This window comes from Elephas maximus, chromosome X (assembly GCF_024166365.1).
Source record: "Elephas maximus indicus isolate mEleMax1 chromosome X, mEleMax1 primary haplotype, whole genome shotgun sequence".
Classification (NCBI taxonomy): domain Eukaryota; kingdom Metazoa; phylum Chordata; class Mammalia; order Proboscidea; family Elephantidae; genus Elephas; species Elephas maximus.
Window position 1 is genome coordinate 92,613,208 of NC_064846.1, and position 72,089 is coordinate 92,685,296.

The 72,089-nt window shown below is 39.2% G+C and overlaps 1 protein-coding gene across 3 annotated transcripts; it reads right to left on the reverse strand.

The window, feature by feature from the left end:
* Positions 1-2,335: 2,335 nt before the first annotated feature.
* On the reverse strand, positions 2,336-60,141 carry UPRT (uracil phosphoribosyltransferase homolog). 3 transcript variants are annotated; one of them, XM_049873320.1, is made up of 7 exons: positions 59,583-60,141; positions 43,438-43,480; positions 40,562-40,631; positions 39,475-39,537; positions 20,948-21,109; positions 16,698-16,796; positions 2,336-11,484 (listed from the first exon to the last, which is right to left on the reverse strand). In XM_049873320.1, the coding sequence occupies exons 1-7, from the start codon at positions 59,957-59,959 to the stop codon at positions 11,378-11,380; spliced, it is 921 nt and encodes a 306-aa protein (XP_049729277.1). In that variant the 5' UTR covers positions 59,960-60,141; the 3' UTR covers positions 2,336-11,377. The 3 variants fall into 3 exon arrangements, 2 of the variants coding, with proteins under 2 accessions (XP_049729277.1, XP_049729278.1); XR_007515995.1 differs by lacking the exon at positions 2,336-11,484 and adding an exon at positions 19,853-20,073 and having other exon boundaries at positions 16,706-16,796; XM_049873321.1 differs by lacking the exon at positions 20,948-21,109.
* Between the last annotated feature and the right edge of the window lie 11,948 nt (positions 60,142-72,089).

Below are 72,089 nucleotides of genomic sequence, written 5' to 3' on the forward strand. Positions count from 1 at the left end.
TTATAAGCCATGACCAAGTAGGATTTATTGCATGAATGCGCAAGGTGGGTTTAACATCTAAAAATCAATTAAAGTAATACATTATATCAACAGAATAAAGGGCAAAAATCACATGATCATCTACATAGATGCAGAAAAATCCAACACCTTTCCATTATAGAAATACCCAACAAACTAGAAGTAGAAGAGAATTTCCTCAACTTAATAAAAGGCATCTAATGAAAACCCACAACCAACATCATAATTAATGGTGAAAGGCTGAAATATTTCCTTACGACCAAGAAAAAGACCAGAAGCGTGGTCATGCCACTTCTATTCAACACTGTACTGGAAATTCTAGCCAGGGCAATTAGTCAAGGAAATGAATGAAATAAAGGCCATTCAGACTGGAATGGAAAACATAAAATTACATGTAGATGATATGATCTTACATACAGAAAATCCTAAGGAATCTACACAGATACACAAAAAAATTATTAGAACTAATAGACTAGCTTAGCAAGGTTTCAGGATACTAAATCAACATACCAAAAAAAAATCAACTGCATACAGTAGCAGTGAACAAAAGTTAAAATAATAAAACAATTTCATTGATCATGCCATTAAAAATATAAAATAATTGGGAATAAGTTTAACAAAAGAAGTACAAAACTTATACTCTGAAAACTACAAAGCGTTGTTGAAAGAAATTACAGAAAACCAAAATAAATGAAAAACATCCTAGGTTCATGGATTGGATGGCTTAGTATTATTAACATGGAAATACTTCCTAAATTGGCCTACAGTCAATGCAATCTCTATCAAAATCTGAGCTATTTTGCAGCAACTGACAAAGTGATCCAAAAATTCACATGGAAATACAAGGGACGAGCATAACCGACATAATCTTGAAAAAGAACAAAGTATGAAGGCTCATGATTCACCATTTCAAAATTTATTACAAAGCTGCACTAATCAAGAAAGGGTGGATGTACCATAGTTTAGGTCGTTTCCATTTTTTTTTTGCTATTGTGAACAATGCTGCAATGAACATGGGTGTGCATATGTCTATTCATGTGATGGCTCTTATTTCTCTAGGATATATTCCTAGGAGTGAGATTGCTGCATCATATGGTATTTCTATTTCTAGCTTTTTAAGGAAGCGCTATATGGGACACTATACAACAATAAAGAACATTGATAAATCTGCAAAACATCTCATAACATGAATGAATCTGGAGGACATTATGCCAAGTGAAATAAGTCAATCACAAAATGACAAATGTTGTATGAGACCACTATTATAAAAACTCAAGGTTTACACAGAAAGAAACAATCTGTGATGGTTACAAGGGAGGGGGGCAGTGAGGATGGAAAAACACTAACTAGACAATAGATAAGTGGTAACTTTGGTGAAGAGTAAGATAGTACACAATACTGGGGAAGCCAGCACAACTTGACCAAGGCAAGGTCACAGAAGCTTCATAGACACATCCAAACTCCCTGAGGGACCAAATTGCTGGGCTGAGGGCTATGGGGACCATGATCTCAGGGGACATCTAGCTCAGTTGGCATAACATAGTTCATAAAGAAAATGTTCTACATCCTACTTTGGTGAATAGTATCTGGGGTCTTAAAATCTTGAGAGCGGCCACCTAAAATACTCCACTGGTCCCACCCCGTCTGGAGCAAGGAAGAATGAAGAAAACCAAAGACACAAGGAAAAGATTAGTCCAAAGGACTAATGGATCACAACTACCACACCCTTCACCAGACAGTCCAGTATAACTAGATGTTACCCAGCTACCACCACCAACTCTGCAAGGGATCACAACAGAGGGTCCCAGGCAGAGCTGAAGATAAATGTAGAACAAAATTCTAACTCACAAAAAAAGACCAGACTTACTGATCTGACAGAGACTGGAGAAACCCCTAGAGTATGGCCCCCGGACACCCTTTTAACTCAGTACCGGTCAGTCCTGAAGTTCACCCTTCAGCCAAAGATCAGACAGGCCCATAAAACAAGGATGAGAAGGCAGGAGGGGAGAGGAAAGCTGATAATGGGAAACCCAAGGTCGAGAAGCGGAGAGTGTTGACTCATTGTGGGGTTGGCAACCAATGTCACAAAACAATATGTGTATTGTTTAATGAGAAACTAATTTGCTCTGTAAACCTTCACCTAAAGCACAATAAAATAACATTTAAAAAATCACACATATGCACACAAAAAGAAAGGGTGGTACTGGTATAAGGATAGACATATGGACCAATGAAATAGAATTGACAGTCCAGAAATAAACCCTTACATTTGTAGTCAATTGATTTTTTTAATATAATTTATTTTATTTTGTTGTTGAGAATATACACAGCAGAACATACAATTCAACAATTTTTTACACATGCAATTCAGCAACACTGATTATATTTGAATTGTTCAACCATTCTCACCCTCCTTTTCCAAGTTGTTCCTCCCATTAACATAATCTCACTGTCCCTTAAGTTTCCTATCTAATCTTTCCAGTTGCTATTATCTATTAAATTCCTTGTAGACAGATCTTAAAAGAGCACGATGCTCAAGGCTGGCATTCTTTACTAGTAAAGCTAAACTATTGTTTGGTGTTAAGACATCAGGGGATGATTTTTATTTAAGTTTTAAAGATTACCTAAGGTAATAGTTTCAGGGTGAATACAGCTTCTACGGCTCCAGAAAGTCTGGATTTAATGAGAGTTTGAAATTCTGTTCTGCATTTTCCCCTTTTTGATCAGGATTCTTCTATAGAATCTTTGATCAAAATGTTCAGTAATGGTAGCTGGGCACCAACCAGTTCTTCTTGTGGGGATGGGGTTTCTTAATGGGCTGATGAAAAAGTTCTAGCATTAGATTGTGGTGATGGTTGCACAGCTTTGTGAATATACTAGAAGTCATTAATTGAACACTTTAAAAGTGTTAAGGTACATGAATTATATCTCAATAAAAAATTGGGGGAGACAAAGGAATTAAGGGATGGCTTACATGCCTTTATGAGTATGTGTTCACACTCAACATGAGAGGACCAAGGGAGGGTTTCCACTAGGATGGATCCCTCTGCTTTCGTGGGGGATCTGGGGAAATGGGGAGAATACTGGTACAGTTGAACAATTTTTCCCCACATCACCTCAAATTTCTTTTTTCCTACCCGATGCAGTAGTTTCAGGTCCAGGGCTATAACTCCACTTGCTGGAAGCAGGAATGATCCCTAAGCAAGAAATTGAAATTAAACCTTTCAACCTTTATACCAGAATATATAAGTACCCGTTGGAATGGATTATATCTTCACCCCATATTGCAAAACTGGGATTGACAATGACTGCAGCTATATTGCTTAGTGGCCAAGATAGCCCAGTAGTGTTTTGTGTAATCTTACTCTATACCAATAGGAATGGACCAAAGGGGAAGCACTTGCTAGACTCATATTGCTGCTGCAAGCAATCTGGGCTAGCACTGCCACTGAAATTAATGTTCCTTCCAAAGACAGAAAGGTTTGAGTTAAAATCAATGACAAGTAGAGAGAAAGAAAAATAGTAGCTGAAGGTAAAGAAATTAAATGGCTTACGCAACAAAGGAAAGCCAACATTACATTGGTTCCTCAAGAGAGGCTCATAGCAAGAGAATAATATTGTCTCTTAGCACAGTTATAACAGATGCTTGAAAGGCTGAAGTTCTATGTTTGCTGAGACTACCTCTACTTTTAGTACTTGTCAAGGTCGGATGGAAGTCTGCAAACGTGAGTGGCATCACACTGGAAAACATTCTGTTCACACACTATGATGATAAACAGGACCAATTGTTGATGGAATCCTAGTAATGTGCCAGTTTTTTTTTTTATTATTATTTTTCACATTGCTGTTGTTAGTTGCCATTGAGTCGGTTCTGACTCATAGTGATTTTTCAAATTACATCTGCTATAAAGGATATCATTTGGGAAAGAACTTTTCAGAGGAATTACTCTTTGCCAGATCATCAAACCATGCAGTACACAACTTTTGGCAGACTGATCTCTTTGTAACTGTAATCCTTGATAACCAAATACTTAGAAAGGTTTCTGTCTATTATGGACAAAATATAGCAGCTGCATGCCGTAATGCCATAGTGTGCTGTGTTTCTGCGGGTGGAAGCTATTAAATAAAATAGAAACAATGGGTTTCTAATCAGAGTAAGGCAGTAGCCATCACATGGTTGGCTCAAATCTCCACAGGAAATGATCCAACCTTCAGACAAGGAAGGCTACAGGGGCCCTTCATGGCGTATTCAGAGTAAATTACATCTAGGTGTGACTACTACCCATCTGTCATGGATTGAATTAGGTCCCCCCAAAAATGTGTGTATCAATTGGGCTGGGCCACAATTCCCAGTATTGTGTGTGATTTTCCTCTGTGTTGTAAATCCTGCCTCTATGACGTTAATGAGGGAGGATGGGCGGCAGTTGTGTTAGTGAGGCAGGACTCAATCTACAAGACAGTATTGTGTCTTGAGCCAATTTCTTGAGATATACAAGTAAGAAGCGAGCAGAGAGACGGGGGACCTCGTACCACCAAGAAAGCAATGCTGGGAGCAGAGCATGTCCTTTGGACTTGGGGGTCCCTGCACAGAGAAGCTCCTAGTCCAGGGAAAGACTGATGAGAAGACCGACAGAGAGAAAGCTTTCCCCGGAAGCTGACACCCTGAATTTGGACTTTTAGCCTATTTTACTGTGAAGAAATAAATTTGCTTGTTAAAGCTACCCACTTCTGGTATTTCTGTTACAGCAGGACTAGATGACTAAGACACCATCTAACCTCAGTATGGAGACCCAATATTTTTGGGTACACAGCATGTAACCTAACTGCACTTGGGCCTTTATTACACAATGGCAGCAAAATGCCTGGCAGATTAGACAACATTGGCCCACAAGTCAGAATAGAGCTTTTAAAGATATAGGTGCCAGTTTAGGCATTGCAGAACAAACTGAATTCATTTTTAATGAGTGGTATTCAGAAGAAAAAGATTTGTTAGCTAGAATAGACCAATTAGAAGGAATACTTTTCCAGGAGGAAGGAAAAGGATAGGAATCAGAATTGAGTCAGGTAGAATCAATGAATAACTCCGGACAATGCTAGGACTCAGTGTTGGGAAAGGGCTTGTATCCTGACCCAACAATGTCTCTTGACTGTTTAAAAACAGATGGAGGCCCAAGAGGCAATGACCCTTCATCCTTGGGCACACCCTGAAAATCTTATGGCCCCCCAAACTTATGGAAGTTTTTGAACACAACTATAATTAGTATTAATGCACTCTGTCTGACCTCACTCCAAGAACGAATATCACAATAAGATATACTCTGTACTGCAGTTAGCAAGAATAGGAACCGTCTGAATTAAACCCTTGCACTCCCCACAGGAGGGAAACAGACCCTGTTATATAACAGCACACAGTGGAAACAGTTTCAGTACAATCATGTGAACAGAGTGAGACAAGATGATTGGCTTTGTCTCTACCTGACTTGGAACCTGGAAATAGCCAAATCCTGGCCAATTGTGGCAATGCATATCCATAATTACATCTATTTTATGGGCAAGAGCTAATTCTGTTGAGAAGGCGTAATAAATAGTTCTCTAATTCTTACTGACATGTGCAATGAAGCTGAATTGTACCATAACCATAATGTGATATGATGTAACACTGGCATTGCTGATTTTGTCTTATGTAAATAAGCCATATGATAATAAAGATATTGATAATCAAATGTATTGGGAATTGAATTAACAACTCCTCAGGATGTGATATCAATGGAAAATTACGGGCCTGAGGTAGAACTAGATCTAGTTAACTATCACCTAATTAATATGCAGAAACCCTGGTGGCGTAGTGGTTAAGAGTTCAGCTGCTAACCAAAAGGTCGGCAGTCCGAATTCACCAGGTGCTCCTTAGAAACCCTATGGGGCAGTTCTACTCTGTCCTATAGAGTCGCTATGAGTTGGAATCGACTTGGCAGCAATGGGTTATTATGCAAAATAGTTATGCATAAGTTTATTAAAAAGTACAAATAGCTGTAGACAAACTGGAAATAAATAATTCAAAGATATGAAGATATACGCAATGGCTTTATAAGATTGATTAGTTGCTTCTTTGCTATCCCTGCCCCACAATGGCTCCTCCAAAAGCTGGACATACTCATGCTGATATTGTTACTATATCTGTTATATAAATGCTATACTAAATAGAGATGCTCAGAAAAATATGATCATTTTCCTGTAACAGAGCCTGCACCAAGAACCAGGAGGGTGGACTGTGCAGGAAAGACTTAACTCAGCAAGTCTGAGTTGCTCAAACCTTGCATATCCCCAGCAGGGTCTGTTTTTATGAATGGCCCTTGTCTGTTTCTGGGAATTGAGTTCTTAGAATGTTCTGACTGATAAAAGTATTTTTGTATGCTCAAAGCTTTGAACCATACTGTACCAGTTTGTCTACATAGTCTGCATAAGCAACATGTTTAGGGTGAATACCTGCTTTCCTTCTGGTGGTCTGGAGTTTCAGTAACAAATGATACAGCTACTGTGTTCCTATGTGACCAAGCCCTAATAAAAACTCTGGACTTTTAGGCTCAAGAGAACTTCTCTGGTAGACAGCACTTCACTTGTGGTGCTACAATTTGCAGCTAGAGGAATTAAGAGCATCCTATGCATTTTTTTTTTATGCAACTCCACCGGGAGAGGCTTCTTGGAAGCTTGCAACTGGTTTTCTCCAGACTTTGCCCCATGTGTCTTTTCCTTTTGCTGGTTTTGCTTTGTATACTTTTGCTGTAATAAAACATAACAGTGAATATAATGACTGTGAGTCCTGAGGTGGCTTTGGGTACCTCTGACACAGATACACTAGAAAATAGCTAATTAATGGAAAAGAAGACAGTCATGGAGGAACAGAGGAACAAAAAAGGCATAAGACATTGTCTTAGTCATCCAGTGCTGCCATAACACAAATACCACAAGTGGATGGCTTTAACAAAGAAAATTTTATTTGCTCACAGTCTAGTAGGTTACAAGTTGAAATTCAGGGCATCAGCTCCAGGGGAAGGCTTTCTCTATCAGCGCTGAAGGAAAGTCTTTGTCCTCAATCTTCCCCTGGCCGAGGAGCTTCTCAGGTACAGGGACCCCATGTCCAGAGGACATGCTCTGCTCCTGGTGCTGCTCTCTTGGTGGTATGAGGTCCCCAACTCTCTGCTTTCTTCTCTTTCCTTTTAACTCTCAAGAGATAAAAGGTGGTACAGGCCACACCCCAGGGAACTTCCTTTATGTTGGATTAGGGAGGTGACCTGAGTGAGGATGGTGTTACAATCCCACCCTAATCTTTTAACATAAAATTACAATCACAAAATGGAGGACAACCACACAGTACCGGGAATCATGGCCTAACCATAATGATACATTTTGGGGGGGGACATAATTCAATCCATGACAGACATATAGAATACAAATAGCAAAATGGCAGATGCAAATTCTACCTTAGCAATAATTACATTAAATGTAAATGGAAGAATAACAGCAGACATCTCATCAAAGCAATTAAAAAAAAGAAGACAGGGAAGCAATCTTTTAAGCGCTGAAAGAAAAACAGCTGCCAACCTAGAATTCTATACCAGTGAAATATCTTTCAAGAGTGAAGGCGAAATAAAGACTTTTCCAGACACACAAAAGCTGGAAGAATTCATCACTAGGAGAACTACAATAGACGAAATATTAAAGAAAGTACTTCAGGCAGAAGGAAAATAATGCCAAATGAAAATATGGATCTACACAAAGAAATGGAAAGCGCCAAAAATGTTAAGTAAGTGGGTAAATAAAAAATACATTTTTTCCTTATTTCTTTTTACATCTCTTTAAGAAACAACTTTTGAAGGCAAAAATAATAACAATGTATTGTGGAGCTTATAACATCTACAGAAGTAAAATATATGACAATAATAGCACAAAGGCTGGGAAGGGGAACATGAAAGTATATTATATGTGGACTGTGATAAGTTAAAGATGTATACTATAGACCCTAAAGACACAACAAAAAAAAACAAAGCATTGTATCTAATAAGCCAACAAGAGATAAGATGGAATCATAGATAATAATCCAAAAGAAGGTAGAAAGAGAAGAAAAATTGAATAAAGAACAAATGGGACAAATAGGAAGCAAACAGCAAGATAATAGATTTAATTCCAATCATATCAATAATCACATTAAATGGAAATGGTCTAAACACCCCAATTAAAAGTCAAAGGCTGTCAAAATGGATAAACAAAAAGCAAGACCCAACTTCAGGCTGTCTAAAAAGAAATCCAGTTTAAATATAAAATACAAACAGGTTAAAATTAAAAGGAAGGAAAAAGATATGGCATGCTAACACTATTCAAAAGAAATCTAAAAGAAATCTAGAATGTCTATATTAATATCAGACAAACTAGATGTTGGAGCAAATAATATTATCAGGGATATAAGGTGGCATTGCATAATGATAAAAGGTCAATCCACCATGAAGATACAATAATCCTAAAAGTTCATGCACCTAACAACAGAGCTCCAAAGTTCATGAAACAAAACTGATGGAACTGAAAGGAAAAACAGACAAATCTGCAATTTTAGTCAGAGATTTCAACACCCCTCTTTCAATAACTAATAGAACAAGTAGACAGAAAATCAGTAAGGAAATAGAAGATCTTAACTATACTATCAACCAACTTCACCTAACTGACATTTATAGAACACTCCACCCAACAACAGCAGCATACACATACTTTTCAAGTGCCCACAGAATATTTGCCAAGAGAGACCATATATTGTGGGACATAAAGCAAGTCTCAATAAATGCAAAAGGATTCAAGTGATAAACAGTATATACTCTGATCACAATGGAATTCAATTAGGAATCAATAACAGAAAGAAGTCTGAAAAATCCTAAATATTTGAAAATTAACACTTGTAAATAACTCTGGATCAAATAAGAAACCAAAAAGGAAATATATGAGAAAGCATTTGACTTGAAAGAAAACCACAACATATCAAAATTTGTGGGATACAACTAAATCAGTATTTGTAGAGAAATTTATATCACTAAATACTTTTATCAGAAATGAAGAAATGTTTGAAATCAAAGTGTGGTCCCCAGACCAGCAGCAGCGGCATCACCTGGAAAATTACTAGAAATGCAAATTCTCAGGCCCTGCCCCAGACCTGCTGACTCAGAAACTCAGGTTATGGCCCAGCCATCTGTGGCCCTCCAGGTGATTCTGATGCATACTGAATTTGAGAATCACTGGTATATGCTATTTGAGTGTCATTTTTCTTGTTAGGGTTTTCTTCTTCAATAATCATTCATTAAAAACAATCTTGTCTTGAACGGTCTGTTAATCTTATCTCAAGTTTAGAAAATTTCCCAGATCCAAAGAGTTCTACAGATGATTAGCCCTACAAACAATGCCTCATTTCCTAAAAAGATTCGAATTTCAAAAGATGTAGTTACAATTTTTCTTGAAATCTGAAGGGGGGTGGAGGACAAACATCAGTGGGGAATATGACCCCAGTGAATAATTCCTACTGCACCTGGTAGGCCCTCCATGTGGAATCAAGTTTAATCAACTACCAATCATGTTCCCTGATTAAAAGGAAAAGAGATATGTTATATATAACATGGTTGAAGATATAAAAATAAATTGCTTGAAATGTGGTTATACCTACATTTGAATACGAATGTGTCTGATGTTCTGGAAAGTCAATTCAAACAAATAAAGTCCTAACATAAGAACTAACTCAGAACAGCAGATATCACTTTTCCAACTAATTCAATGCATTAATCTAAAGTAGATCTTGTCTCTATTTAATTTTGCTGGCTCACATGTTTACTGGGACAAGAGGATAAATAGTTTGGCTCCAATGGGCTTTAGTTACAGCTTCTGCAAATTAGAAGCAGACAAAATCTACATTGCATCAAAACAGTTAACTGAAAAGTATAGATGACAATTTCAATGATAACTTGAAAGCAACACTTGCAGTGGAAGAATTTTAATATGATAGAATATGAAGAACCAATCAATTAACCTCAGTTTGATTATATGACAGTCTTCAAAAATAAAGGGAAAAATTTAGCAAAATTCTCCTAGTGTTCCTAGGTTCAAAAGAGAAAATGTAGCCCATTCTACACAGGCTTTCTTCCTCTCCCCCAATCTTTGCTCACTTTTATCAAGCTTTGGTTCTTTCTGAGACATTACCTTCTGCTCTGAAAGAACAGAGGCCCATGTCAGCTAATTATGGGTCTATGAGAATATAATTAACCAAATAATCAACCAGCTACCACTGTTAAAATGTTTTAATATCAAACTAAAACAAGATTAGGGTTTTAAAAGCAGGCTTCAGGACACAAACACTGATTTCTAAAGTGGTTTTGCTCCCTTTCTGAAGTCTAAATATGGACACAAATATTAGGGATATTCTTTTTTTTTTAAAGCATGATTTTTTCCCATTTTAATAATATACAGTTGACAAATATGTAAAACGCTAATTTCCAAATAAAGGCCTTTAGTAGAAATATCAAAATTAAAAAAAAAAAACAGCATTTTAATTTACTTATTGGCCATAAAACCCAGAAAGAAACTACCCTTTCCCCCACACCTCAGAAAATCAACCACCAATTCCTTTCTAGAGGATTGATGACATTAATAGTGCTTAGCTCACCCTTATCAGCATCCTGACATCCCTGGTTCAATCAGTGTTTCAGTTTCAGTTGCTGAAAATGCCCCACCATCTTCTATATCGCAGTATAACTTGGCAAGGCACTGTTTGGGAAATGAGCCATGAAGAACATAATGGCATGACTGAAGAGTTAACCATACATCCTGGGTCTGCCAATTGCATTAGAATAGTAAAGGAAATATAAAATTCAAGGAGGCATTTTCCTCCTCAGTACTGGGAAGCAAAGAGTACAGAAAGGTAGCAACAGCCACATACATGTACTCTCTCTAGAGCTAAAAGCAAAATACAACCTATAGTGGGCCAAAGAACTGACTCTCATTTGGGTTTTATTTGTGGCTGTAAGCAACCTCCAAACTGAGCAGTTCACAGATTAGGGAACAATTTCAATGCACTGAGGGTCTAGCAATTTACATTAGCATATTATTAAAATTTCCATCTTTTCTAAGAGTTGTATGTGCCTCATTATTGAATTTTGTGCCAACCAAATAAAATAAAGAAACCTCAGATAGTTCCTTTTTACCATACCCATTTCCAAAATTAAAAAGCATCTCTAACACAATTTTCTTTGCCATTCCTTAGTAAATTAGTAAAACAAGCAGACACTCAAGATATAACTATAATATTACACATGATTCATTTTTCTTCAATAACTTAGTCTGTTCCAAAGTATTTCTGTCCAAAATGTGTAGGTGCAACAGGATGAACTTCAGTAGTTAAAATTGTGATCTCTGGAAACTCCTGAATGATTGATTTGGCACCTTCAAAAGATAAAAAGGAAAACTGGTGTTATGCCAGGATTTTTTGGTAACACTAGTCAGAATTCAGGAATTTTATAGTCAGTCACTAGGTCTAATATTAGCAAAGGTCAGAGAGCAATGACCTTGGATATACCTAATCAGACTCAGTGTATATAATGTTTGATATCTGAAAAACTTTGATAGGAGTCAGACTATGCTCCCACCTACTAATAAATTCTTAGAATCAAATTGTTTTATTTTCAAGATTTGAAAAAGGTACTTATTAAGTTATGGCAACTTTTTCTCTGAAGAGTCTTTTTGTTTTGTTCTGTTTTGCTTTAAAGGTAGCTGAAATATAATCCTTTCTGGAAACTGGATCCTATATAAGATGGTTGGTTTCCCAACTGGAACACTATGTAACAAGTACACGACTTCTTTGGTGTGTCAGAGCAAGCTAGCTTTTTAGAACTTATGACTCTAGCTCTGAGGAAATGGATGAGCAGAAAAAGGGAATTAGGATTGGCTAGGTGCAAATGATTAACATGCTCAGCTGCTAACTGAAAAGAAAGGCCTGACAGTCCATTTCCAAAAAATCAGTCATTAAAAACTCTGTGGAGTACAGTTCTACTCTGACACACATGGGGTCGCCATGAGTTGGAATCGACTCGACAGCAACTGAGAGGACCCTAGTCAAACTGAAAAGCCATAGAAGAGTGCCACAGGACAAGATTTTTTTCAGCTATGATGTCAAAGAATAGCATACTATTCTACCATATACAATTAGGGCTAAAGGAAGATTTCTTATACTAACATTAAAGAGCTTACTTTTCTACTCCCAAAGGCAGAAATCCCTATAATTATTTGCTTATTTTAATGTTTTCAATGCTATCTGCATTAGTATAAATGGATGACTAGGCAAACCACTCTTTGTTACCATCAACATTTGAACCACAGGAAAGTTTTGGTTATGACATACCAAAGTAATCAAAAAGGCCAAAATTCCTACACAAAGGCAGCCTGCTCAACAAGATACTCTGGAGCCTCCTCAGGGTTGGCTGAGACTTAGAACCTTTGGAAATGAGGAACCATCTTGGCTAAAAGCCATATATTTCTCTTTATTTTCAACTATGAAACAAATAGAAATTCATTGTAGAACATTTAGAAAATATAAAAAAGCTTGAAAAATAAAATAAAATCACCTGGAATCCTACCATCCTGAGACAATCACTATTAATATTGTGTGCACATTTAAAACCAAAATTGAAATAATACTGTGCATCTGTCTAGCCTCTCATCCTGAGAAAAGGTTTATTTGGTACCATGTTTAATCCAAGTCTGATTTGAGTAGTCATTTATTATATTTGTTATAATTTGTAAGGGTAGTTCAAGTCAAATCATAAATAGTCATAATTTGTATTTGTCACCTCTAAGCTTGGTGATCCTTCATTTGATGATGTGGAAAAACTTGAAATGAGAAGAAACAGCAGCAAATATCCATTAATAATAGGAATGTGGAATGTACGAAGCATGAAATTAGGAAAATTAGAAATCATCAAAAATGAAACAGAATGCATAAACATCAATATTCTAGGCATTACTGAGCTGAAATGGATTGGTATTGGCCGTTTTGAACTCTAAAGATTCCACAAGAAAACTACTGGAACTAACAGAAAGATTCAGCAGAGTAGCACGATACAAGATCAACATACAAAAATCAGTTGGATTATTAAACACCAACGAAGAGAACTACAAAAAGGAAATCAGGAAAACAATACCATTTGTAACAGCACCTAATAAAATAAAATACTTAGGAACACATCTAACCAGGGACATAAGAGACATATACAAAGAAAACTACAAAACACTACTGGAAGAAACCAACAAAGTCCTACATAAATAGAAAAACATACCATGCTCATGGAGAGGAATACTCAACATTGTAAAAATGTCAATCCTACCCAAAGTGATCTACAGATGTAACACAATCCTGATCCAAATACCAACAGCATTCTTTAACAAGATGGAAAACTAATCATTAGCTTTATATGGAAAAGAAAGAGTCCCTGGATAACTAAAGCATTATTGAAGAAGAATAAAGTAGGAGGCCTCATGTTACCTCACCTCTGAACCTACTATATAGGCACAGTAGTCAAAACAGCCTGGTGCTGGTACGACAGACACATAGACCAATGGAACAGAATTGAGAACTCGGAAGTAAATCTATCCACCTACAGTCAGCTTATCTTTCAGAAAGGCCAAAGATCGTTAAATTGGGAAAAAGACAGAGCCTTTAACAAATGGTGCTGGCAAAACTAGATGACCATCTGTAAAAAAAAATGAAACAGGACCCATACCTCAAACCATACACAAATACTAATTCAAAATTGATCAAAGGCCCAAATATAAAACCTAAAAATATAAAGATGATGAAAGAAAAAATACAGACAATGCCAGGGGCTCTAATATTGGCATAAATAGGATACAAACTGTCTTAGTTATCTAGTGCTGCTATAACAGAAATACCACAGGTGGATGGCTCTAACAAAGAGAAATTTATTCTCTCACAGTCCATGAGGCTGGAAGTCTGAATTCAGGGCATCATCTCCAGGGGAAGGCTTTCTCTATCAGTTCTTGGGGAAGGTCCTTGTCATGAATCTTCCCCTGGTCGAGGAGCTTCTCAGCGCAAGGACCCTGGGCCCAAAGAATGCACTATGCTCCCGATGCTTCTTTCTTGGTGGTATGAGGTCCTCTGTATCTCTGCTCACTTCTCTCTTTTATATCTCAAAAGAGATTGACATAAAACACAATCTAATCTTGTAGATTGAGTCCTGCCTCATTTACATCACTGCCACTAATCCTACCTCATTAACATCATAGAGGTAGGATTTATAACACACAGGGAAATCACACCAGATGACAAACTGGTGGACAATCATGCAATGCTGGTAATTATGGCCTAGCCAAGTTGACACACATTTTGAGGGGACACAATTTAATCCATGACACAAACCATAACTAACAATGCACAAACACTAGAAGATAAACTAGATAACTAGGATCTTCTAAAAATTAAACACTGATGCTCATCAAAAGATTTCACCAAAAGAGTAAAAAGAGAACCTACAGACTGGGAAAATAAATTGGCTACGACATATTGGACAAGGGTCTAATCTCTAAAATCTGTAAGATACTGCAACACTGTAACAATAGAAAGACAAATAATCCAATTAAACAATGGGCAAAGGATATGAACAAACACTTCACCAAAGAAATGCTTGCCATCACTAGTCATTAGAGAAATGCAAATCAAAACTACAATGAGATACCATCTCACCCTGACATTAGTGTCATGAACCAATAAAAGAGAAAATAACAAATGTTGGTGAGGTTGTCGGAAGATTGGAACTTTTATGCACTGCTGGTGGGAATGTAAAATGCTCTAATCCCTATGGAAAATGATATGGTGCCTCCTTAAAAAGCTAGGAATAGAAATATCATCTGATCCAGCAACCCCACTCCTAGGAATATATCCTAGAGAAATAAGAGTCATCACATGAATAGACATATGCACACCCATGTTCACTGCTGCATTATTCACAATAGCAAAGAGATGGAAACAACCTAAGTGCCCATCAATGGACGAATGGATAAACAAACTATGGTACAGACACACAATGGAATACCACACAACAATAAAGAACAGTGATGAATCTTTGAAACATCTCACTACATGGATGAATCTGGAGGGCATTATGCTGAGTGAAATAAGTCAATCACAAAGGGACAAATATTGTATGAGGCCACTATATAAAAACTCAAGAAAAGGTTTATACACAGGAAAAAACAATCTTTGATGATTACCAGGGAGGGGAGGGCTGGTGAGGGGAACTTACTAACTAGATAGCAGATAAGTGGTAACTTTGGTGAAGGGAAAGACAACACACAATGTAGAGGAAGTCAGCACAGTATGATGAAGGCAAAGCCATAGAAGCTTCCTAGACACATCCAAACACCCTGGGGGGCAGAGTTACTGGGCTGATTGCTGGGGACCATTGTCTTGGGGGACATCTATGTCAATTGGCATAAAATAGTTCATAAAGAAAATGTTTTTCATCCAACTTTGGTGAGTAGCATCTGGGGTCTTAAAAGCTTGCAAGTGGCCATCTAAGATACATCTACTGGTTCCATCGCATCCAGAGCAAAGGAGAATGAAGAAAACCAAAAACACATGGGAAATGTTAGTCCCTAGGACTAAAGGACTACAAGTACCACAGCCTCCACCTGCCTAAGCCCAGAACAACTAGATGGTGATGGGTTACACGCACCGACCGCTCTGACAGGAATCACAATAAAGGGTCCAAGACAGAGTGTGAGAAAAACAGAGAACAAAATTCAAACTCTCAGAAAAAGACCAGACTTACTGGTCTGACAGAGACTGGAGGAACCCCAAGACTATGGCCCCTAGGCACCCTTTTAACTCAGAACTGAAGTCACTCCTGAAGTTCACCCTTCAGCCAAAGATCACACAGGCCTATAAAACAAACAACTACACACATGTGGAATGTGCCTCTTAGCTCAATCACATAAATGAGACCAAAAGGGCAACACCCACCCAAAAGTAAAGGCAAGAAGGGAAAAGAAAATGAGATGAATGGAAATGCGGGATCTGGGGTGGAGAAGGGGAGAGTGTTGACATATTGGGGGGATTGCAACCAATATCACAAAACAATCTGTGTATAAATTGTTGAATGAGAAACAAATTTGCTCTGTAAACTTTCACCTAAAGATAATAAAAATTAAGTCTAACTTATAAAAACATCTGCTCTTCACTTCACACCGCAAAGCCTACTTCAGTTAAGACCAGAGTGCTAACTAGAACGTCAAGTTTCTTGCTGTTTCAGAGGAGTTCTCAGGCTCAAGAAGGGAATCAAGGGACATAAGGGGATTTTTGCTATTTTCACGCCCTACCAAAACTGGGTCATCAAGAAAACAGTTGTAATTCCTTTCAACGGGTTAATTCATTCTTAACCATTTGAATTTGAACAACATCAGAATGCTGTAAAATATTATCACCAAGCTTAGAAATGACAAACATAAGTTATAACTACCAAAATTATATTTATATTTAATTTGGGATTATATAAACTTTCCTTCCAAATGAGAGACTAGACAGATGCACACTGACCATTCTGTGACCACCTGGAGTCCCAGTTACTGCCCCATGCTGAACTCACCATGAGGAGTGGAGAACAGACTGAGTAGGATGATAACACTGGGTTGAACTCCATGTTCTATAAGAACCTTTACAGCTTCAATTACAGTATTTCCAGTACCTGAAATCAAATGACAACCAAATGCATTAGCAACTTTAACATTTATCTCAAAATGTCCTTAAAGTAAGGGCAGTTCAGCAATCTCACATAAGACATCACAAGGCAAAGCTTCATTTGAAGGGACCTATATATATATTTTTTATTCTCTATCCCTATGTCTGTCAGTTTGTCATACTGTGGGGGCTTACGTGTTGCTGTGATGCTGGAAGCTATGCCACTGGTATTCAAACACCAGCAGGGTCAACCAAGGCGGATGGGTTTCAGCTGGGCTTCCAGACTAAGAAAGACTAGGAAGAAGGACGTGGCAGTCTACTTCTGAAAAGAATTAGTCAGTGAAAACCTTATGATTAGCAGCAGAACACGGTCTGATATAGTGCCGGAAGATGAGCCCCTCAGGTTGGAAGACACTCAAAAGACAACTGGGGAAGAGCTGCCTCCTCAAAGTAGAGTCGCCCTTAATGACGTGGTTGGAGTCAAGCTATCGGGACCTTCATCTGCTGATGTGGCATGACTCAAAATGAGAAGAAACAGCTGCAAACATCCACTAATAATCGGAATGTGGAATGTACGAAGTATGAATCTAGGAAAATTGGAAATGCTCAAAAATGAAATGGAATGCATAAACATCGATATCCTACACATTAGTGAGTTGAAATGGACTTGTATTGGCCATTTTGAATTGGATAATCATATGGTCTACTACTCCAGGAATGACAACTTGAAGAGGAATGCATTGCATTCATTGTCAAAAAGAACATTTCAAGATCTATCCTGAAGTACAACACTGTCAGTGATAGGATAATATACACACAACTACAAGGAAGACGAGTTAATATGACTATTATTCTACTTTACGCACCAAACACTAAGGCAAAAGTTGAAGAAATTGAAGATTTTTTACCAGCTTCTGCACTCTAAAATTGATCAAACGTGCAATCAGGATGCATTGATAATTACTGCTGATTGGAATGCAAAAGTTGGAAACAAGAAGAAGGATCGGTAGTTTGAAAATATGGCCTTGGTGATAGAAACGATGCCAGAGATCACATGATTGAATTTTGCAAAACCAACAACTTCTTCATTGCAAATACCTTTTTTCAACAACATAAATGGCGACTACACATGTGGACCTCTCCAGATGGAATACACAGGAATCAAATCGACTACATCTGTGGAAAGAGATGATGGAAAAGCTCAATATTATCAATCAGAACAAGGCCAGGGGCCGACTGCTGGACAGACCATCAATTGCTCATACGCAAGTTCAAGTTGAAACAAAAGCAAATTAGAACAAGTACATGAGAGCCAAAGTACGACCTTGAGTATATCCCACCTGAATTTAGAGACCATCTCAAGAATAGATTTGACGCGTTGAACACTGACCGAAGACCAGACAAGTTGTGGAATGACATCAAGGACATCATCCATGAAGAAAGCAAGAGGTCACTGAAAAGACAGGAAAGAAAGAAAAGACCAAAATGGATGTCAGAAGAGACTCTGGAACTTGCTCTTGGATGTCAGGCAGCTAAAGCAAAATGAAGAAATGGTGAAGTAAAAAGAATTGAAGATTTCAAAGGGTGGCTGGAGAAGACAAAGTAAAGTATTATAATGACATGTGCAAAGAGCTGAAGATAGAAAACTAAAAGGGAAGAACACGCTCGGCATTTCTTAAGATGAAAGAACCGAAGTAAAAATTCAAGTCTCGAGTTGCAATAGTGAAGGAATCTATGGGGAAAACATTAAATGATGCAGGAAGGATCAAAAGAATACACAGAATCATCACACTAAAAAGAATTGGTGGACGTTCAACCATTTCAAGAGGTAGCATATGATCAGGAACCCATGGTACTGAAGGAAGAAGTCCAAGCTGCTCTGAAGGCATTGGCAAAAAACAAGGCTCCAGGAGTTGATGCAATATCAATTGAGATGTTTCAACAAAATGATGCAGCGCTGGAAGTGCTCACTCGTCTATGCCAAGAAATTTGGAAGACATCTACCTGGCCAACTGACTGGAAGATCCATATTTATGCCTATTCCCAAGAAAGGTGATCCAACTGAATGTGGAAATTATCAAAGAGTATCATTAATATCACATGCAAGCAAAATTTTGCTGAAGATCATTCAAAAGCTGCTGTAGCAGTATATCAACAGGGAACTGCCAGAAATTCAGGCCGGATTCAGAAGAGGACATGGAACCAGGGATACCATTGCTGATGTCAGATGGATCCTGGCTGAAAGCAGAGAATACCAGAAGGATGTTTACCTGTGTTTTATTGACTATGCAAAGGCATCCAACTGTGTGGATCATAACAAATTATGGATAACATTGAGAAGAATGGGAATTCCAGAACACTTAATAGTGCTCATGAGGAACTTGCACATAGATCAAGTGGCAGTTATTCACTCAGAAAGTGAGGATACTGAGTCATTTATAGTCAGGAAAGGTGTGTGTCAGGGTTGTATCCTTTCACCATATTTATTCAATCTGTATGCTGAGCAAATAATCTGAGAACGTGGAAAATATGAAGAAGAACGGGTCATCAGGATTGGAGGAAGACTCATTAACAACCTGCATTATGCAGATGACACAAGGCACAAGTGGAACTTTGAGGTCATTTATGTGGCGTTTGAGCTGTGCTCTAAAGCCCTGAGTCATCTCTTTCTTTCACCAATTTATCCAGCGAAAATAGAACCAACCAACCAGCTTTCTTATACTTCTAACTATGACAAAACTGTAGAAAGGTGTCATCCATGCAATCACCCAGAGCTTCGTCTTTCTCTAATACCTGATCTATTGGTGGTGATATTTTGCGTATTTGAATTGCCACCTCATGTCATGCATTAGCAGTGCCCTCTTTACTACTGGAAGCAAAGTCATCAACATCTTTAAGACTAACCAGACCTGAGAACCAATTTAGAAAATTCATCCTTACAATTTTGCTTCTCTAGAGCCACTCTCAGTATCCAATGTCTTAGGCTGGGTTCTCTAGAGAAGCAAAACCAGTAAAGCATATAAACAGAAAGAGAGAGATTTATATCAAGGATATGGCTCACACAGTTGTAGAGGCTGTAACGTCCCAAGTCCATGGGTGAGGATAGAGGCTTCCCCTGATTCACGTAGCCTCAGGAGCTGGTGAACCCAAGATTGGCAGGCTGGCAAGCAGAGCTGTTGCTCACGGGCTGTGAAGATTGACGAATCCCAAGACTGGCAGGCAAGATCACAGGTAAGCTGCTAGCTCAAGTCCCAAGAACTGGAGGTCAGACGAACAGGAGCCAGCTGCAGGATCCAGAACAAGCAAAAGCCCCCGAGCCCTGCCTGAACGTCTGCCCACACTCGATGCAGGCCACATGCCCAAGGAAACTTCCCTTCAACTGATTGGCTACTCACAGCAGATACTATCACAGGGGTGATCACATATCAAATCACAACAGGGAAGTAATCACAACATTACTGAGAATCATGGCCCAGCCAAGATGACACATGGTCTTAACCATCACAGTTACCCAGTGCTGCCATAACAGAATACCACAAGTGGGTGGCTTTAAAGAACCGAAATTTATTTTCTCACAGTTCAGAAGGCTAGAAGTCTGAATTCAGGCTGTCAGCTCTACAGAAATGTCCTCTTTGTCTCTTTCAGCTTCCAGTAGCTGCTGTCAATCCTTGGCATTCCTGGACTTGTAGATGCATCTGCCTCTGTCATCACTTGGTGTCCATCTTCCCCCATGTGTCACCCTCCATGTCTACTTTCCATTTTTATAAGAAACCAGTCATAAGGGATTAGGTTTAGGACCCACCCTACTCTGGTACGACTTCATTAACATAAAAAACTCCTCTATTTCCAAACAGGATCACATCCACAGATACAGGGGCCAGGACTTCAGTACGTATACTGGGGGACCACAATTCAATCCACAACAAATCTTTTGCTTCTATGTGTTCAAGATAGAAGCTCTTTGAAGCTAGTGAAGTTTGACTAATGTATAATACCTTATTACACAATAAAAATTCCCCATTAACTCCAAATTCAACTGAGGAAAAAAAACACATTTAGAAACTGTTTTTACCTGTATATAAGGGTACTTAGGAGGTAGGCACTGAGTTGAATTTAAACTCTAACCAAAAGGTTACAAATTAAATTCAAGTCACTCACTCAGAATTGGGTACATCAGAAGGACTTTTCTCCGGTAAATGTCTGGGGGGAACTTGGCATAATATACTTTGGCTCTTTGTGTCTCCTCATCACTCTGAATCAGGATCTTTCCAATTCTTATGGATCTACAGCAGTCCCGTAAACCTTGTTCCATTGCCTCACCTTAAAAAAGAAAATTAAAAAAAGTAAAAATGGGTTGAAGGGAGGTAGAGCAGAAGTCCATGAACAGGCTAAAACAGACTTCATGACTATTAATTAAAAAGGGCATTGTTAAGAAGGAAGAAATTCTTCTTAAAGTCAATAGCTTTTACTTCTGATATGTTCATACTTTATACTTAGGGATGGTCATACAATTAGGTTGAAGACTGATCCATGAAACTAGGGTAAGCTAGTTTCATTGCTGTGCTTCCATGATTACAGAAAATAAAATGGTTTGTTAAGCTACTGCTAAGCTTTTTAATATCAGGAACATTTTTAGTCTACATTTTGAAGAAGTCTTAAACTACCTAAACTTGGAACTCAACTTATGTGACCACATCCATTTCATCTGAAAAAAAAAAAAACAGAAAAGATTTATGAAAAAATGGGGGTTAAAGACCAAAAGATATTTTAGATCAAGGTGGCATCGAGACATACCGTAACTAAACACTGAGTTCAATGGCAGAGGCTTTGTGGGCAAACAGTGAAAAAGCAGTAGATTGTTTTCCCCACCCAGGGTGTAGTTTGTTGTACAGTGGTGGTTTGCATGCTGCTGCGACGCTGGAAGCTATGCCACTGGTATTTCAAATACCAGCAGGGTCACCATGGTGGACAATTTTCAGCAGAGCTTCCAGACTAAGTCAGGTTAGGAAGAAGGACCTGGCGGTCTACTTCTGAAAAAATTAGCTAGTAAAAACGTTATGAATAGCAGCAGAACGTTGTCCGTTATAGAAACACTGGTGGTGTAGTAGTTACGAGTTTGGCTGCTAACCAAGAGGTTGGCAGTTTGAATCCACCAGGCTACCCTTGGAAACCCTATGGGGCAGTTCTACTGTCCTATAGGGTCACTATGAGTCAGAATCGACTTTACAGCAATGGGTTTGGTTTGGTTTTATTGTCTGTTATAACACCACAAGGTGAGCGCCTCAGGTTGGAAGGCTATCAAAATACCACTGGGGAAGAGCTGCCTCCTAAAATAGAGTCAACCTTAATGATAAGGATAGAGTCAAGCTTCTGGGACCTTTACTTGCTGATGTGGCATGATTCAAAATGAGAAGAAACAGCCACACACATTCATTAATAATCGAAATCTGGAATGTACAAAGTAAAATCTAGGAAAATCAGAAGTCCTCAAAATGAAATGGAATGCATAAAGGTTACTATCCTAGTCTTAGTGAGCTGAAATGGACTGGCATTGGCCATTTTGAATTGGACAATCATATAGTCTACTATGCCAGGAATGACAAATTGAAGAGGAATGGCATCGCATTCATCATCAAAAAGAACATTTCAAGATCTATCCTGAAGAACAACAATGTCACTGATAATATAATATCCATATGCCTACAATAAAGATGAGTTAATATGACTATTATTCAAATTTATGCACCAACCAATAAGTCCAAAGATGAAGAAAATGAAGATTTTAATTCATGTCTCCAGTCTGAAATTGATCAAATATGCAATCAAGATGCATTGATAATTACTGGTGACTAGAATGCAAAAGTTGGGAAAAAAGAAGAAGGATAAGTGGTTGGAAAAGATGGCCTTGGTGACAGAGATGATGCCTAAAACAACACGATAGAATTTTGAAGACCAACAACTTCTTCATTGTAAATACCTTTTTTCAACAACATAAATGGTGACTATACACGTGGACCTGACCAGGTGGAACACACAGGAAACAAACTGACTACAACTGTGCAAAGAGATGATGGAGAAGCTCAAGTCAGAACAAGATCAGGGACCAACTAGAAACAGATCATCAATTGCTCATATGCAAGTTCAAGCTGAAGCTAAAGAAAATTAGAGCAAGTCCACAAGAGCCAAAATATGACCTTGAGTATATTCCACCTGAATTTAGAGACCATGTCAAGAATAGATTTAACTCACTGAACACTAATGACTGAAGACCAGACGAGTTGTGGAATGACATCAAGGACATCATACATGAAGAAAGCAAGAGGTCATTAAAAAGACAGGAAAAGTAAGAAAAGACCAAAATGGATGTGAGAAGAGACTCTGGAACCTGCTTTTAAATGCAGAGTAGCTAAAGTGAAAGTAAGAAATGTTGAAGCAAAAGAGTTGAACAGAAGATTTCAAACGGCGGCTCAAGAAGACACTAGTATAATGAAATGTGTAAATAACTGGAGTTAGGAAATCAAAAGGAAAGAAGACACTTGGTATTTCTCAAGCTAAAAGAACTCAAGAAAAAAATTCAAGCCTTGGGTTCAATATTGAAGGATTCTATGAAGAAAATACTGAACGATGCAGGAAGCATCAAAAGAAGATGGAAGGATTATACAGAGTCACTGTACCAAAAAGAACTGGTTGATGTTCAACCATTTCAGAATATAGCATGTAATCAAGAACCGATGGTACTGAATGAAGAATTCCAAGCTGCACTGAAGGCGCTGGCAAAAAACAAGGCTCCAGAAACTGACAGGATACCAATTGAGATGTTTCAACAAATGGATGCAGCACTGCAGGTGATCACTTGTCTATGCCAAAAAATTTGGAGGACAACAGCCTGGCCAACTGAATGGAAGAGATCCATATTTGTGCCCAGTCCAACAGGAGGAGGAAATTATTGAACAATATCATCAATATTACAAACAGGTAAAATTTTGCTGAAGATCATTCAAAAAATGGTGGCAGCAGCACATCAACAGGGAACTGCCAGAAATTCAGCCGGATTCAGAAGAGCACGTGGAATGAGGGATATCATTACTGATGTCAAATGGATCTTGGCTGGAAATAGAGAATAACAGAAAGATGTTAACCTGTGTTTTATTGACTATGCAAAGGCATTCAACTGTGTGGATCATGACAAATTATGGATAACATCGAGAATAAAGAGAATTCCAGAACACTTAATTGTGCTCATGTGAAACCTGTACATAAGCCAAGAGGAAGTGGTTTGAACAGAGCAAGGGGATACCGCGTGGTTTATAGTCAGGAAAGCTGTGGATCAGGGTTGGATCCTTTCACCATACTTATTCAAACTGTATGCTGACCAAATAATCTGAGAGTGTGGACTACATGAAGAAGAATGCGGCATCAGGATTGGAGGAAGGCTCATTAACAACCTGTGTTATGCAGATGACACAACCTTGCTTGCTGAAAGTGAAGAGGACTTGAAGCACTTACTAATGACGATCAAAGACCACAGCCTTCAGTAAGCATTACCCCTCAACATAAGGAAAACAAAAATCCTCACAACTGGACTAATAAGCAACATCATGATAAACGGAAAAAGGTTGAAGTGGTCAAGGATTTCATTTTACTTGGATCCACAATCAACACCCATGGAAGTAGCAGTCAAAAAATCAAACACCGTGATGCATTGGGCAAATCTGCTGCAAAGGACCTCTTTAAAGTGTTTAAAAGCAAAGCTGTCACTTTGAGGACTAAGGTGTGCCTGACCCAAACCATGGTATTTATAATCAACTCATATGCGTGAGAAAGCTGGGCAATGCAAAAGGAAGACAAAAATAACTGGTGCCTTTGAATTATGGTATTGATGAAAAATATTGAATACACCATGGACTGCCAGAAGAACAAACAAAATCTGTCTTGGAAGAAGTACTGCCAGAATGCTCCTTAGAAGCAAGGATGGCAAGACTTGGTCTCAAGTATTTGGGATATGTTATCAGGAGGGCCCAATCCCTGGAGAAAGACATCATGCTTGGTAAAGCAGAGGGTCAGAAAAAAAGAGGAAGACCCTCAATGAGATGAACTGACACAGTGGCTGCGAAAATAGGCTTAAGTATAACAATGATTGTGAAGATGGTGGAGGACTGGGCAGTGTTTCATTCTGTTGTACATAGGGTCACTATGAGTCAGAACCGACTCGACAGCTCCTCACAACAACAGCAACAGGTTGGAGAAGCACTACCATCACTTCCCTTGGTTTCTGTGAACACAGCTATTTCTGAGTTTGAATTCCTTTAAGGAAGTGTTTTCCAAAAGTCAGCCATTCTCATACCATCTTCAAGATTTTAGGCTGTATCAGAATCCTACATATATTATTATTACTTAATATTTTTCTTTAAATTAAATTTATTTTAAGAAGAAATGTTATATCATTACTGTAAACATAAAACCATTTTCCTTCTAATGTTTAAGAAAATCAACAAATACATATTAAAGTTAAAAACATTGCTGCCTGTGCATCACTCCAAGTCATTTGGTATACACTAGCAATACAAGAACCACAGGTAGGGAAAAGCTGCCTTTGGAAAGGAGCTGTACCTTGAAAACATTATACTGAGTGAAAAGTCCATCTCTGTTTACCAATTTTAAAAGGTTGAATAACACTCTCCTGAGAATCTTATCATTGCTTAAGAGATGCTGCCTATTAAAAAAAAAAAAACCTTAAACCTCCTATTTCATTTGAAGTATTCAACTATTCACAAACATAACCTCATAGCCAGAAGAGAAAAAGGAATTGTTATATGTTAAAAAAAAATTCATCTCTTCCCAGCACACCCTCCCCTGAATTGGTTTGTCCCTTAACAGAATCCAAAGCATCAAAATATTACAAAGCATCTTTTCTGACCATAAAGACATAAAAGTAGAAATCAGTAACAGAAAAAGCAAGAAAAAAAATCGAACATGGAAACTGAAAAATACCTTTCTCAAAAACTGCTGGGTTATAGGGAATAAAGAAATTCACAGAATCAAAAGAGAATGAAAACACATCCTTCCAGAACCTTTGGCACACAGCAAAAGCTGTGCTCAGAGGTCAATGTATAGCAATGAATGCACACATCCAAAAAGAAGGGCCAAAATCAAAACATTAATCCTACAACTAAACAAAGAGAAAGAAAGCAGCAAAAGAAGACCTCAGGAACGAGAAGAAAGCCAATGATAAAATTAGAGCAGAATTAAATGAGATAGAGAGTACAGACAGAAACAATCAAATGAATTAATGAGACCAAAATCTGGTTCTTTGAAAAGACCAACAAAAATTCATAAACCACTGGCCAAATGGACAAAAGAAAAACAGGATAGGAAGCAAATAACCAGAATAAGAAATGAGATATGCAATATCACAACAGACCCAACTAAAATTAAAAGAAACATAACAGAATACTATGAAAAACTGAACTCCAACAAATTTGAACACCTAAAAGAAATGGACAAATTTCTAGAGACCACTACCTACCTAAACTAATGCAAACAGAGGTAGAACAAATAAATAAACCTATAACAAAAAACAGATTGCAAAAGTAATTAAAAAACTCCCAACCAAAAAAAAAAAAAAAAAAACATGGCCTTGACGGTTTCACTGGAGAATTCTGCCAAACTTTCAGAGAAGAGTTAACACCACTACTACTAAAGGTATTTAAGAGCATAGAAAAGGATGGAGTCTTCCTAAACTTATTCTATGAAGCCAGCACAACCCTGATACCAAAACCAGGTAGAGACACCACAAAAAAAAGAAAAGAAAATTACAGAGCAATAGCCCTCATTGTGAAAAACAACATGTCAAGATCTATCCTGCAGTACAACAGAGTCACTGATAGGATAATATCCTTACGCTTAAAAGGAAGACCAGTTAATATGACTATTATTCAAATTTATGCATCAACCACTAAGGCCACAGATGAAGAAATAGAAGATTTTTACCAACTTCTGCAGTCCAAAATTAATAGAACATGCAAGCAGGATGTGTTGATAATTACGGGTGATTGGAATGCGAAAGTTGGAAACAAAAAGAAGGGTTGGTAGTTGGAAAATATGGCCTCAGTGATAGAAATGATGGCATAAATCATGGTAGAATTTTGCTAGAACAACAACTTATTCATTGCAAATACCTTTTTTCGACAACATAAGTGGCGACGAAACATGTGGACCTCACCAGATGGACTACACAGGAATCACATCGACTACATCTGTGGAAAGAGATGATGGATAAGCTCCATATCATCAGTCAGAACAAGGCCAGGGGCTGACTGCGGAACAGACCATCAATTGTTCATATGCAAGTTCAAGTTGAAACCGAGGAAAATGAGAATAAGTCAATGAGAACCAAAGTATGACCTTGAATATAATCCCACCTGAATTTAAAGACCATCTCAAGAAAAGATTTGAACACTGATGACTGAAGACCAGACGAGTTGTGGAATGACACCAAGGACTCAAGGACATCATCCAAGAAGAAAGCAAGAGGTCATTAAAAAGACAAGAAAGAAAGAAAAGACCAAAATGGATGTCAGAAGAGACTCTGAAACTTGCTCTTGAATGTAAAGCAGCTAAAGCAAAAGAAGGAAATGATGAAGTAAAAGAACTGAACCGGAGATCTCAAAGGGTACCTGGAGAAGACAAAGTAAAGTATTACAATGACATGTGCAAAGAGCTGGAGATAGAAAACTAAAAATGAAGAACACACCCAACATTTCTCAAGCTGAGAGTACTGAAGAATAAATTCAAGCCTAGAGTTGCAATAGTGAAGGATTCCATGGGGAAAATATTAAACGACACAGGAAGCATCAAAAGGAGAGGGAAGGAATATACAGAGTCATTATACCAAAAAGAATTAGTTGACATTCACCCATTTCAAGAGGTAGCATATGATCAGGAGGAACCCATGGTACTGAAGGAAGAAGTCCAAGCGGCACTGAGGGCACTAGCGAAAAACAAGGCTCCAGGAGTTGATGGAATGTTGACTGAGATGTTTCAACATACGGATGTAGCACTGGAAGCACTCACTAGGCTATGCCAAGAAATGTGGAAGACACTTACCTGGACATCTGACTAGAAAACCAAAAAAAAAAACACAAACCAACTGCCGTCAAGTTGATTCTGACTCATAGCGACCCTATAGGACAGAGTAGAACTGCCCGATAGAGTTTCCAAGGAGCACCTGGAGGATTTGAACTGCTGACCTCTTGGTTAGCAGCTGTAGCACTTGACCACTATGCCACCAGGGTTTCCTCTGACTAGAAGAGATCCATATTTATGCCTATTCCCAAGAAAGGTGATCCCACCGAATGTAGAAATTATTGAACAATATATTAATATCACACATAAGCAAAATTTTCCTGACGATCATTCAAAAGTGGCTGTAGAAGTATATCGACAGGGAACTGCCATAAATTCAGGCCAGATTCAGAAGAGGACATGGAACCAGGGATATCATTGCTGATGTCAGATGGATCCCGGCCAAAAGCAGAGAATACAAGAAAGATGTTTACCTGTGTTTCATTGAGTATGCAAAGGTATTCGACTGTTTGGATCATAACAAATTATGGATAACATTGCAAAGAATGAGAATTCCAGAACACTTAATTGTGCTCATGAGGAACCTGTATATAGATCAAAAGGCAGTTATTCGAACAGGACAAGGTGTTACTGAGTGGTTCAAAGTCAAGAAAGGTGTGCATCAGGGTTGTAGCCTTTCACCATACCTATTCAATCTGTATGCTGGCTAAGCAAATCATCCAAGAAGCTAGACTATATGAAGAAGAATGGGACATCAGGATTGGAGGAAGGCTTAACCTTTCTTGCTGAAAGTGAAGAGGACTTGAAGCACACTTACTGATGAAGATCAAAGGCCACAGCCTTCAGTATGGATTACACCTCAACATAAAGAAAATAAAAAATCCTCAGAACTGGACCAATAAGCAACATCACGATAAACGGGGAAAAGATTGAAGTTGTCAAGAATTTCATTTTACTTGAATCCACAATCAACACCCATGGTAGCAGCAGTCAAGAAATCAAGGGACACATTGCATTGGACAAACCTGCAGCGAAAGACCTCTTTAAAAGTGTTGAAAAGCAAAGCTTTTACCTTGAAGACCAAGGTCCACCTGATCCAAGCCATGGCATTTTCAATTGCGTCATATGCATGTGAAAGCTGGACAATGAATAAGGAAGACCGAAGAATTCATACCTCTGAATTGTGGTGTTGGCAAAGAATATTGAAAATACCATGTACTACCAAAAGAACAAACAAATTCATCTTGGAAGAAGTACAACCAGAATGCTTTTTAGAAGCACGGATGGCAAGACTACATCTTCCATACTTTGAACATGTTATCAGGAGGGGTCAGTCCCTGGAGAAGGACATCATGCTTGGTAAAGTACACGGTCAATGAAAAAGAGGAAGACCCACAATCAGACAGATTGACACAGTAGCTGCAACAATGGGCTCAAGGATAAAAACGATTGTAAACAGGCCACAGGACTGGGCAGTGTTTCATTCTGTAGTGCACAGGGTCGCTATGAGTCAAAACCGACTCGACAGCACCTAACAAAAACAACAATCCCTCATGAACATAGATGCAAAAATGCTCAACAAAATTCTAGCCAATAGAATTCAACAACATGTCAAAAAATAATTCACCATGACCAAGTGGGATTCATACCACGTATGCAGAAATGGTTCAACATAAAAGAAACAATCAATGTAATCCATCACATAAATAAAACAAAACACAAGAACCACAAGATCTTATCAATTGATGCAGAAAAGGCATTTGACAAAGTCTAACACCCATTCATGATAAAAACTCTCAGCAAAATACAAATAGAAGGGAAATTCCTCAACATAATTAATGGCATTTATATAAAGCCAACAGCCAACATCATTCTAAATGGAGAGAATCTGAAAGCATGCCCCTTGATAACGAGAACCAAACAAGGATGCCCTTTATCACCACTATTATTTAACATTGTGCTGGAGGTCCTAGCCAGAGGAATTAGGCTAGATAAAGAAATAAAGGACATCCAAATTGGTAAGGAAGCAGTAAAAGTATTTCTATTTGCAGATGATATGATCTTTTACACAGAAGACCCTACAGAATCCAAAGTAAACTACGGGAACTAATAGAAGATGTCAGCAAAGTATCAGGATACAAGATAAGCATACAACAATCAGTTGGATTCCTCTACACCAACAAAGAGAATGTCAAAGACGAAATCACCAAATCAATACCATTTACGATAGCCCCAAGAAGATAAAATACTCAGGAATAAATCTAACCAGACACATAAAAGACCTATACAGGAGGTGGGGCCAAGATGGCGGAATACCCACATGCTTCCAGCGATCCCTCTTAAAATGAAGACCTGAAAAATCAGGTGAAATGATCATATTTATGACATGTTAGGAGCCCTGAACATCAAAGGCAAAGTTAGAAAATGGACTGAGTGGCAGGGGGAGAGAGAGGCAGTTCAAAAGGGGAGAGGAGCAGCCGGACCTGAATCGCTGGGATCTCTCAGGCAACATTCCCGTGAGCACCTGCAGCAGCTGGTTGTAGCATTTGGCCACAGTTTTCTCAGGGAGAAGCAGCCAGCTGAACAGCCTACTCACACCTCCAGAACCAGAGAAGAAGGGCACTATCGGCAAAAGCTAACTACTTGCGTATATTTTACTGCACCACCAGTGTCCAAGCCGGCTTCAGTGGCTGTTGATTTCCATGGGCCTGAGATAGGCCCATTCAAGTACCCTGAGCCATGCTCCCAGCCTTGGAGAAGAAATAAGTTCACGTCGGGGAAAAGATAATTTATGAGCTCCACTAACCAGGGGAGCTCAGGACAGAACCGGCTCCTGTCCAGGCAAAAACAGTCTGTGTACTCTGAATAACTTTCCCCCCTGCATGGACCTGTGTGGGCCTATTTCAGGAGAATAGGCCCTTGCTGGCAGAATGCAACGGTTTAAGCTGTGTAGTGGAGAGGTGGGTGTTTCATATTTGATACTGCTTTGCCTATTAAAGAGGGTCTTCACCTACCCACATCAGGGGCTTAAGGACTGGTGACTCGATTCAGGTCATCCAGCCACCCACGACAGGGGTCCAAGGATAACTGGTACCTCTTGGCCCTTACAAACAAAAGCATTGGGTGCCCATGGTCCATCTGTAGAACCCACCCACCTGTACGCTCTAGAGAACAGGCATGCGCTTTCCTCAGAGACACTTGGGGGGTGGTTGTCAGCCACCTGCCTTGTTCAGAGCATGACCCCATGCTGAAACCAGATACCAGCACATACACCAAACACCTCTGCACCTCTAAGACTGTATGACAGAGACTGTTTCACACGCTTGATGACCAGCTACCTGGACACCTGAGCTGAATCCACACAAGAGAAGTGAATGGACTCATAAGCTCATATACCTGAAAACAGCTCTAGCCGTCTGGTGACAGGATGTCAGAGTTCCAATGGTGAAAATAATCAAGCTAGCTCACTCAAGCAACCCATTTGGGCAAATCAAAACAAAACAAACCAAGAAAGAAGGATACTCTAAGCAAACATAGAATAAACTAATACAATAACTTATAGATGGCTCAAAGATAACAGTCGATATCAAACCACATAAAGAAACAGAACATGATTGTTTTCACAAGCTCTCAAAACAGAGAATCAAAAGATCTTCTAGATAAAGGTACCTTCCTGCAATTACCAGATGCATAACACAAAAGATTAATATACAGAACTCTTTAAGACATCAGAAAGGAGATCAGGCAATATACAGAACAAGCCAAGGAACACAGAACTAAAACAGCTGAAGAAATTAAAAAGGTTATTCAAGAACATAAGGAAAAATTTAATAAGCTACAAGAATCCATAGAGAGACAGCAATCAGAAACTCAGAACATTAATAATAAAATTAAAGAATTAGACAATTCGATATAAACTCAGAGGAGCAGAATTGAGTAAATGGAAAGCAGAATTACTGACCTTGAAGATAAAGCACTTGTCACCACTATATTTGAAGAAAAATGAGATAAAATAATTTAAAAAAATGAAAAAAACCCTAAGAATCACATGGGACTCTATCAAGAGAAATAACCTACGAGTGATTGGAGTACCAGGACAGGGAGGGATAACAGAAAATACAGAGAGAATTGTTGAAGATTTGATGGCAGAAAACTTCCCTGATATCATGCAAGATGAGAAGATATCTATCCAAGATGCTCATTGGACTCCACATAAGATAGATTTTTAAAAGAAAGTCACCGAGGTATATTATAAGCAAACTCACCAAAACCAAAGATAAAGAGAGAATTTTAAGAGCAGCTAGGGATGAAGAAAAATCACCTACAAAGGAGAGTCAATAAGAATAAGCTCGGACTACTCAGCAGAAATCATGTAGGCAAGAAGGCTATGGGATGACGTACATAAAGCATTGATAGAAAAAAAACTACCAGCCAAGAATCATATATCCAGCAAAACTGTCTCTCGAATATGAAGGTGAAATTAGGACATTTCCAGATAAACAGAAGTTTAGAGAATTCATAAAAACCAAACTAAAACTACAAGAAATACTAAAGGGAGTTCCTCTGTTAGAAAATCAATAACATCAGGTATCAACCCAAGACTAGAACACTGGACAGAGCAATCAGATGTGAACCCAGACAGGGAAATCACAAAAATAAACCCAGATAAAAAAAAAATGCTCAACATAGGGAAACAGTGACGTCACTATGTAAAAGAAATGTAGTCACAGTTCTTTCATATGGAGAAGAAAAGACGATACAAAGAAATAAAAGTTAAGTTTAAACTTAGAAAAACGGGTAAATATTAAGACAATCACAAAACAGACTATCTCACTCATAAATACAACAAAAATATAGAGACTAGGCAGAAACAATATAAACAACAATGAACGAGAGTAAAAGACAATATATAAAGATAAACTACTCAGCACAAAAAATAAAGTGGGAAAAAGAAACTGTCAACAACACGGAAAAAAAGACATCAAAATGACAGCACTAAACTCATACCGATGCATAATTACTCTGAATGTAAATGGGCTAAATGTACTGATAAAGAGACAAAGAGTGGCATAATGGATTAAAAAAAAACCACGATCTGTCTGTATGCTGCCTACAAGAGGCATGCCTTAGACTTAGAGACACAAACAAACTAAAACTCAAAGGATGGAAAAAAATATATCAAGCAAACTATAATCAAAAACGAGCAGGAACAGCAATATTAATTTCTGAAAAATAGACTTGAAAGTTAAATCCACCACAAAGGATAAGGAAGGACACTATACAAAGATTAAAGAGACAATATACAAAGAGGATATAACCATACTAAATATTTATGCACCCAATGACAGGGCTGTAAGATATATAAAAGAAACTCTAACAGCATTGAAAAGTAAGATAGAGAGCTCCACAATTATAGCAGGAGACCTCAACACACCACTTTCGGTGAAGGATGGGACATCCAGAAAGAAGCTCAATAAAGACAAGGAAGATCTAAATGCCACAGTCAACCAACTTGACCTTATAGACATATACGGAACACTCCACCCAACAGCAACCAAGTATACTTTCTTTTCTAGTGCAAATGGAACAAGCCTTAGTGGAACCCAAAACATCAAAACATTACACAGCATCTTCTCTGACCGTAAGACCATAAAAGCAGAAATCAAAAACAGAAAAGGCAGGGAAAAGAAATCAAACACTTCGAAACTGAACAATACCCTGCTCAAAAAAGACTGGGTTATACAAGATGTTGGCGATGGAATAAAGAAATTCACAGAATCCATAAGAATGAAAACACTTCCTATCAAAACCTTTGGGACACAGCGAAAGCAGTGCTCAGAGGTCGATTCATATCAATAAATGCACATATACAAAAAGAAGGGCCAAAATACAAAGAATTACCCCATACAGTTTGAAAAAATAGAAAGAGAGCGAAAAAAGAAAGCGTCAGCCACATGAAGAAAGGAAATAATAAAAATTACAGCAGAACTAAATGAAATAGAAAACAAAAAAAAAAAAACAATTGAAAGAGTAAACAAGACCAAAGGCTGGCTCTTTGAAAAAATTAACAAAATTAATAAACCACTGGCCAAAATGACAAAAGAAAAACAGGAGAGGAAGCAAATAGCCCAAATAAGAAATGAGATGGGTGATATTACAACAAACCCAACTGAAATTAAAAAAATCATATTGGATTACTATGAAAAATTGTACTCTAACAAATTTGAAAGCCTAGACGAAATGGATGAATTCCTAGAAACACACTACCTACCTAAACTCACACAAACAGAGGTAGAACAACTAAATAAACCCATAACGAAAGAAGAGATTGAAAAGGTAATCAAAAAATTCCCACCAAAAAAAAGCCCTGGCCCGGACGGCTTCGCTGCAGATTTCAACCAAACTTTCAGAGAAGAGTTAACACCACTACTACTAAAGGTATTTCAGAGCATAGAAAAGGATGGAATACTCCCAAAGTCATCCTATGAAGCCAGCATATCCCTGAAACCAAAACCAGGTAAAGACACCACACACACAAAAAAGAAAACTACAGACCTATATCCCTCATGAACTTAGATGCAAAAATCCTCAACAAAGTTCTAACCACTAGAATTCAACAACATACCCAAAAAAACATTCACCATGACCAAGTGGGATTCATACCAGGTATGCAGGGATGGCTCAACATTAGAAAAACAATTAATGTAATCCATCATATAAATAAATAAAGGACAAAAATCACATGATTTTATCAAATGAGGCAGAAAAGGCATTTGACAAAGTTCAACACCCATTCATGATAAAAACTCTCAGCAAAATAGGAATAGAAGGAAAATTCTTCCACATAATAAAGGGCATTTCTACAAAGCCAACAGCCAACATCATCCTAAATGGAGAGAGTCTGAAAGCATTCCCCTTGAGATACAAGGATGCCCTTTATCACCACTCTCATTCAACATTGTGCTGGAGGTCCTAGCCAGAGCAATTAGGTTAGATAAAGAAATAAAGGGCATTCAGATTGGCAAGGAAGAAGTAAAAATATCTCTATTTGCAGATGACATGATCTCATACACAGAAAACCCTAAGAAATCATCAAGAAAAGTATTGAGACTAATAAGAGTTCAGCAGAGTCTCAGGATACAAGATAAATATACAAAAACCAGTTGGATTCCTCTACACCAAAAAAAGAACATCAAAGAGGAAATCAGTGAATAAATAGCACTTACAATAGCCTCCAAGAAGATAAAATACTTAGGAATAAATCTTACCACAGATATAAAACACTTATACAAAGAAAACTACAAAACGCTTTTGCAAGAAACCAAAAGAGACCTAAGCATAAGTGGAAAAACACACTTTGCTCACGGATAGGAAGACTTAACATTGAAAAAATGTCTATTCTACCAAAAAGCATCTATACATTTAATTCAGTTTTGATCCAAATTCCAATGACATTCTTTAATGAGATGGAGACACAAATCACCAACTTCATATGGAATGGAAAGAGGCCCCACATAAGTAAAGCATCACTGAAAAAGAACAAAGTGGGAGGCCTCACTCTACCTGATTTCAGAACCTATTATACTGCCACAGCAGTCAAAACACCCAACTACTGGTACAACAACCGATACATAGACCAATGGAACAGAACTGCGAATCCAGACATAAATCCATCCACATATGAGCAGTTGATATTTGACAAAGACGTCAAATCAGTAAAATGGGGAAAAGACAGTCTGTTTAACAAACAGTGCTGGCATAACTAGATATCCATCTAAAAAAAAAAAATGAAACAAGACCCATACCTCACACCATGCACAAAAACGAACTCAAAATGATCAAAGACTTAAATATAAAATCTAAAACGACAAAGATCATGGAAGAAAAAATAGGGACAATGTTAGGAGCCCTAATACATGGCATAAAGAGTATACAAAATATTACTAAAAATGCAGAAGCAAAACTAGATAACTGGGAGCTCCTAAAAATCAAATACCTATGCTCATCCAAAGACTTCACCAAAAGAGTAAAAAGATTACCTACAGACTGGGAAAAAGGTTTTAGCTATGACATTTCCAGTCAGCGTCTGACCTCTAAAATCTACATGACACTGCAAAAACTCAACTACAAAAAGACAACCCAATTAAAAAATGGGCAAAAGATATGAACAGGCACTTCACTAAAGATGACATTCAGGTAGCTAACAGATACACAAGGAAATGCTCACAATCACTAGCCATTAGAGAAATGCAAATCAAAACTACAATGAGATTCCATCTCACTCCAAGGCTGGCATTAATCCAAAAAACACAAAATAATAAATTTTGGAGAGGTTGTAGAGAGACTGGAGGACTTATACACTGCTGGTGGGAATGTAAAATGTACAACCACTTTGGAAATCAATTTGGCGCTTCCATAAAAAACTAGAAATAGAACTACCATATGATCCAGCAATCCCACTCCTTGGAATATATATCCTAGAGAAATAAGAGCCTTTACACGAACAGATAAATGCACACCCATGTTCATTGCAGCACTGTTTACAATAGCAAAAAGAGAGAAGCAACCAAGGTGCCCATCAACGGATGGATAGATAAATAAATTATGGTATATTCACACAATGGAATACTATGCATCGATAAAGAACAGTGAGGAATCTGTGAAACATTTCATAACATGGAGGAATCTGGAAGGCATTATGCTGAATGAAATTAGTCCGTTGCAAAAGGACAAATATTGTATAAGACAACTATTATAAGCACTTGAGAAATAGTTTAAACAGAGAAGAAAATATTCTTTGGTCATTACAAGAGGGGGGAGGGAGGTAAGGAGAAAGGGGAGTATTCACTAATTAGATAGCAGACAAGAACTACTTTAGGAGAAGGGAAAGATAGCACACAATACAGAAGAGGTCAGCACAACTGGACTAAACGAAAAGCAAAGAAGTTTCCTGAATACACTGAATGCTTCAAAGGCCAGCGGAGCAGGGGCGGGGGTTTGGGGACCATAGTTTCAGGGGACATCTAAGTCAATTGGCAAAATAAAACCTATTAAGAAAACATTCTGCATCCCACTTTGCAGAGTGGCGTCTGGGGTCTTAAAGGCTAGCAAGAGGCCTTCTAAGATGCATCAATTGGTCTCAACCCACCTGGAGCAAAAGAGAATGAAGAACACCAAGGGTAAAAGTTAATTACGAGCCCAAGAGAGAGAAAGGGCCACATAAACCAAAGACTACATCAGCCTGAGACCAGAAAAACTAGATGGTGCCCAGCTATAACCGATGACTGCCCTGACAGGGAACACAACAGAGAACCCCTGAGGGAAGGAGAGCAGTGGGATGCAGACCCCAAATTCTCATAAAAAGACCAGACTTAATGGTCTGACTGAGACTATAAGGACCCTGGTGGTCATGGTCCCCAGAGCTTCTCGTAGCCCAAGACAGGAACCATTCCCAAAGTCATCTCTTCAGATAGGGATTGGAATGGACAATGGGATAGAAAAAGATGCTGGTGAAGAATGAGCTTCTTGGATCAAGCAGACACTTGAGACTATGTTGGCATCTCCTATCTGGAGGGGAGATGAGAGGGCAGAGGGGGTCAGAAGCTGGCGGAATGGACACGAAAAGCGAGAGTGGAGGGAAGGAGCGGGTTGTCTCATTAAGGGGAGAGCAATTTGGAGTATATAGCAAGGTGTATATAAATTTTTGTGTATGAGAGACTGACTTGATTTGTAAACTTTCGCTTAAAGCAGAATAAAAATTAAAAAAAAAGAAGACATTCAGGTAGCTAACAGATACATGAGGAAATGCTCACAATCATCAGCCATTAGAGAAATGCAAATCAAAACTAAAATGAGATGCCGTCTCACCCCAACAAGGCTACCATTAATCCAAAAAACACAAAATAGTAAATGTTGGAGAGGTTGTGGAGAGACTGGAACACTTACACACTGCTGGTGGGAATGTAAAATGGTACAACCACTTTGGAAATCGATTTTGCACTTCCGTAAAAAGCTAGAAATAGAAGTAGCATAGGATCCAGCAATCCCGCTCCTTGGAATACATCCTAGAGAAGTAAGATCTGCCACATGAATAGATACATGCACACCCATGTTCATTGCAGCACTGTTCATAATAAAAAACAAACCAAACCCTATGCTGTCATAGTAGCAAAAAGAAATAACACAGGTGCCCATCGATGGATGAATGGGTAAACAAATTATGGTATATTCACATAATAGAATACTACTCAAGGATACAGAACAACGATGAATCCAAGAAACATTGCATAACATGGAGGAATCCAGAAGGCATTATGCTAAGTGAAATTAGTCAGTCAAAAAAGGACAAATATTGTATAAGACCACTATTATAAGAACTCAAGAAAAGGTTTAAACACAGAAGAAAACATTCTTTGATAGTTACGAGGGTGGGGAGGGAGCGAAAAAAAGGGAGAGAGGTATTCACTAACTAGACAATAGATAAGAATTATCTTTGGTGAAGGGAAGGACAACACACAATACAGGGGAAGTCAGCACAACTGGACTAAACCAAAATCTATGATGTTTCCTAAATACAACCAAGCACTTCATGGGACAGAGTAGCAGGGGCAGGGGTCTGGGGACCATGGTTTCAGGGGACATCTGGGTCAATCGGCATAACAAAGTTTATTTAGAAAATGTTGTGCATCCCACTTCGGTGAGTGGAGTCTGGGGTCTTAAAAGCTAGTGAGTGGCCATCTAAGGGGCATCAACTAGTCCTAACCCACGTGGAGCAAAGGAGAATGAAGAACACCAAAGACATAAGGAAAATATGAGCTCAAGAGACTGAACCCAGAGGGCAACATAAACGAGAGACTCCATCAGCCTGAGACCAGAAGAACTAGACGGTGCCTGGCTACTACCAAGACCACCCCGACAGGGAACACAATAGAGTCCCTGACAGAGCAGGAGAAGAGTGGGGTGCAGAACTCAAATTCTAGTAAGACGACCAGACTTAATGTTCTGAGACTGGAGGGACCCCAAAAGACACGGCCCCTGGACTCTCTGTTAGCCCAAAACTAAAACCATTCAGAAGCCAACTCTTCATACAAAGATTAGACTGGACTATAAGGCATAAAATGATACTAGCGAAGACTGTGCTTCTTAGCTGAAGTAGATCCCAGAAAAAGCTGAAGTAGATACAAGAGCCTAAATGGGCAATTCCTGTCTGGAGATGAGAAGGCAGAAAGGGACAGAAGCTGGTTGAATGGACACGGGAAATATGGAGTAGAAAGGAGGAGTGTGCTATCACAATATAGGGATAGCAACTAGGGTCACATATCAATGTGTGTATAAATTTTTGTGAGAAGCTAACTTGAACTGTAAACTTTCACCTAAAGCACAATAAAAAAAAAAAGTTGGCTTGTCCATGGGGGCATGCCACTAGGGAAGATACAGTTAAAATTAGCTGAACTCAACAACACATCAGCCATGACTGCAAGGCATCATGAGGACAGACAACACAGGCGGTGAGATTTAAGTTAAAACTGCCTGCAATTATTACAGACAAGCCCACTGTTTCTATGTATGAAAAGAGACAAAATGGAAACATGCAAACCTACCACTTCTCATTATGCTGACCCCGCAGTTTCCCTTCTCAAATTTCACTCCTTCATATTTGTACCCTGTTGAGGGGGAATAAAACCAAAGAATTTACCTTTCATCACTGGAACAACCTACTTACTTTATAAGTTACCTATAGTTTAAATCAGACACAGTGTATAACACCTTAGGTTCCCTGCGAAAGTAATGAAATTAGTCATGCTTTTTCATAGTTAACTTCTTAATTCTTCATAAAAACCTGTGGCGACAATTGGGAAAGGTGGGCTTCATCAAGTGAGAATGGGTCTTATTGTAGCATGATATTCATACACAGTCCTCCAGTCGAATTCAGAGGAGAATCATCGCACTCAGAGAATGCTATAATTCTCATGAATTCAAAACGGAACCCCACTGTGAGCCACAGCAGAGAGCCTCCTCACTTCATCCCTTTTTATGAGCTTTGATTCTTCCTCAAAAGCAGAGGAGAGGCTGAAGTAGTTACCAAGACATGCTCAAACCTTGGTCTCATCTTGAATTTGTGTCAATTATAATGCAACAAGCTCAGCCCTCAATTTTCAGAAAGTCAACCCATTGAATAGAACAATTTTCCATTATTTACTAAAGGACCAAATCAGGACTTCAAAACTGATATAGGGATCTTTGGCTGCTTTCTTTTAAATAGTAAAACAAAGTACCTTTTCAATTCTTATTGCTTTTCTTTGTTGTGTTTTATTTGTTTGAGGTCTCATCTTTTAACTGGAATTTCAATGCCAAATCATCTGTTAACGCCAGCAGCTTCCCCACAGAGGAAAATAAGCTGCCAGAAATTCTTAACTCTGATCCCAGTGGACCATCATAAGAGGAAATACCTGCATGCTGAAGAATATTAATTAACCTTTAACTTGAACTGACAAGCAAGCCATTACCAAAAAGTCACCCGCTTCTTATCTAAATGTTTCCATGTTTATTAAGATGTTAAAAAGAACAGCTCCATCTAGACTCCTCATTTTGCATGTTGATTTTAATCAGTCTGCTTTCCTTCCATTTTCCCCCAAGTCCATCTCAGAATTCTTATGAGGAAAATATGAGAGTAAGGGCCCTGGGTACCTGTTGGAGTGGTTACCATGCATTCTTTATACGGCAGCTGATTCAATCCCTCTTCCACAACAAGTCTGATCTAGAGAATCAAAGAAAGAATAAGTTGAGAACCTCTTGTTAGTTGTTAGCCTCATGAGTTGAACACTAGGCAGAGTCAGTAGCATGCTAGGCAAGACTGTAGCTTTTGGAGATAGGAAGTGGCTCCCCATCCACTTATTAGATGCAGGGATTCTCCAAACGCCAGGCTGCTTGCTGCTAGGTATCACCCTCTTTTAAGAACATAATAGCCACCAAAATATTGAAGTATGCCTTCTGATTCTCATTTCATCCAGGCTATATTATGAGAAATGCAAAATTACAAGTGGCAAGTCATGACAGGCACCCTTGGAAGTAATATACTCCTGGTTACTCTGGAAATAGTGTTCATTGGGAACTGCTTGGCCTTGTTTAGTACCTTTGAAACTGCTAAGCTGGATTCCTTTGAATAAAGGACCACCACAATGTAAATAAAGCCTAAAACTTCCTATTTAAATTAGTGGATGGGCTGAACCAATTTAAGTAGGATCCAGTCAAATACGCTAGAACTTCTCAGTTAAAGAAAAGGCTCCCAACAATCTTGAGGTGTGGTACAGAGGAAAGAATCACTCAGAACTACTAAGAATAGCCTCCAAAAACCGCACACAGTATTTCCAAGAGCAACCAGAACCTACTACAATGCACATTTTCCCCAATCAATATTACATTATTGTTTGAGAATCAGGAACAGAAGGGAGAATTGCCAGGCCCCATGGTCTGTTATTGCAACGCTCTGCTGCAATTAAAAAGGGTCAGCGCTAAATGGTTCAGCACTCCTGTCAGCGTGCAGCAACAGAGGGCCCAAGAACCTTATGAATACTGTGTGTGTGCAGACACACATGCACACCCACCCCAAGCCACCATCTTCTGTGGAGATATAGGTCTCTTATTAGCAAATTACAAGGGTAGAAGAGGATTCTTTAAAGAGCTTAGCTCTCCTCCCCCTAGAAACACTCCTCTAAGAGTCTTTACCTCCCACCTTACCCCCTGCAACCCTGGGACAGAAATAACAATGTATCCAAGCCTTATAGGAAAAGAGTAAACCAGAAACAGAGTGACTAAAATGTAGAGAACCCAAGGATCTGAGGGCCAGGGAAGCCAACCGTGGCAAATTCAGCACAAAATTAATGTCAGTTATAATGAGATTCTTGTAGATGAGATAGCATGCTAGAAATTCTCAACACTGGAAACCTAAACAGCTCCAGTCCCTATTCCCACGACAAAGGGCCATCCACTCCCTTCCCCCACGCAAAATATCAGAACCTCTGAGCTAACTGCAGAGAACACAGAGGTCCAAATTACTGTTCTTTCAGCTAAATTATGCCCTAGGTCCTTATTATCTCATTTAACAAAGATATAATATCTGCCCTTTCAGGGAAGCATTTACAAGAACCATGTACTTAACTCATGCTTTCTGTAAAAAAAGGCCACAAGGAAAGCAAAAGAAAGAAACGATACATTTTTTTACCAGTGGCCACCAAGATCCCTCCTCCCCAGAATGTATTAAGTCACAAGTTCCTTCCTCTCTGAATCTGATCCTTTGGTTTCATGAAAGCATAAAAGAATGACCTAACTATTAGTCCAAGAAAGTCAACTACATTTATCTTGGTATAATCCAAGGTTTATTACTGACCCTGGAGGCTCAAATAATTTTTTTAAATAAATTGGTCTTTGAACCAAGAATATTTAATGCCAAAAGTAGGAGTTATCTACACTCATTTGGAATAAATTCCCCAAGTAGAAGCTAAATTAAAAGTTTTTCTCACATTCCCTTTAATAACCTATCTTCTACTCTCTGATTATACCTGAGACGTTAATAAGCTACATTTCTTTCTTTCCCAAACTAAATACTGGCAACAGTATTTTGATTGTATGCCCCACAAAAGTCAGAACCATGTCTGTATTCTTTACTGCTGTATCCCCTTCCCCTGAACAGAGCCTAGCAAAGTGCCTGACACATGTGAGTTTGGTATGTATTTCATGAATGAACATCAATAACCACAGCAGAAAATGTGCCAACCTCATTCCAAGCACTGAGCATGATGATTAGATATAAACAAAAGAAGGAAACACAGTGCTTACCCTGAAGAAAAACCAATTTGGCTTGAGATCTTCTCAGATTATACTAGACAGAATTGGGCTTGGTCAATTCTAATAAGAAGTCCATTAGGAAAGTACAGACAGTCCAACTTAGTATTTCACATGTGAGGATAGTACAGAAAAAACTAGGCAATTTAAAAATCCCTTCATGTAAACTGGTAGTACAGTGGTTAAGGACTCAGCTGCTACCCAAAAGGTTGGCAGTTTGAATCCACCAGCTGCTACTTGGAAACCCTATGGGGAAGTTCTACTCTGTCCTATAGGGTTTCTATGAGTCAGAATTGACTTGCCAGCAAAGTGTTTGGGTTTTTTGTTTTTTTTTTCATGCAAACCTCAAGAAAATATTAGTCTTTATGCAGTAGCTGGATACCACAAAGGTTAACTGCTAGTCTCTTTGCATCTTTGCTTTTCTTTTAATGCATACTTCGCTTCATTACCCTAAGATGAGGCATTTAAAGGTTGCCAAGGACCAGATTACAAAGAGCCACTTGAGAAGTAGTGGTACCTGAGGACTACAGGGAATGAATTTGTGGGCAATGGTTTGGGATGAAAGGGTATTGACAAAGAGGTTTAGTCACCATCTCAGAAGCCTAACAAGATAATAGTTATTTAGTATAATTTCTCTCACTCCCAGAATGCTCTAGAACAAAAAAGCCCCCTGGCCTTTTGTACCAGGTACAATGAAATAAAAATGGAAAGCCTCCACCTACCAAACGATCCGCAGAAAACATGAAGTCCCCTCTACTGGCTGTCCTAAAAAAAAGCAGCACAAGTTTTAGTCTAAATAGAGCTTTAAGGTAAAATATTACTTAAGACATATAGTAATACTTATATTAAGACCTATTACATACTAAAAGCTTGAAAGCCTATGTATACAGACTTACTTAGGCAAGATATTTTTCAATAGGATATAAGAATCTAAATGGATTGATTAGATGAATATTATTGGAAAATGCTTATTTGATATCAACACTAAGGGACAGGAATTGAAAAGATCAGCGGTCCCCCACATATTATTTAACTAAGAGATGAAAAGAAGCTCCCCCTGGAAAATGGCAGTAAGCCCATAGCTCAAGTTAAGAGGGCACTTCACAGTAAGAAAACCAGGTTCTCCCATCCTTCCCCTCAGTTCACCTTGATCTAAAACCCATATGACCAAGGTAAGTAACCCATCAACTTGATTTCTAATACTTTTTAGAATAAGAATGGGTACCAACAAACACATAGATCTTCTACTTTTGCCATTATTTCAAGAATGAGTAACCTACTTTCCAAGATGTCTTTCTCAAACTACTGATAATTATTTCCTTTTGCCTGTTTTTCAATCAAGTATTTCGTTCCTTAGATATTTCTGCCATTTTCTCATGTATTTCCTTCTAGTCTCTACTTTCAGATCCTGGGGTACCCAAGTAATAATAATTTGGGGTTGTGGGTACCTACTCACAAGGAGCCCTGGTGGCACAGTGGTTAAGTGCTGGCTGCTAACCGAAACGTTGGCAGTTTGAACCCACCAGCCTCTCCTCAGGAGAAAGATGTGGCAGTCTGCTTCTGTAAAGATTTACAGCCTTGGAAACCTTATGGGGCAATTCTCCTCTGTCCTACAGGGTCACTATAAGTTGGAATGGACTCGATGGTAATGGGTTTTGGCTTTTTTCCACAACACACAAGCTGTTAACCAGCCAAAAAGGGAACGTTAAAAGGATGATTTTTTTTTTTTCTGTAGGTAAAAATCTAGTATTGTTCCTCTTTCTGCTCTGCAAAAGCTAAATTGATCTGACAGGACTGATATACAGTTGATGTACTTAAAAATCATCATCTGCCTATCCACTGCATTCCTAAAATATTCCCCAATACAGCATCGAAATGGCATATTCAAGCACATATTCTCTCTCTTATTTTTCAAGCTGCATTCACTTTCTCTCACAGGGAAAAGCAATCAAATATCTCTGACACAAATGGCATTAGGTTTCTTATGAGTAACCACAGTTTTATCATATTACATATATTAACTCTCTAAAATATAGATGATAATTGAGCGATAGTAAGAATATGGGTCTGTATTCTTTATGTATAAATATTCTGTAAACTATACACACACGGAAAGAGAGAGAGAGAGCCCATTTAAAATAGGCTCTATTTCATCTGTGGCTTTCAAATGAGACTATACTATAACACCAGCACCTTTCATTCCTATAATTAATCTTCACGACATGCTTGTCAAGGAAGTAAAAGGCAGTGAACTACCAAAAAATACTGAAGCCCATTGTTCTGTTTGCTAGACCTATATAAACTTGTCTAGAGGCAGCCAAAATACCATTTTTCAATAGGGTGGAAAAGTCTGGATTATTCTTGAAGAAATATCCAATAATATATCTTGGGAACACATCTGATTTTTTTTTTTTGTACTTCTGAACAATTACACGTCAATTTATTACACAGAAAAGTTAGTTTCAGGTAAAGTGATCGGAGCCACCCAAGTCTATCATTTTACTTTTGAATCAGACATTTTAACATCTTTCACACCCTCCCAAAGAATGTCAGCCTCAGCTGATAACCTTTGCTTAATAAACACCTTCTCTGCATTCAAATGACACACACATTACGAGAACCTATATGAACTGTCATCTCTTGACAGCTATTTGACCTCCGATTAAAAACATTCACTGTTTCAAGGCATCACAGTACAAACAGTAATTACTAATCTATCTCCTGCTGTTTTAGACAGACTTCAGATCCATACTGTTTACTTTAAATCAATTAAACAATTAAAGCACAGCTAGAGTACAATAAGTTGATTGCATTTTTTAAAAATCCACAGTGGCCTTCAATATTCACATTTAAATTCTTAGCTTTCTTAATACTAGAGTTTCATAAAGCAGACATTTACTTGTCTCACCAATCAAGCTGCACATTTTAAGCCTGACACTGGGCTAAATTATTTGTTAATAAAGACGTTTTAATGTAAACCAGGCCCTAGGTCTTATTTGCTCCACACCTTTTACATCAAATCATAACTCCATTCACTTTTGTCTCAAAACCACCAAACAATCTTTTCTACTAGAAACAAAGCTTTGAAAGACATTTTAATCATCTTCTGATTGCCAGTTGCCATCAAATCAATGCCAATTCCTGGCGACACCATGTGGGTCAGAGTATAACTGTGCTTCACGGGGTTTTCAATGGCTGATTTCTAAGTAGATTTCTTCCAAGACATCTCTGGGTAGACTTCAACTGCCAACCTTTAGGTTAGGAGCTGACCATATTAACCGTTTGCATCACGCAGGGGCTCCCTATTTGATAACAGTCACAAGTAAAATCTAACAAATTATCACAAAGAAAAAAACACACAAACACCCCTGGAACATTCCAAAATATATCCCAATGATCAAATATTTAAAAGACAGTGATATCCAGGAACTCAAAGTTCAGAGCATGGAAATCAAATTAAATGTTAAGCTAAGTGTCTTTAAATTGTACAAACCCCAAACAGGTTTAACAAGGCGCACCTAACCATAACTGAGAAACTACGTTTTTTTGACACCTGCCCATAAATGTGTCACAAGCACACTTAACAAGAAGATGAAAGCCAAAGACAAACATTTTGAAAAAAATTATCTTCACACTGAGACAATAAAAGAATGAGAATTGTTGTTGTTTGGTGCTGTCAAATCAGTTCTGACTCATAGTGACCCTACATACAACAGAATGAAACACTGTCTGGTCTTCTGTCATCTTCGCAATCATTGTTGTGTTTGAGCCCATTGCTGTAGCCACTGTGACAATCCATCTCATTGAGAGTCTTCCTCTTTTTCAATGACCTTCTACTTTGCCAAGTGTCTTAGTTATCTAATGTTGCCATAACAGAAATACCACAAGTGGATGGCTTTAACAAACAGAAATTTATTCTCTCACATTCTAGGAGGCTAGAAGTTCAAAATTGAGGCACCAGCTCCCGGGGAATGCTTTCTCTCTGTGTTGGTCCTGCGGGGAAGATCTTTGTCATCAATCTTCCCCTGGTCTAGGAGATTTTCAGCCCAGATACCCCAGGTCCAAAGGATGGGCTCTGCTCCCGGTGCTTCTTTCTTGGTGGTATGAGGCTCCTCTCTCTCTCTGCTCCCTTCTCTCTCCTTTTATCTCTTATAAGATAAAAGGTGATGCAGGACACACCTCAGGGAAGCTCCCCTTACATCAGATCAGGGCTGTGATCCAAGTAAGGGTGTTGCATCCCACCCTAATCCTCCTTAATATAATTTAATCTTGCCTCATTAACCACAGGCAGAGATTAGGATTTCCACACATTGAAAAATAACATCAGATCACAAAACGAAGGACAACCACACAATACTGGGAATCATGGCCTAGCCAAGTTGACACACATTTTCGGGGAATACAATTCAACTCATAACACCAAGCACGATGTCCTTCTCCAGGCACCGGTCCCTCCTGATAACATGTCCAAAGTACGTGAGATGAAGTCTCACCATTCTTGCTCCTAAGGAGCATTCTGGCTGTACTTCTTCCAAGACAGATTCGTTCATTCTTCTGGTAGCCCATGGTATAATCAATATTCTTCACCAACACCATAATTCAAAGGCATCAATTCTTCTTCGGTCTCCTTTATTCACTATCCAGCTTTCGGATGCGTATGAGACTATTGAAAATACCATGGCTTGGGTCAGGCACACCTTAGTCCTTAAAGTGACATCTTTGCTTTTCAACACTTTTAAGAGGTCTTTTGCAATACATCATTTAATTTCTTGGCTGCTGCTTCCATGGCTGTTGATTGTGGATCAAAGTAAAATGAAATCCTTGACAACCTCAATCTTTTCTCCATTTATCATGATGCTGTTTATTTGTCCAGGTGTGAAGATTTTTATTTTCTTTATGTTGAGGTGTAATCCACACTGAAGGCTGTAGACTTTGATTTTCATCAGTAAGTGCCTCAAGTCCTCTTGATTCGCAGCAAGCAAGGCTGTCTCATCTGCATATCACAGGTTGTTAACGAGTCATCCTCCAATCCTGACACCACGTTCTTCGTATAGTCCAGCATCCTGGATTATCTGCTCAGCATACAGATTGAATAAGTATGGTGAAAGGATACAACCCTGACACACACCTTTCCTGATTTTAAATCACAGGGTATCCCCTTTTTCTGTTTGAATGACTGCTTCTGGTCTATGTACATGTTCCGCATGAGCACAATTAAGTGTTACAGAAATTCCATTCTTTGCAATATTATTCATAATTTGTTATGATCCACACAGCTAAATGCCTTTGCATAGTCAATAAAACACAGGTAAACATCTTTCTGGTATTCTCTACTTTCAGCTAAGATCCATCTGACATCAGCAATGATATCCCTTGTTCCACGTCCTCTTCTAAATCTGACTTGAATTTCTCACAGTTCCCTGTTGATGTATTGCTGCCATCATTTTTGAATTACATTCAGCAAAATTTTATTTGCATATGATATTAATGATATTCTTTGATAATTTCCACATTCTATTGTATCGCCTTTTTTGGAATGTGCATAAATATGAATCTCTTCTTTCTAGACATAGATGAGTGGACACCTCCAGTGCTGCATCTGTTTGTTGAAATATCTTAATCGGTATATCGTCAGTTCCCGGAGCCTTGTTTTTTGCCAATGCCTTCTTAAAAAAAAAATTTTTTTTTTCTGTGCAGCTTGGACTTCTTCTTTCAGTACCATTGGTTCTTGATCATATGCTACATCCTGAAATGGTTAAACGTCAACCAATTCTTTCTGGTACAGTGACTCTGTTGATTCCTTTCACCTTCTTTTGATGTTTCCTGCATCATTCAATGTTTTTTCTCACAGAATCCTTCAAAATTGCAACATGAGGCTTGACGTTTTTCTTTAGTTCTTTCAGCTTAAGAAATGCTCAGCGTTTCTTCCCTTTTGGTTTTCTACCTCCAAGTCTTCACACATTTTATTACAATAATTTACTCTGTCTTCTCGAGCCAACCTTTGAAATCTTCTGTTGAGATCTCTTACTTCATCATTTCTTCCATTCGCTTTAGCTGCTCTACGTTCAAGAGCAAGTTTCAGAGTCTCTTCTGACATCAATTTTGGTCTTTTCTTTCTTTCTTGTCTTTTTAATGGCCTTTTGCTTTCTTCATGTATGATGTCCTTGATGTCATTCTACAACTTCTCTGGTCTTCGGTCATTAGTGTTCAATGCATCAGATCTATTCTTGAGATGGTCTCTAAATTCAGGTGGGAGATACTCAAGGTCGTACTTTGGCTCTTGTGGACTTGTTCTAATTTTCTTTAGTTTCAACTTTAACTTGCATACGAGTGACTGATGGTCTGTTCCGCAGTTGGTCCCTAGCCTGTTCTGACTTATGACATTGAGCTTTTCCAATGTCTCTTTCCACAGATATAGTTGATTTGATTCCTGTGTTTTCCATCTCACGTGTACGATTGCTGTTTATATTGTTGAAAAGGGGTATTTGCAACGAATAAGTCAAATAGTAGAACCTTAAGAGATAGATTCTATTAATACCACTTCAGTGATGAGAATAATGAGGCTTACAAAGGCTAAGTATCTCAAGGTTCTTCCCAGCCTGAATCTCTGATTCCAACTGTTGGAGTACAGCCTTTATTTACATTTTGTTCTAATAATGAAATGCTCACTAAAAGATAATCAATTTTTATATGCGTTTGAATGACATTTCTTTCCCTGTGAATCAGACTGGCATGTATATAAAATGCAAAGAATTAAACAATGAAATAAAGAGCTAGTAGGCAAATAAAACATCAGGAAAAAACGTTCCTTCTGAAGAGAGATCAGTTTTTATGAAAATATGGATTGGAAAGAGTATATACTAAGGTTACCACATACAAGAATTTACAAAAATTATTAAACCAAAACCTCTGAGCCATAATTTAAATCAATTAATTGATCAAAGTCTAATAGCACTGTATTAGGTGTCACTTCAAAAATTTAAATATACTATTCTTCTCTAGATTATAAACAAGGATTGTTTTTCAGTATTGTGGGCAAAGGAAGTTGGAGCTGTGCATCAGATTGCCAGGTTTAGCAATTAAAAATACAAGATACCCAGTTAAATTTGAATTTCAGGATTACATCTCATGTAATATTTAGGGTATACTCATACTAAAAAATTATTCATTGTTTATCCAAATTCAAATTTAACTGGGTGTCTTAGTTACCTAGTGCTGCTGTAACAGAAACACCACAAGTGGGTGACTTTAAAGAACGGAAATTTATTTTGTCACATTTCTGGAGGCTAAGAAAATCCAAATAAGGGTTTCCGCATGTCAATTCCTTCTGTGAACCTCTCTCAAAGTTTCTGGTGTCTGTTGGGCAATCTTTGGCTTTTTTTAAACAATCCTCACATGTTGTGTATCTTTCTCTTGCATGTGTCTCTGTGTCTATTTTCATCTTTTTATAACGCAGAAGTGATTAGGTTTAGAATCCACCCTAAACTGGTAATGACCACATTAACATAAGAAAAGAAAACCCATATTTCCAAACAGGGTCACATCCACAGGCACAAGGGCCAGGAATTCAACACATATTTTGGGATGACACAATTAAATCCGTAACCTTGGGTACCCTGTATTTTGCCTGGCAACTTAAGAAGGGAGGATTAAATGGACTCAAACTCAGCTCTAATATTTTTCATTTTTTCTTTGTTTTCGTTTTTTAAGTGATAGGTTAAAGGGAAGTGGAACATAAAAGTTTTTCTGGCAGGTTTAAATCTAAGGAATGTTTCATTTATAATTGATTTTTAGTGAAAGCTCTGAAAACTTAAGCTTTACTTTCATAGGTTTGGCATGGTATTTAAATGATTTATAAATGATTGTCCTCCTCCCTTCATCCTCATATAAGGAAATCCCCAGTGAAGTACTTTGAGCAAAGCTAATCAGATGTAAAAAGTTAAAAAAAACAAAAAAACAAAAAAAAACAATATCTTTAACTACCTGCCAGGTATAAGCCACAAAGGCCGCAAGTCTTAAAAAAAAAAAAAAAAAAAAAGTTGCCGTCAAGTCGAGGCCAAGTCATGGCGACCTTATGTGTGTCAGAGTAGAACTGTACTCCATAAAGTTTTCAATGGCTGATTTTTCAGAAGTAGATTTCCAGGTCTTTCTTCCAAGACACCTCTGGGTGGGCTCAAACTTCCAACCTTTTGGTTAGCAGCAAGCGTGTTAACCATTTGCACTACCCATGGACTCCGACAAATCTTTACCACCTTCTTAATAAGCTTATAGGTGTCCCTGGGTAGTGTAAACGGTTAAGCACTTGACTACTAGTGGAAAGGTTAGTGGTTCAAACCCATTCAGAGGTACCTGGGAAGACAGGCTTGGTGACCTGCTTCCGAAAGGTCACAGTTTTAAAAACCCTATGGAGCAGTTCTACTCTGCCCACGTGAGGTTACCATGAGTCAGAGTCAACTTGAAGGCGACCAACAATAAGCTTGCAAAATAGTGTCATTAATCATTTACTTGCACCTCAAAGCAGAGTTCAATGTAAACATTCAAAATCAAGTAGAAAATAAGAGAAACTATCAAAACATCTTCCTCCAGAACCCAGGCCAGGGTCACTCAGAAATTAATTAATATTTTATTATTTTGTTACATTAATACCCCTACGTGCTAGGCACTACGCCAGGCCAGACCCTCTTCCTCCCGCCCCCAAGTCCAGTCTACTTGGTGAGACAGCATTAGTATATGTCCAATAAATAGTATGACGGGAGGTTTCCTTAAAGAGGAAACTTCCTCCCTCCTGGCCTAAAAGTCAGTTAGAAAATTCACATGGAAAAGAAACACATACCAAAAACATTAAATGTTTTAAACAATTTGCAGATCAGTTTTTTCTGTGGTCAGCATTTTGGTTTTGTACAAGCTGAAAGGAGGGAAAGTTCTGGGATTCCTCCAGTCTCAGGGTGATGGCAGGCCAGACTCCCTAGGCTAGTTCTGTTTAGCATGTGGGATCTCTGACTCTTCTTACACCCCAAATCCAAAGCTGGACAAATCAAGCAAGGGAGACTGGAAATTCTGCCAAGGGTAGGGGCTCAGCCTGAGCACAGCACAATCACCTGTGGTGTTTGTAAAGCTACAGATGGCCAGTTTCCACCCAAGACTACTCAAACCATTAACTTGAATTTCTAACAAGTTCCCAGGTCATTCTAATACTGGTGGTTAGGGACCAATTCTGAGAACCACTAGTAGAGCAGTGGTTCTCAAAATTTATTATACATAAGAATCACCTGGGGATCCTGTTAAATCGTAGATTCTGATTCAGTATATCTTGGGTGGCAACGTAAATCCTCAGCAGGGGTTCAAACTGGAACAAGCCAGTTTGAAGGCCCTGACTTAAACAACCTCTAACAATGAGGGTCTGAAACCTGTATTTTAAAAATAAAAAGGTCCACAGGTGATTCAATGCACAACCTTGGTTAAGACCATTACATTGCTCAGTCAGATGACTCAAATCACATTAGGCTACATTCAACAGAAACATGTTCACCCATCCTGAGATTAATTCTCTCCCCTCCAGGTGACTCAACAAGGCCGAAGTGCTATTTCACAGACCGAAGTACTTAAAGATTACTCAACTTTCATCCAACCTGCCTGCTGAGGCCATTCTGAAGCCCCTCCTAAAACAGGTATACAGGAAACATTCAACAGCTCACAAATCACCCTTACTGTAATGTTTCAGGAGACAATAGAAAACTAGGGGCAGAATAGGGGGGTGATCTTTTTTTTTAGAATCATGGTTATTTTTTTTCTCTAAATTCTATTTTGTTATTTTCATTGACAAAATACACAGCAAAACATATACCCATTCAACAGTTTCTACATGTGTGTAGGGTAATGCCATTCAGCTATATGCATCCCCTCCTAATGGAATCAGCTTTGCTTTTCCCCAAAGCATGCTGGGGATGAATTCGGGATGGACTCAGGCTAAGGTACAACGCTGAGAGTGGCATGACTAGGCCAGAGGCCAAGGCCGAGGAATGCCTTGGCAACAGGAAGGAAAACATCTGGACCTGGACATGAAGTCCCCAGGAACACTGACTGCCCAAGGATGTGGGAGAAAAACAATGAGCCTTGGTCCCAGCCAGAATGGTATATAAGCTTGTGTCCCTTGCTAGGTGGTTGCGGAGCGCTAAACTGGTCCAGCCACAGCCCTGGACCATGGTCCTTCCTGTAAGTAAGCTTCCCAAATAAACCATATGTCATGATCACTGGTTCCGGAGTATTTCTTCAGTCTCTTGGAGATGCGGCTGACCTCGGGTTCAGGTGCCACTGAGTTATTACTCAACAATGTACAATTTAGTAACATCGATTACATTGTGCAACCATTCTCACCGTCCTTTTCTGAGTTGTTCCTCCCTCATTAACATAAACCCACTGCCCCCCTAAGGTTCCTATCTAATCTCCCATAAAGAGAGTTCTTAAAAGAGCATAATGCTCAAGGCAGACCTTTTCTACTAGTTAAGCTAAACAATTGTTTGGTTTTAAGAAGACTTCAGGGGATATTTTTGGTTCGAGGTTTAAAGATTATCTCAGGGCAACAGTTTCAGGGGTTCATCCACCCTCCATGGCTCCAGGAAGTCTGGAATCTGTGAGAATTTGAAATTCTGTCCTGCATTTTCCACCCTGTCTGTCCTGCATTTTCCACACTAGAGATTCTTCTCTAGAATCTTTGATCAAAATGTTCAGTAATGGTAGCTGGGCACCATCCAGTTCTTCTGGTCTCACAGCAAAGGAGTGAGTGGTTCATGGAGGCAATTAACCACACACTCCCTATCTTCCTCCTATTCCTGACTCTCTTCTTCCTCTGTTGCTCCAGGTGAACAGAGATCAATTGTTGTGCCAGGGATGGCTGCATGCAGGCTTTTAAGACCCCAGGCATTACCAAACAATCTAGGAGATAGAGCAGAAGCGCTAAACATGTTAGGCCAATTTTATCTGGGATGTCCCATGAAATCATGACCCTAAACCTCCAAACCAAGGAATCAAATCCTATAAAGTGTTTGGTTGTACATAAACAGACTTAGCAGCTATTTTCTTTGCCCTTGTTGTAAATATATCACACAACTTTTGCCAACTCAATTTGTAATAGGTGTACAACTTACTGACAGCAATTAAAATAATCAGCTGTGCAACCCTTCACTTAACAAATGCGATTTTTCCGGGAGGGGGTGATGATCTGCATTTTCTTGAATATGAAGTGGTGAACTATGTTTAAAGAAAAAAATGCATTACATTCAGATTTTCCTAGGTTTAGTATATAAAGGAGGCAGAAAGGGAAGGATGTGGGGTTTAATCCACTGCAACAAATACAACTGGAAATAAAGGAGTCACTTTTTTTCCCAAATGCACCAGTGACCTCTATATGACTGAATAAATTATCTGATCATTTAGTTTTTAAAATTACTGCTTTCTCAAAAACACAACAGAGAACCCCTGAGGCAGCAGGAGAGCAGCGGGATGCAGACGCCATATTCTCGTAAAAAGACCAGACTTAATGGTCTGACTGAGACTAGAAGGACCCCGGTGGTCGTGGTCCCCAGACCTTCTGCTGGCCCAGGATACCCAAAGCCAACTCTTCAGACAGGGATTGGAATGGACAATGGGTCAGAGAGGAATGCGGGTGAGAGGTGAGCTTCTTGGATCAGGTGGACACTTGAGACTATGTTGGCATCTCCTGCCTAGAGGGGAGATGAGAGGGTGGAGGGGGTTAGAAGCTGGCAAAATGGACACAAAAAGAGAGAGTGGAGGAAGGGAGCGGGCTGCCTCATTAAGGGGAGAGCAATTGGGAGTATGTAGCAAGGTATATATAAGTTTTTGTGTGAGACACTGACTTGATTTGTAAACTTTCACTTAAAGCACAATAAAAGTTTTTTAAAAATTACTGCATTCTCAGAGAGAGAAAACCTTCTCCTTGAAATTCAATAATACAACCAACATACTATGTTTCAATACTGCATGTTTCAAAAAATAAAAAAAGATATTTTAAATTAGCCCAGATAATGTTCTCAATCTTGCCTTTTTTAAAATTAATAACTAAACACCAACAGGCAGTCTCCCTGGCTCAATCCCATTTCCCCATACCAAAGTCAATTCATAATGCAATCCCCTCACTAGAAAGATACTAAGGACCAGGAACAATAAAAGGAAAACAATGTGTTCCAATGGCCTTTATTATCAGACAGCTCATATATTGCACATATATGACGTCATGTCAAAATAGCAAAGAGCTTAAGTCTCGAGTAGGAGAGGGTACAAGAATTGATGGCACCTTTTTGGTTTTTTTTTCCATAACTAAAACAAAAAAAACCCATACCAGAGTAGAACTGTGCTCCACAGGGTTTTCAAGGTTGTGTCCTTTTGGAAGCAGATCACCAGGCCTTTCTCCCAAAGCATCTCTGGGTGGGTTCAAACTGTCAACCTTTCAGTTAGTAGTCGAGCACTTAACCACAAACACTGCACACCAGCCCCCTAATGGGCCTGAAACTAGTGTTGTTTGTGTCAGAGGGTGCCAATGTTTGAAGATAAAGGAACAAAAGCCTCTTATCAGATTTGGTTAACAAAACCAAAACTAAAAACATTGTCTACAGTATAAATAAGTAACATCAAATCATTACAAAAAATTGTAGTGAATCTTTCTACATTATATCACAATAAGATAAAAATTATCTGGGATCTCTCAGTGTTGCTTTAAAAATAAGAACTTAAGGTCTACCTATAGTTAAATCCTTTTACTGTCTTCCAAAAGCTCAAGAAGCCAGCACTTATAATGCAATTAGAACCACATACAAATTCAAACATGAAGGCTTGCTAATATTAATGCCTTAAATGTACACAGCTCTTCACCATTCCTAACAAACATTCACAGACAGTATTCTATTTTAGCCTCCTAGGAGCTCCATGAGATATTACCAATATTCTCATTTTACACATGAATTTGAAGCCCAGAGATGCTAAATATCTTGCCTAAGATCACACAGTGCGTAGTCCCTCCTCTGGATACTGCTGTCTCTCTCCAAACTTAGGAAAAAAAGGATTCTACTTAAACCCAGGCATACTATGCAACCTATGCTTTTCTGAGTAATACAGTGTAATCAGGTATTGTTCATTTATGAATGCTGAATGCCATGCCCTCTCGACATTCTACAGCAATGGTTCTTAACCTTTACACTGTCATGGAGACCCCCTTGTGAAATCTAATGAAAGCTAAGGAATCCTCACCCCATAAAAATGCACTTTATCTTCATAGAATTATTCATAATAGCCAAAGGATAGAAACTACCCAAATATCCATCAGCTGATGAATGGATAAACAAATTTGGTATACCTATAAAATAGAATATCATTCAGCCATAAAAAGGAATAAAATACTGACAGATGTTACAACATGGATAAACCTTGAAAACATTATACTAAATGAAAGAAGCCACAAAAGACCACATACCGTATGATTCCATTTATATGAAATGTCCAGAATAGGCAAATCAAAGAGACAAAAATTAGGGTTGCCTAGGGCTTTGGGGAGGCTGGGGGAAAACGGGGAATGACTGCTAATGGGTATGGGGTTTCCTGCTGAGGTTATGAAAATATTCTAAGATTTATTCCAGCGATGGTTACACAGCTGTGAATATACCTAAAACCACTGAATTGTAGACTTCAAATAAGTGAAATTATATGGTATGTGAATTATATCTCAATAAAGATGCCATTAAAAACCAACCATTAAAAAATGCACATACAGGTGATGGTTGTACAACATTGTGAATGTAATTAATGTCACTGAGTTGTACACTTAAAAATGGTTAAAATGGCATATTTTGTTATATATATTTTACCGCAATAAATCTTTTTAAATACACACACAAATAACATTTCCCAGATAATTTCTGAGGGTTCACTGAAGCCCTGAAGGCCATCTACAGGTACCATAGGGTTCAAGACCCAAGGTTAGGAACCCCTGCTCTATAGAAACAAAAATCAGCATCCTATTTTCTTTATTTTGCAGATAAGTTTTATTTCAGCTGCTCCCACCACAATTACCAAGTCTATGCCTATTTTTTAAGTAAGTGATACTATGTTTTCAGTAAAGGTTTACACAGTTTAGTTTCCCATTCAACAATTTCTATACAAATTGTTCAGTGACATTGGTTACATTTTTCACAACGTGTAAACATTCTCCTATTTTTTAAAGGTCACTGCTTCTCTGTTAGATCACAGGACCCCTGTAGTTTTCAATATTGATTCATTAAAAACATTAATAACTATCTATATGGGATCAAACTGACAACAGCAACTCAAAAGATTAGGTAGGAAATACAGTGGGCAGTAAGTTAACTGGGGGAAGAACAATTCAGAAAAAGAGGGTGCGAATGACATTGTAATCAATGCCACTGAATTGTAATTGTAGAAATTGTTGAATTGGTATATGTTCTGTGTATATTCTCAACAACAATAAAAATAAAATAAATTACAGAAAATGTTAAACAGTATAGTTTCATAAATACATTTTTAAGAGCTAAGATGAATCTTAGTAATTGAGGATCAATTATTCATGAGGCATGGTTAAAATTCAAACATGTAAAAAGTGCAGTTTCTGCCCTCAGGAGCTTAAAATCTAATAGTGGAGATAAGATGGGTACACAAATAGCAATTTACAAAATAGAAGGTGAATCTTGCCTTTAAAAGGCCAGGAAAGATCAGCAGGGAAGAATGATTAAAGGAAAACTTCTTGGCAGAGATGAACTTTTAATTACTGAGTTTGACCCTGAAAAATAGGTAGGATCTGAACATGCAGCAAAGGAGTAGAAGGAAATTCCAGATGAGAGCAGAAGCATGACGTTTCAGAATGGTTTCTAGGAACCAGGAGTAGGGACTGTCATATCAAGGTAAGGGTCCTGGACTTATAGATTTTGAGGAGCCAAAGAAGGCTGCTGAGCAGGACAGTTACCTAACCAAAGCCATATATTAGGAAGACTGTGCAGTAATTTGTGAATGTATGTGGAAGAGAAAAAGACTGGAGGCAGGGAAACAAATTAGGAGCATATTACAATACTCCAAAGTAAAAATAACTAGAGTCTGATTTATGAAGTGGTATCCTGACATTCAGTAGCCACTTTTAAAAGATCAAGGCATGCTCTCCACTGAAAAATAGTTGTTTTGACATACTGTCACCCATTGCCATCGAGTTCATTTCAACTCATAGCAACCCTACAAGACAGCGTATGACATGCTATAGCTGTTCATTTAAAGTGTTGCCAATAACTACAACTACCACAGCCTTCATCACGCTGAGTCCAGCACAACTAAACGGTGCCCAGCTACTACTACCAATGACTGCTCTGACAGGGATCACAATAGAGGGCCCCAGACAGAGCTGGAGAAAAATATACAACAAAATTCTAACTCACAAAAAAAGATCAGACTTACTGGCCTGACAGAGACTGGAGAAACCCCAAGAGTATGGCCCCCAGACACCCTTTTAGCTCAGTAATGAAGTCACCCTGAGGTTCACCCTTCAGCCAAAGATTAGACAGGCCCATAAAACAAAATGAGGCTCAAGTGGCACACCAGCCCAGGGGCAAGGACTAGAAGGCAGGAGGGGACAGGAAAGCTGGTAATAGGAAACCCAACATTGAAAAGGGAGAGTGTTGACATGTCGTGGGTTTGTTAACCAATGTCATAAGACAATATGTGTTTTAACTGTTTAACGAGAAGCTAGTTTGTTCTAAAGTACAGTAAAAATAAAACGTGTTGCCAATAAGGAAATCAGGGGCAGTTAATCATAAAAAAAATATTTTCCTTGAGATAACCTACCTACAACGTGGGTTTAGAAACCTCCTCAAAATAGAACATGCTGTTTTGGCCACACTGGTTGTGAGATTAGGAGGGACCAAAGGCTCCTTTAGGCATCTTTTGCTCCTCTAATTATACAGTAAACATTTGATGTTCTATATAAGTTTACAGTAAAACAATCTTGACAAGATTATGTTCATGTGACCCAGTAAACCTAAACTCCAAGACTAAAAGACTTTAGACAAAATGACATATTTGCAGTAGCAGACATTAAAGGGCCAGAGTATCTGCTGACTACAATAGTATGTCTGACGTGGCTTTAAGCCCACTTGTGAGCCTGAGGTGATTGGAGGCGTAGCGCAACCTTGGGTAGTAACCATCTCTGGGTTGTGCTCAGGCACTGGGTAGATTGTGTAGGCTGTTTACCTGCCTATAATGGCTGGACAGGAGTTCCTGGGTGGCGTAAATGGTTAATCGCTGAAAGGTTGGTGGTTGGAAGCCACCCAGCGGCGCCTAGGAAGTCGGGTCTGGCGATCTGCTTCGAAAGGTCACAGCCTTGAAAACCATATGGCGCAGTTCTACTCTGCACACATGGGGTCCCATGAGTCAGAATCCACTGAAGATCAACTAACAACAAAGACCGCGGATTCGTCATCATTCAGAAGTGAAAAAGGGAGCCCGGCTTCTTAAGAGGCTTCCTTAAACACAGAGACTAGGGAAAGAGGCTTAGAGGCCCCCACTCCCACCCAAAGAAAATGCTCAACACCCTGCCCCAATCTCCCCAGACTGTTTGTCAAGACCTAAGCCAAGGCCAAAAACTACTACCCCTTGACAGCTGGCTGCTAACAAAAGATCGGCAGTTCAAATCCACCAGCTGCTCCTTGGAAACCGTATGTGGCAGTTCTACTCTGCCCTACAGGGTCGCTATGAGTCCGAATCCACTCGACAGCAACGGGTTTAGCCCTTTTACTTTCAATCCCCGCCCACGCCCTGAGAGTCTCTCCACCTCCCTTTCCCCTTCCCCTCTCTTGCTCACTTGTCCCGGATGATAGTCTGCAGCTCCCGGATCTGATCATTCATAGGCAGTAACTTAAGCTGCGCCCCCATCTGCCGAGACACTTCGCAGTCACCTAGGAGGGTGTTGCCGGCTACTGCGTCATAGTTGCCACTGCCACCGTTGCTCTCTGAGTTGAGGCTGGCGCCGCCACAGGCCTGGTGGTCCCGCTCAGCTGGAACAGTCGAAGGGGTGTGCCCTGTGAAAAGAGCCAGCTTGGCCATGGAGGCGCTGTTTCCCCCAGCATGGTCCGGGATTGAGTCGTCAAGTCGCGGTGGCTCGGGGCTTGGTGTAGAGGCAGAATTCACTTGCTGGTTGTGACAGGGCATGGAGTCCGGAAAACGTAACTCCGTAGCCATACACCGGCCCCCGGGCTACCCCTGCTACTTTCTATCCCTGAGGATAAAGGAGAGCGGAGAGAAGGGGCCGATGTTACACGTGTCCCCTCTTCCACCTCTGGTCGCTACCGCCTACTTAGAATCTAACCGTGGCAGCCCTCTCACCCCTAAGCTGAAGTCTGTTCTCTTCCGCCGGCATTGTTCCAAGCCGCCCGCACCCCCACGTATTGCCTGCTTGAGCACCCTATTGGCTTCTCTCTCCGCCACTCTGCGGAGCTCTGCTTGTTAACCCTTTGAGTCACTCTTGCTATCTGGGTTCCTATATCTAGCCAGGCAGATCGGGCGAGGCCAAGGGTACCTGGTTGCGGGGTTTTCCGTGGGCCCCTAGGGTGCAGAACTTTAGGTGATTGAAAGAGCCGGGAAAAATGGTTACACGCATAAAGCCCATGTTTTTAGACTTTGTGTCTTGGCAAACAGCATCTTCAGTTAGCTTGTCTGTGTAACCGAAAGCCATTGCTGCTGAGTCGTTTCCTACTCAGAGTGACCTTGTAGGTCAGAGTAGAACTGCCCCGTAGAGTTTCCAGGGAGCGGCTGGTGGATTGGAACTGCCGGCCGGCCTTTTGATTAGCTGCTAAACTCCTAACCACTGTGCCAGAATACCTAGCAGGCTGCTGAAGAGCTGCAGCTTTCCAAGTATGCTTGAGCACCAGAGTTTTTCTTCATCTTTATTAGTTGAGCCCTACAGCGTACATGTTACCATGGAGATTCTGGCAGCATTTCAGATCCACTACCACTTTGTTTCTTTTAAATACTTGAAAAGATACTTTTATTATTGTGTGGAGTCAGTATAAAGGCCTGAGGCAAGAGCATCTACAACCGTGTTTTTCAAGCATCGGTGAATCAGAAATTATAGAACTTGTTAAAATGCAGAGTCTCATGGTCCACTGTTGAGATCTGATTCAGTATATCTGAGATGAGACCCAAGAGTCTTAATTTTTAACAAGTAACCCAGAAACTCTGATAAAAATAGTATTCCTTGAAAAACAGTGGTTTACAGTACAGGACCCCTTTTTAAAGAACTATAACCTGAAAGTCGGGAAACTTGCTAATTCTTCCAAAAAATTATTGAACGACATTGGACAAGTCCCTTCCACTTTCTGCACTTGACTTTCCCCACCTATAGAGTGAGGTGGGTTAACTATTTGACCCTTAAATGGTCTTTCAGTTTTGACAACGTTCTATAATTCTATTTTCCCTTTCAAAAAGCCAGTTCTTAAATTTCCTTCTTCCACACAGGGACATGATACATGCAGAGATTCAGAAAAATATAAGTAACAGATAAGAGGAATCTGTTTTCCACTTTTGTTTGTATGTTTGCTGTATTGGTTTGCGGTATCTTTCTCCCCCCATTCCCCACCCACCGCCCCCCTTTCTCCTTTGTGCCTGACCCTCCAGGTCAGTGTTCTACTAAGTGTAATTATAAAGTAGAGGGTTTAAGTTTGATTGGGTGATAAGAATTGCAGCCCAGGATTATAATCCTACTCACTTTTGAAAGCCTCTGCATCTTTTAACCTAGCAAAAAATGTGATTCAAAAGGTCTCAGAGTTTAAAAGCTGCATCTGTTAACTTGAAGTGGGTGGGAGCAATCAAATGGCCACTCTGCCCATGAATATTCTAAGGGAAAACACTGAAATACAGTATTGTATTATTATCAGTAGTTTAAATAAAGTAATGAATTTTAAATGGTATTGTGAGACATCCCAGGACTATGGAAACCCTGGTGGTGTAGTGGTTAAGTGCTACGGCTGGTAACCAAGAGGTCAGCAGTTCAAATCCGCCAGGCACTCCTTGGAAACTCTATAGGACAGTTCTACTCTGTCCTATAGGGTCGCTATGAGTTGGAATTGACTCAACGGCAGTGGGTTCCAGGACTAAAACTGTTCTGTAGTCATCTTTGTCTAGTGTATCATCAGGCGAGTGGCCTTGTTCTCATTGACACAGAATATGAATTAGAACAGTACAATTGCCAGTGTGTCTTGTGTTTTCACTTTTTTAGGAAACACTCATGCATACACTTACCTGTATTAACCAATAAACATTAGCAGGTCTATTTATCTAGTCAGTTTAATTATTTAAGCCAGTTTAAAAGCAAAATTCACTAATGATTAGTCATAATAACACCTTAAATTTGGTGCTTTATAATTTACAGAGATTCATATGCATTCTCTCATTTAATTCTCCAAAAACTTTTGAGGATCAACAATCCCCATTTACAGATGTTCTCTTGGAGTAGTCTTCTGGAGGAACCCCCAAGACTCTGGTCCTCAGTCACCCTTCTAACTTGGATCTGAAGCCACTCCTGGAGATTACCTTTCAGCCAGACAGGCCTATAAAACAAACAATAACACCCATGAGGAAAGTGCTCCTTAGAACCGAAGGCAAAGATGAAAAGGAAGGAAGGGGCAGAAAAATCTGATGAATGGAAACAAACTCAGGGTAGAAATGGGGAGAGTGCTGACACATTGTGGGGATTGCAACCAATGTCACGGAATACTTTGTGTATAAATTATTGAACCGGAAACTAATTTGCTCTGTAAACTTTCACCTAAAGCACAATTAAAAAAAAAAAACCAGTCTTCTTTAGCTGTGCTTTCAAATATATGAAATAATTCAGTCAACAAACACTGGTTATGCACTTACTATATACCAGGCATGTTGCTAGGTGCTAGAACAGACACAAAGAAAAAGAAATGTGGATCTTAAATTTCTCCATGGTTATAAGGGTCATGGAGGTGGTAGAAAGCATGGATCTTTGAAAACTAAAGGATAATGATAGTGTGGAAAACTTTACCATAGATACTAAGAGCAGAGTTTTAAAAATTGAGTTTAGCTCTTTGGCTTCCACTTTTTGATGGAGGTACAAAGCAGTAGTAAAATTATCTAAAGCCAGATAAAGCAACAAGCTGGAAAATTCTCCTGGAATAATTGAGATGCCTGTAAACTTCATTTTAAAGTTCTGAACTCTAAATTTGAGATGACCCCTAAAAATTATGGAACTCAGCAAACCAATTACTTATGTTAATAGGTATCTTTACAAAATGCTTTTATACAGGTTAACTAAATTGACATTGTGATGTAGTTAGGCCCAGTATTGTTATTCCTGCTTTACAGATAAGTAAATTGAGACCTAGGAGCCTTATTTAAAGTCACACTGTAAGTGGAAGAGTGGGGAGAAGATAAAAGAGAATGAATATTAAACCCCAATTTTTTATGCAGTATGTTTGATGACTCACTTTTAAAATTCTGGTCTTCCAAACCAGTTTTGATTCCTGGCTAATGCAACTCTTGCGCAGCCACCACTTGTCTGTCAATGGAGGTGCTTGTGTTGCTATGATGCTGAACAGGTTTTAGTGGAAGTTCCAGACTAAGACGGACTAGGAAGAAAGGCCTGGCAATCTGCTTCCAGAAGTCAGCCAATGAAAGCTCTCTGCATCAAAATGGTCTGATCCAAGAATGATCATGGGGATGGTGCAGGACAAAGCAGGGTTTCATTCTGTTGTGCATGGGGGCCTGTGAGTCAGAGGGCTGACTTGACAACAGCTAACAACAACTACATGCTTTAATTATCTCATTTAAGCCTTTAAACAACCTTAGGAGGTAGTGCGTGTTGTCATCCACATTTTAACAGACGAGAAAACTGAGACTTCGTGAAATTAAGTAATTTGATAATGTCACACAGGCATTAAGTGCAGGAGCAGGGATTTGAACCGAAGTCTAATCAGGTGAATCTGACTATTTCAACAACCCAAGTCCTCAGATTAGTGCAAGTTATATTCCTTTACTGTATACTATACTTCATACTTCTACTAGATGGTATTTCACCTGCAATATCTGATTAAATCCATGAACCAAAATTGTACAATATGACTGAAGTGGGGAATCCTGATATAATTTTCTATTAATACTTAATTTTCTAATAGGCTCTTTGGCAATTCCTTTGTGCCCTAAACTCCCAGAATTCCTTAATTCAAGCTGACTTTGCTGATGCTTAAGCCACTGCATTGTAATTTTAAATTTCTTAGAGCAAAAATCTATGAATTAAAAAGAGAACCAAAGCTTTGAATAAATACTATGATTCTCTTTTCCTTCCAAATGAACATCTGTATCACCTTTCAGATATACACCTTACCTTGATTCTGTGGCTTCCAATGATCTCAAAATGTATATTTGGGTATTTTTTCAAATGTGTGTCTTATCCTCTTTATTGCTTACTTCCTATGTTTTCAAAATATTTAATAACTTTTTAAACACATATTTACAACCTTTTGAAGTTAGTTCACTTATGAAAGTAAAGCTTCCCCTGTGGATCCTAAACAATTTCTGATAAGGTGTGCAGTACAAGGCAGACAGCTCTTGTATGAAAGAATATATCTTCTGTTGTTGCTTTGGGTGACAGTGAGCATAGCAACCCCATGTAACAGAGTAGAACTACCCCCATAGGCTGTAATCTTTGCGGAAGCAAATCACCAGATCTTTCTTCCATAGACCTTCTGGGTAGGTTGGAACAGCCAACCTTTTGGTTAGCAACGAAGCTGCTTCACCATTACACCACCAGGGCTCCTTATACCTGTGTAAAAGATACAAAAGATAACCTGTAAAATATGTGTACACCAATGTTCATTGCGGTATATTCACAATAATCAAAAGGTGGAAAGACCTGAATAAACTGAAGGCCTCAAAGGCCAGTGTAGCAGAGGTGGGTGTTTGGGGACCATGGTTTCAGGGGACACCTAAGTCAATTGGCATAATAAAATCTATTAAGAAAACATTCTGCATCCCACTTTGGAGAGTGGCATCTTGGGTCTTAAACGCTAGCAAGCAGCCATCTAAGATGTATCAATTCGTCTCAACCCACCTGGATCAAAGGAGAATGAAGAACACCAAGAACACAAGGTAATTATGAGCCCAAGAGACAGAAAGGACCACTTAAACCAGAGACTGCATCAGCCTGAGACCAGAAGAACTAGACGGTGCCCGGCTACAACTGATGTCTGCCCTGACAGGGAACACAACAGAGAATCCCTGAGCAGTGGGATGCAGACCCCAAATTCTCATAAAAAGACCAGACTTAATGGTCTGACTGAGACTAGAAGGACCCTGGTGGTCATGGTCCCCAGACCTTCTGTTAGCCCAAGACAGGAACCATTCCCTTCAGACAGGGTTTGGATTGGACTATGGGATAGAAAATGAAAGTGGTGAAGAATGAGCTTCTTGGATCAGGTAGACACATGAGACTACGTTGACATCTCCTGTCTGGAGGGGTGATGAGAGGGCAGAGGGAGTCAGAAGCTGGCTAAATGGACACGAAAACAGAGAGTGGAGGGAAGGAGTGGGCTGTCCCATTATGGGGAGACCAATTAGGAGTATATAGCAAGGTGTATGTACATTTTTGTATGAGAGGCTGACTTGATTAGTAAACTTTCACTTAAAACACAAGAAAAATTAAAAAAAAAAGGTGGAAAGAATTTAATGCCCACTAACAGATGAATGAATAAACAAAATGTGATATATACATACAATGGGATCTTATTCAGCCATAAAGAAAAATGAAATTCTTTTACAGCATGGATGAACCTTGAAAACATTGTGATGAGTAAAATAATTCAGACACAAAAGGACAAATATTGTATGGTCCTACTTACATGAAAGACCTAGAATAGGAAAATGCATAGAGATAAAATTTATTAGTGTTTACCAGGGGCCAGGGGCAGGAGGGAATGAGAGTTATAGCTGAAGGGGGTATTGAGTTTCTGTTTGGGGTGATGTAAAACTTTTAGAAATGGATAGTGGTTGATGGTAGCACTACACAGTGAAAGTAATTAATGTCATCAAATGGTATGCTTAAAAGTGGTTAAAATGGCAAACTTTTTGTTATATATACATTTTTACAAAGAGAAAATTAAAAAAAAAGTTAACCTGCAAAATTGATATATAAAGAACTGAGGTGTGATGGTTTCTGGCTTCTGGCTACTACTTATCAGTCTTCCTCACTTCCTCCTGCATGCAACTTTTAAGTAATCAATAAAAGCCATATTTCAAAACCAAAGAGAGAGAGAGATTCTGATGCACCCTGCTCCAGGCTTAACAGAGCAAAGAGTAAGGCAAGGAATGAGTGAAAGGAACCATTTGAAGCTGGCAGTGTGTGCGAGGTGGGTGGGAGGACAGATTCTAAAGGAAGGAAAGTGTAACGGATTCTGAGGTGTGCCACCCTGATCCCCCCGTCTCAGCTGCTTTATAACAGAAATACCACAAGTGGGTGGCTTTAACAAACAGAAATTTATTTTCTCACAGTTTAAGAGGGTAGAAGTCCAAATTCAGGGCTCTGGCTCTAGGGGAAGGCTTTCTCTCTCTGTCGGCTCTGGGGGAAGGTCCTTGTCTCTTTTCAGCTTCTGCTCCTGGGAGATCTTCATGTAGCTTGGTATCTCTCTTCCCCCATCTTTCCTTGCTAGCTTGCATTTAATCTCTTTTATATCTCAAAAGAGATTGACTCAAGATACACCCTACACTCATCCTGTCTCATTAACATGACAAAGACAACCAATTTCCAAATGGGATTATAACCACAGGTACAGAGGTTAGTATTTACAACACATTATTTTGGGGGGACGTAATTCAATCCATAACATTCCACCCTTTGGCTCCAAAAAATTCATGCCTTTGCCACATGGAAAACACGTTCACCCTATCATGTCATCCCAAAAGTCTTGAACTCCAAGTCCAAAATCTCATTTTCTGAATCATCTAAATCAACTATGGGTGAAACATTAGGGATATTCCATACTGAGGCTAAATTCCTTTTCATCTGAGAACCTGTGAAACAGGTTATCTGCTTTCAAAACACAGTGGTGGAACGGGCACAAGGTATGCATTTCCATTACAAATGAGAGAAATTAGAGGGAAAGGAAGGGATAACAGGCACCAAACAACTCCAAATTCCAGCAGAACAATTTACATTAGCTCTCAAGGCTTGAAAATAATCCTCTGTTATCTGAGCCCATCTATGCAATGACCCTGCCCTCCAGACTCTGGGTGTTGATCATGCTGTCTGGATTCTGGATAGAGGTCCGTTGGCCCTGAACTTCTGCTCCGTGTTGCAGGGCCACTGGGATGACAACTCTGCTCCCTCTGCTTTGGGCAGGCCCATTCTCCTAGTCCATCTGAGTGGCAAACCCTACCTCCTCGGCCCCAGCAGGCCCTGTTCTTCTGTCCCTTGGGCATGGCAGCCCTGTTTCCTCAGCTTTGGATGGTGGCCCCATCCTCCTTAACAGCAGCCCCACATTCCAGAACCAAGCTGGTGAAGATCTAACTCTTTGAAACCTAGGGCCCCACCCTTTGAGATCCAGGAGACCACAGCCCCACTCTTTGAAACTAAGAAGGCCTTCCTTCCCATGCTCCTTCCAACAGTTCTGCTGATCTCTGAGCTGCTCCAGGGATGGTCCTTTTCTTTTCTTGGAGGACAGTGGATGTAGTTCCTCTGGCCCATTTCCTGCCTGTAGAATTCCAAGAGGAAGACAGAATTCCTTCATTGCATTCTTTCTCTGCCCCCATCAGCCTAAGCTGAGTAATTTTCTGCTGTGGGAGTTGGTTAGATTCATCAGTCATAGGCTTAATCCCTTTAACAAAAGATTGTGTAGCCACATCCTTGGACATTCTAGGACATGTGTCCTTAGTTTGTACGACAGAATTTTCCAAATCTTTAAGTTCTATTTTCATTTTGCACAGTTCATTTTTAAGTCCATCACTTTCCTCTTGCATTTTACTATACGCAGAAAGGAGAAACCACATGGCCCTTTTAAGATCTTGCTTAGAAATCTCATCAGCCAGATATCCAAGTTTATCACTTACAAGTTCTACCTCCCACCAAACATTCGAGCATAATTCAGACAAGTTTTTTGCCACTGCATAAAAAGCATCACCATTCCTCCATTGTCCAATCACATGTTGATCATTTCTTTTAAAGTCTCACCAGAAGCACATTTAATGTCCACATTTCTAGAGAGACATCCTGTAGCTGGCATCATATGTGTTCTCTAAGATGATAGAGACTTTCTCTATAGATCTCCGCACTTCCTTCTGAGCCTTCACCAGAATTGCCTTTGACATCCATAATTTTACCAACAGTCCCTTCAAGGTAATCTAGGTTTTTAGTATTAGGCACGTTAAAACTCTTCCAGCCTTACGTGTGGCTAATTCCCTCCATGAACAACTGCCTCCTTTGCCATGAGACCAGAAGAACTGGATAGTGCCAGGCTACCATTGCTGAATATTTTAATCAAAGATTCTATAGAATAATCCTGATCAAAAGGGGGAAAATGAGAACAGAATCTCAAATTCTCATGGACTCCAGATTTTCTGGAGCCATGAAGGGTGGTTGAACCCCTGAAACTATTGCCCTGAGATAATCTTTAAACCTTAAACCAAAAATATCCCCTCTGAAGCCATCTTAAAACCTGCTCTTTAAGGAACTATCTATGTGGGATCAAATTGACAATAGCAACTCAAAAGATTGGATAGGAACCTTAGGGGGCAGTGAGTTTATGTTAATAAGGGGGGAACAGAAAATTAAGGGTGAGAATGGTTTCACAACTCAAAGAATGCAACCAACATCACTAAATTGTAGGTGTAGAAACTGTTGAATTGGTGTATGTTTTGCTGTGTTTTCTCAACAAAAACAACAAACTAAATAAAACTTAGAAAAAAAATCTTCCAACCTCTACCCATTACCCAATTCTGAAACCACTCCCACATTTTAAGTATTTTTCAGAATAGCACCCCATGCTCTGTACCAAATTCTATCTTAGTTATCTAGTGCTGCTATAACAGAAATACAGCAAGTGGTTGGCTTTAACAAACAGAAATTTATTTTCTCACAGCTTAAAAAGTGCTGCTATAACAGAAATACAGCAAGTGGTTGGCTTTAACAAACAGAAATTTATTTTCTCACAGCTTAGGAGGTTAAAATTTGAATTCAGGGTGCTGGCTGGCTCTGGGGGAAGTCTTTCTCTCCCTGTCGGCTCTGGAGGAAAATCCTTGTCTCTTTAAGCTTCTGCTCCTGTGAGACCTGCATGTAACTTGGTATCTCTCTTCACCCATTTCTCCTTGCTAGCTTTTGTTTAACCTCTCCTATATCTCAAAAGAGATTGACTCAAGATACACCCTACACTAATCCTGCCTCGTTAACATAACAAAGACAATCCATTCCCACATGAGATTATAACCACTGGCATAGAGGTTAGGATTTACAACACATTTTGGGGAGACTTACTTCAATCCATGACACCCGTCTTAAGGAGTAAAGCACTTTTCTTTCCTACAGCCGGAATGCTGCCTGCCAAGGCTCACAACTGATTCCCTCTCCAGAAGTTTTTCTGGGCCAAAGGATCTGCCCTACTCAATATTACATGCCCTTCTCCCCAGGGTCAGCCCGTATCCTTGATAGGTCCATGTGAGGAGACAAAGATCCAACCACTTTGCCTCAATTAGGGGCATCCCTGAAGGTCCATCTTAATCTCAGAGCTCATCGTGAAATTGGTTGAGTCCTCTGTCACAACTTTTCCCTCTGCTCAATTTTGCATCCTTCACCCCTTCTCAAATGTTGTTATGGATTGAATTGTGTCCCCAAAAAATATGTGTCAATTTGGCTAGGCCATGATTCCCAGTATTGTGTGATTGTCCACCATTTTGTCATCTGATGTGATTTTCCTATGTGTTATAAATTTTACCTCTATGATGTTAATGAGGCAGGATTAGAGGCAGTTATGTTAATGAGGCGGGACTCAATCTACAAGATTAGGTTTTATCTTGAGTCAATCTCTTTTGAGATATAAAAGAGAGAACTGAGCAGAAAGACAGGGGGACCTCATACCACCAAGAAAGTAGTGCTAGGAGCAGAGTGTGTCTTTTGGACCTGGGGTTCCTGCACTGAGAAGTTCCTAAAACAGGGAAAGATTGATGGCAAGGACTTTCCCCTAGAGCTGACAGAGAGAGAAAGCCTTCCCCTGGAGCTGGCACCCTGAATTCGGACTTTTAACCTACTAGACTGTGAAAGAGTTAATTTCTGTTTGTTAAAGGCATCTGCTTATGGTATTTCTGATATAGCAGCACTAGATAACTAAGACACTTCCCAAAAAACTTCCTGCATGCAAATCTCTATTTCAGAGTCTGTATCTAGAAGTACCCAACTTATAATGAAAAGAAATATAATTCCAAATAATCCTCCTATCAAAGTACCTTTTGAACCCGATGCTTCAAACTTTCAAAAAAAAAATCAAAAGAGGCAATGGTGAAGTGGATTAAACCTCTACTTTACAATTTCAGTACCAAGTCTAGTTGTCAGTGAATTGGATTGACAAGATTAATTGAATATCTTTTATCTTTATTTGTTAAAATGAAGTTAGAAGACTATGAACTAACATGTACCTGCTTGCAAAAGTCCTGACACATTCCTTAAATATTGCCAAGGTGGAATTCTCTGGGTAAGTATAGGCAGCAGGTATTATATTACAGTGGGCTTCTGATGCAACCTTTCTGCTGACTTTAGAAGTTCTCTGCAGTTGGAGTACTCCACAAGAAAGAATTTGGTGAGCATCACAGTAGGAGAACAAAACAAGGATTTTAGTTTCTCCCACTTGCTAGATAGAGGAATCTGGGCAACTTTCTTCCCCTTTTTGGGCCCTGGGTTCTTCATTCACTAAATGTAAACAGAGGGCTTTAAAGTCTCTTGCAGATTAGTAAGATATCTGCACAATGGCATGCCTGTGAAGGATCCCTGGGTGGGATACTGAAGTTCTGAGAAAGTGATGACTGGGGCTGAAATCTGGCTCCAGCCCCACACCAGTTGTCTTAGGCTGGATTCTCTAGAGAAGCAAAACCAGTAAAGCATATAAATATAGAGAGAGATTTATATCAAAGAAATGGCTTACACAATTGTTGAGGCTGGAACATGCCAATTCCGTGGATCAGGATAGAGGCTTCTCCTGGTTCATGTACCTGCAGGGGCTGGCGAATCCAAGATCAGTAGGTCAGAGAGCAGGGCTCTTGCTCATAGCCTGTGAAGATTGATGAATACCAAGATCAGCAGATAAGCTACTAACTCAAGTCCCAAAAACTGGAGGTCAGATGAACAGGAAGCAGCTGCAGGATCCAGCGCAGGCAAAAGCCAGAATGTCAACTTATATTTGGATGCAGGGCACAAACCCAAGGAAAATCCCTTTCAACTGATTGGTTACTCAAGATCCCATCATGGGGGTGATCACATATAAACACTGATAATCATGGCCCAGCCAAGTTGCCACACAATCTTAACTATCACACCAGTCGTATTCCAAACATCAACTTTACCACTCTCACAACTGTCATCCTCTTCCCCTTAATCTCATGCATACATACAAAGTCATGTGACCTCAACAGTTGATGGAATATGGAAGTAATTGGAAACCCACCAATTTGTCTAGACCTGTTGAGTAGGGGTCTGTGCCCATGGCCATTAGGAAGCATTGCCATGGCCCAAGTCAAGTAATCTACAGACCAGATACCTAATGATTTTACTGGATGATGGCGGAAAGGCAACACTGGGCACTGAGGCACACTTAAGCTCATATATATTCCTAAAGTTGTTTTGTGTCCTAATTGTGAGGAGAATAAAGAGATCTAGAGCCTTTTTTTCTATGCCCAATTCTTCCATCTTAGAAAGTGTCCTGCTTTCCTCCTCCAGTCAAAGCTCTCCATTCATTCATTCAACAAATATTTATTGATAATCAACTTTGTATCAGATACTCTTATTAGCTGTTGGGTGGTAAACAAAACAGAACAAAAATCTCTGCTCTTATAGAGATTACAGTCTATATAGGCAGAGAGACAGACAATATACAAAGTAAGTAAAATATACTGTCATGGATTGAATTATGTCCCCCCAAAAATGGGTGTATTAAATTGGTTGGGCCATGATTCCCAGTATTCTGTGGTTGTCCTCTATTTTGTGATTGTAACTTTATGTTAAAGAGGATTAGGGTGGGATAGTAACACAGGTCACATCCCTGATCTAATATACAAGGAGATTCCCTGGGGTGTGGCCTGCACCACCTTTTATCGC

Coding starts and splice junctions, on each gene's coding strand:
- UPRT (XM_049873320.1), bottom strand. CDS start 59,959: ATGGCTACGGAGTTACGTTTTCCGGACTCCATGCCCTGTCACAACCAG. Junction 40,632..43,437: donor TGTTTTCTGCGGATCGTTTG/GTAGGTGGAGGC, acceptor TTGATTCTCTAG/ATCAGACTTGTTGTGGAAGA. Junction 21,110..39,474: donor GGTCAGCATAATGAGAAGTG/GTAGGTTTGCAT, acceptor TTCTTTTTTAAG/GTGAGGCAATGGAACAAGGT.